This window comes from Helianthus annuus, chromosome 11 (genome assembly GCF_002127325.2).
Source record: "Helianthus annuus cultivar XRQ/B chromosome 11, HanXRQr2.0-SUNRISE, whole genome shotgun sequence".
NCBI classification, from domain to species: Eukaryota; Viridiplantae; Streptophyta; class Magnoliopsida; order Asterales; family Asteraceae; genus Helianthus; species Helianthus annuus.
Window position 1 is genome coordinate 186077311 of NC_035443.2, and position 72089 is coordinate 186149399.

Here is a 72089-nt window from a genome sequence, read left to right on the forward strand (position 1 = left end):
GAATGCCATTTTAGTCCTTGTGGTTTTGGCCATTTTTGTCAGTTTAGTCCAAAGGTTTCATCTTTTGCTTATGGGTTCAAAAAGATTTCACTGTTGCCATTTTAGTCCACTAGGTGACTTCATCCATTATTTTTGTTAACGAGAAGGGCGATTCGGTCATTTTATATGGCCGAATTGTCTTTCTAGTTAACAGAATCACATATAAAATGACTGAATTGCCCTTCTGGTTAACAGAAAAAATGGAAGAAGTTAACCCAGTGGGCCAAAATGGCAACGGTGAAACCTTTTTGAACCCACAAGAGAAAAATGAAACTTTTGGACTAAACTGACAAAATAACCCAAACCACAGGGCCTAAAATGAGATTTAACTCTATTTTTAAGTAATCAGTAGGTGTGTATTATTATTTTATAGTCATGCGACATGATGTGAGTTTGTTAAAGGAAATAGCATCCAGGTTGCAGATTATTTATGATTATTTTATAAAATTAGGGATGGCAATGGGTTGGGTTTGGGACGAGTTTAGGTGATCCCTAATGCAAACCCGGTTAGATAAGCTTATCTCAAACCTGTCGGGTTTCTAGCGGGTAAATACCCATTGGATATCAGGTATACCCACTGGTTTTGTGTAAACCCGTTAATTTAAAAAAAAATTACTAGTTGAGTATACCTGACCCAAAACCCATCGGGTAACTACGAATCCGTTACATTTAATATTATCACTATAAAAATGTATGAAATAATTACAATGTATACGAAATAAAATATTTGTATGTATAAAAAATGAGTGTATCATATGTATACGTATTTAAAAATATAAAAGAAATTATGCCGGGTATAAAATCGGGTAAATAGGTACACTTTATCGGGTAGTTGGGTCGGGTAAATAGATATATCACTAAATCCTAAGCCCGACCCAAACCCGCGGAAAAAATAAAAACCAATCACAAGCCCGTCCCAAACCCGACTACCGACCCCAAACCCGTCCCAAATGAGTCGGGTTTTAGGTTTACCCATCGGGTTGAGATTTAATTGCCATCCGTGTATAAAGTACATGTTGTTAAGGGAAATAGCACCAATCTTGCAATTTGTTTTTTTGAAGGGCAAGAAACCAATCACCGTGGCACCAGGCGCTGTGGCCAAGGTCGACTACTCGACCGCCACCAATCCCTTGGCTCTCCCAGATGCCCGGAACCCGTTCTCCACCCGCCCGAAGGCACGACGGTTGAATAATCAATAAAATCTCGCCTCTTATCCAAGACGAACCGGCGGCACCCATATTCGCCCTTCACATGGATACCGCAAAATATAATAGAGAGAGTGAGAGTCAAATCTAGGTTACAAAAAATACCAAGTCTTTCCTCAATCACTCCACCACTTCAACATTAGCACCAATTTTGCAATTAATTTGATTTCATTGGATCTGTATGACTTTTTCTTTAAATCTTACGTGGCTTAGTTAATTCTCAATCAATGTGATCTTTTTATATTATTTGTTCAGAGTGGACTTCGATTATAAAATGTAAACTTATGTGTAGTTAAAGTATCATTTTCTCAGCCGGAAACAAGGTAATTGCACGTTACCATTTAAAAATATCCTAGCTAGCTCATCTTCAATAAACAAAAAACAAAATACTATTAAAAAAAAGATCCATTTTTTATATTTTATACACCGACTATGAAATAAAGAAACAAGAAAAAAAGCAGGACGGTAGGTACTATTTACACTCGTTTCCACTGCCTTTCCCTTTAATTCCCTCTCACTCACATTCCGTCAACATCTCCAAATCCTTCTCACGCCACTGCCATTCAATCTACCCGCTGCTTAATTCTGTTCAGAGCCTTTTCATACCCATTACCAGGTTCCCACCTTCAACCCATTTTAACTATTACCGGCCCCTCTCTGTTTGTTTGGCACTACAAAAACTTTCTGTTTTGATAAATCAACGAAATGAGAACCCGGGATTACTAACCCGGTTACAATACTTTTGAAATCTAAAAGAAAAGGATATAATTTTTAACAGAGATTTTTTTTTTTTTTTTTTTTTTTTTCAAAATAAATTGCTTCAAAAGTTTTCATATATAGTTTGGTGGCTCGTATGTATAAGTTACCTTCTCAATCCTTTGTAACCCAATAATTTTTCAATCTTTTTTACTTTATAAACAGAAACATGACAACAGCAATTGCCAAGTTTGCTCACTTACAAATCCCACTTGAAGACGTAGTAAAGGCCACCGACAACTTTGCTGATGATAACATCATCGGACGCGGTGGATTGGGACGTGTATACAAAGGACAACTCCAGCGGTCCGGGGAGTTGATCACCATTTCTGCGCTGAGGATAGATCGTAAGCACGGTGGAGGAGTCGTCGAGTTCTGGACCGAAGTTTCAATGCTTTCTGATCTCAAGCATCCAAATATAGTCTCTATTGTCGGATTTTGTGATGACAAACATGAGAAGATCATTGTGACCACGTATGAGGCCAAAAATGGAAGTCTCAAGAAGCATCTAAACAGCCCGATCCTCACATGGGCACAAAGATTGAAGATATGTGTTGGCGTGGCTCGTGCGTTGAGTTACCTTCACTATGATGAGGGACGTGGTTATGGTGTTATACATCTCAACGTCAACAGCTCCACAATTTTATTAGACGAGAATTGGGAACCCAAGTTATCCGGTTTTAAAGTTTCCATCAAACAATCACTTAACCGAATGGACCAGGTCGTCCTTTCTGAACCTATTGGCACAATAGGGTATTTGGACCCAGAAACTGAAAAGTCCAAAGGGGTGACCTGCAAGTCAGACATCTACACATTTGGTGTGGTTTTATTTGAAATATTGTGTGGGAGGAGAGCATATATTAAGAACGACGCTAATAGGTTACTAGCTCCATTGGTCATTCAACATTATGAAAACGAAACGTTGCCGGATATAATCCAAGCCAATCTAAAGAATCAAATGTCCAAATACCAAATTTGCATAAGATCACTCAGAATATACTCAGAAATGGCATATTCTTGCCTAAAGGAAGAGCGAGCACATCGACCGCGTATGTTCAGTATTGTTAATGAACTTGAGAAAGCATTGGAAAAAGCATTGAAGTTTCAACCACGACCTGAAAATTTTGTAAGATCTTTTTTGACTCTTTTGTTTTTCTTTACGCCTTTAAGTTAATTTTCCTTTGTTCTTAATTTGTATACTTCAAATATTATCACTTTAAGAGGAAAAAAACTGATATTGCCGTAAAATATTTGTTGATTTTTAACAATATAATATTGTTAATTATACTTTAAAATTCATAGTTAGTTACAACTAAAATAAAATTAATTAAAAGAATTGCTATATAACAGTTGTTTATTAAATAAAAGTTGTTTTTATTGTATTTATAAAATTACTTGCGATCTGCGATCCTGGTCGTGAGTGGCCTTTCCCTATAGGTGCGCGAGGTGGGGTCTGGCTATGTTGGACGTTCAAAATAGTATTGTTAATTACCTATATATTAAAATTCAAACTGAATGAACAGTAACTTAAAATTCAAACTGAATGAACAGTAACGTTAGTAATTAGTAATAGTAATTAGTAATTAGTATTAGTAAGTTATAACAAAATGCAACAAGTATGAATAGTGGTTGCTAAATTTATTTATTTATTTTAGAGTAAATTACGATTTTGGCCTCTTTGGTTATATCACTTTTACCTTTTTAGCCCAAAAAATAATCTTTTAACATCTGAGCCCAAACGTCTTTTTTTCTAACCCTTTTGGTCCCTAACACTTACCCCATCCATTTACTTTTAGGGGCCAAAAGGGTTGGAAAAAAGTCGTTGGGGGCCAAAAGGGTTTGAAAAAAAAACGTTGGGGGCCCAGATGTTAAAAATTCATTTTTTGGCTAAAAGAGTAAAAGTGATATAACCCCATGAGCCAAAATCGTAATTTACTCTTTGTTTTATTATTATTACTATTATTACTATTATTTTTATTACTTTTAAAGTTTTTTTCCTCATAAAATTTTACGACGTGCTTATTCTTTATCTAAAGTTTAATTCGAACGTGTCTATATAGTTGTGTTCTTGTTCTTTACCATGACAAACTGAACAGCTACCATATCAGTACTGTAAGTTAAAAAATACACGTGCCGGAATCAAACCGACACTGTAACGAACCAAACCAAACCGATACCGACTGAAAGCCCGCAGCGAAGCACGGAGTATACCACTAGTTATACTTAAATTTCATTGTTATTAGTTACACTAAATGAAAACTTTAATTAAAATTATCTCAAAATCACCATATATCAGTTGTTTATTAAATGTTTTTATATTGTATTTTTTAACTTACAGTACTGATATTTTTAAATCTTTGTATTACTTCTTCTTGATAATCATCAAGATGTCTTTGGTACCCGTATATATCACAACCATCTTACCACCACCACTACCCACAAAATTATTTTTAACGAAAATAAGAAAATTGTACTTTTGTTCTATTAACTTTGACAATTACCCTTATTCTCCTTTTCGTTTAGCGTTTCTTACGTATCCATCCTTCCAGTAGATGGACTTTAGAAGGGGATGTTAAATGTAGACACGTTGAAAAAGATCCGTATGCTGCACCCATTTATAAAAAAAAAGGTTAAGTAACTAGAGAAAAACTAAAAGAATTTCAACAACACTACTTTATCTAATTACACCATCCCCTCTTAAGAATTTTATACTCAATCAAAAAACCTCTCAACCGAATCCCAAATACCAAACTAATGGAATCACTCAATTCATGACCCCACATTTCTTGTTTTCATAGAGCCTTCAGGATCCAAACTAGGGTTCTCTCATTACGCTTCTCATTTACATAGAGCCTTCAAGATCAATTTTATTAACCGTTCTCATGTATCTAACAGGTATATATAATTTCATAATTTGTAATTCTCTTTTCCCTTTGTCACATGTTTGCAGGGAAATAACTTGGAACACTTGAAGATTGAGCTTGATGATATAAAGTTAGCCACCCATAATTTTTCAGACACATATAAAACTGCCTCTGACAATTTCTATACTTGGTACGAAGTAGAACTCGGCAATTTTGATAAAGAAAAGCCTTCCTCCATAGAAGGGATAAGTAAAAGTAAACTATTTAAGAAACACGACGCAGTTGTTTTAAAGCGCTTCCTTCCTAAAGTTGACGAGCTCGAAGAAGAATTATTTTTCACAGAACTTGAAGTGCTTGCTAGTGTTAAGCATCACAACATAGTCACTCTAATAGGATTTTGTGTTGAAGGTTTTGAGAGGATACTTGTCACCGAGAAATTTTCTAATGGATCACTTGGTGATTATTTGGGTAACGCAAAAAAAATGCATAATTTGACTTGGGAAAAACGTTTGAAAATCTGCATTGACGGTGCACACGCACTGAATTACCTTCATTATGAGATGGATGATAAAAAAATGATGATACACAGTGATATACATCCTTTTAGATTTGGGTTGGATGAGAATTGGAGGGCAAAGATCGAAGACTTTGAGTTGGCAGTATTTTTGCCTCCGAATCAACAAGACGAAACTCTGTATAAAAGAACATATTTTGAGTCAAAGTACCATGTGGATCCAGAATATGCGAAGACCGGTAAGCTAAAAAGAGAGTCGGATGTGTATAGCTTTGGAGTAGTTATGTTTGAAATTCTATGCGGAAGAGTAGCTTGGGACCAAATTTACCTTACGAAGAGTAAGAAAGGGTTGGTTCATGTTGCAAGACAAAACTTCTCCAATGGGACAATAGAGGACATCATAGATCCTATACTAAAGGAAGAAACCAGTAATCAGAGTCATGGTCCAATTGGAAGAGCCAATAAGGATTCTTTGTACACATTTTTAAAAGTTGCAAACCAGTGTGTGGCGGACAGTCAAGACCAACGTCCAACAATGAAAGTTGTTCTTAATGAACTTGAGCAAGCATTGGTCTTTCAAGTAAGTCAGGTATGTTTATGTTTGTGTGTAATCATAGGGTGCATATTATCTTAAGGCCCAGACTATCCGGACACCTTCTCCGCCTAATTTCACACTTTTTGTGCCCTAGACGCCTCGTATAGCTCTATACGAGGCGTATATGCACTGAATTCGAGGGGGTCTCAGAGGGTGTCAGGCACGATGTTTAAGGAACCCTATACGAAGGGTATAGCTCTATACGAGGCGTCTATGCTTGGTTTTTTTTTTTGGCTGAAATGAGGGGTGTTTTGGTGGGTTTTTGTATGGTTTTTTGGATAGTTTGGAAGATATGTTTATTTTATTTTTATTTTTGGCTAAAAAAAGTTTTGTTTTTTTTTTGTTTTTTACACTATAAAAAATTTTTGTTTTTTAAAAATCAATGATTTTAAAAATCAACTATTTTAAAAATCGGCTCTTTAAATATATTATATCGATTAAATATTATATTGTTTTTAACATTTTACTTTTTTAAATATTATTCTTTCGATTAACATTTTATCTCTTTCAAATATTGTTTCCGTATTATATTCAGGGGATATATTGTTTCCGTATTATATTCAAAACATACTTTGTTTCCGTATTATATAAATTTAAGACAACAATCATTAAGTAACCGAATAACTGAAAACAAACATAAATATGACATATATAAGATAACTTTTTACATCCATAACAAAAATATATAAGATAAGTTTGTACATCCATAATAAAAATAAAAACAACAACATGTCTATGCATCCAAATCCGAATCCGAATCCGAATCCTGATGCTGCTGCTGCGGCTGCTGCTGATGTGGTGCTCGAACCGGTGGAAGCGGTATCGGGGGTAATCCCTCTCTCTCTCGTCTATCCTGCTCCGCCCGTACCAGCCAACCTACAAAATCGTTGAGCCTGTCAAGCTCGGCTCGTACATCCGGATGTAGCGCAGCTCCGGGGGCATGACCTGGAATAATGTGTCGTGGAAACTGAGGTGCCCCGGCAGGTGGCGGTGGCTGTGGCACCGCTGCACCGTCTACATCCTCCGGAGGGTCCTCCACGGGCACTGCATCAGCAGGATCTGCAGGAGGATGAACGGGCTCGAAATGCTCTGGTAGGGCCTACTCTGTCCATACGCCCCCATCGCGGTTTTTAAACCGCGGGCCAACGGCGAACCTCTTGATGACCTTCATCCCCCACAGCGTCTGAAAACCCATCCGCGTCGGCATGACTGGCGGCGTCCGTAGATGTGGGTCCTGGTGTGGTACGAGGCCCAATGAACGGGCAATGACGGTCACGTACGCCCCGCCATACAAAAATCCGCGTTCCTGCCGGTGATGGGCGGAGGCGTAGTACTGGGCTAGACCGTGTGCTAGCGCGCACGGCCTCCTATACAACAAACAATACAGAAAAAAAGATCTATCGTCATACACCACTCACGGCTGTAGCCGCGCGCTGAAATAGAAGTAGCGAGCAAATGGTGCAGATACCTGCAGATAGTGTTAGCGAAATACAAAAAACAGAGATTAATAAACAGTGCATATAATCACAATAATTGCCATAATAAACGTACATACCTGTACAGTGGGTCCCTAACAAACGACACCCTCCCCTTCGACTTGTCGTGCTCCCAATGATCCGCCCCCGCAATCACCTGCCAAAACCCTACAAGAATGGGTTTTTCAACCACCACTAGCCCCGCTGTGTAAATCTCAGTCTCGATCTCCTCCTGCATGTATAAACCACAATGCACCGCAAACTCTGCTAGCGTCATCGAACCCATAACGCCAGCAAGCCTGAAAGAAACCTCAGGCGGAGGAGGAGCACCTGGGTGCGGGAGCGGCACTGGGACCCCAGGAGGGTAAAATGTGAATGACGAAAGGAACTCGACCAGCAGCTCCCTGTAGGTCGGCGTGTGCGCCAAATCAAAAAGGCGATGCCACGGCGAATCGACAGGTATAAACCGACGCACTCTCGGAGTCTCAGCAATCCCGTCCATCGCATCTGTAACACCCCAACCCGGAAGGGCTGACGTGTCATAATAACGGTAACATAAACAAAAGTCATAATTCCATTTATTTATTTGATAAGGATACAACCACCCGGCTATTAAAATTAAGATTTATATACAAGCGGAGACATTTATCTTAATTAACTAACATCTTCAGATTTATTCCTAGGCTTTATCCTTCTCTCTTCTCCCCTCCCAAAGTAACCTGTGGACCTGTATATACAAAAAGTTTACGGAATGAGCCGAATGCTCAGTACGGAATTATAGGCTCAAATAACAAATAACGCTTCATATGAAATCTTATCCGGATGGAACTTTAGGCGAAAATGATACGATGCAAGAACAAAATTTCATAATCATATCTTACGGATGTACCCATGAGCAAACTTAAAACGTGACAATACACAGGTAGCTACTCCTGCATAATTATCACATGAGATGGCGAATTGGCATACCCGTTATCCACCTCCTTATACTTAAATCCTAGGATCGATCCATACGCCTCCTAATAGCCTTATGTACCACACTTGTACTTAAGAGACGTCGTGAACTGATCTCTCCGTCACGGATGGAGCACATGATGTTGATGCCACAACAACATGCTCGTGGGACACTCCACGAGAAGCGATACTCAGGGTATCAGAGTACAAATGGTCTTATTCACATAACTTATAAAACTTATTTTCATAACAAAACGGAACATATATTGGAACATGCGATAATGAGTATAACAACATAATACTATCGCATGACATGAAAGTTAAATCAAATGTTTAGGATAGGAATCGAACGGACTGTCAAATGAATCGATAATCAAAGACGTGAGGAGTTTTTAACAGATATAGTAATTTAGTGGTTTTATAACAATTTGAATATGAAGCAATAAAGAGTGGGGTAAGGATCCGTACCTTAATAACTTCAAAGTGACGCTACCTTGTGTTAATATTTTAGATTTATATGGGCAGAGTTTCGACTACTGATTAATCTTTTTACCTAATAACATGCACACAAACTAGGTTAGTAACTTAATACAGCATTTACGTCAATTCACGAGATCAAACCCTCACAACTATTATCAAGTGCAATACTTAATAATTCAATCGGATTCACAACGAATAACAGAGCATAGTCCGAATTCGAACAGCACTCAAATATTCAAGTCGAAATCACGACGAATAATCAAAGTACAAGCTCAATTTGAGCGGCACTCGGACAATCGTTGGATAGTTACAATCGATCGGACGTTGAATCGTAATAGCGATCGAGTTATTACCCTGATTGCGGCAGCACTTCGTGATCGTGTGTGTTTAATTGTGATATAATAGCCTAACTCGATGTACAGAGCGAATTTGGCCGACGTTTTAACACCCCTGTGCAAGTGCCAAGGTCGGCTATTTATAGCAAGAATTTGGCCTCGCTTACGGACCGTATGACCTGACCCTTACGGTCCGTAAGGGAGCTCGGTTAGCTTACGGTCCGTAAGGACCAACCCTTACGGTCCGTAAAAGGACACCGAAACTTCTTTTTGCTTGCTCCTTACGGGACTAGCCTATTTTATTTAATAATTTTATAAAATTTGATTTTTATAATAATTTATAAAGATAATCGTCAACTAGGTTTTGCCCCCCTTGAGTTTTAGGGGCCCTGATCCTGATTCTGATTGTTCTGAAACTTTCAGGGTTTGTGCAGAATTACTTGGGTGTCTTAATTAGGGTTTTCTAGTGGTCTATTATTCTTTTTATTTCTAGAATAATGATTTTAAATTTATGGGCATTACAACTATTACCCCCTTAAAAGAAATTTCGTCCTCGAAATTTTTCAAATAAGAATCTAACCTATCGCATAAGTAACAGAAACGAAATTTTCTTAGCAGAGTTACTAACTTATATAATCAGAATCTCCTAACCACACATGTGTATCTGAAATTCATAACTAAAGTCATGACTATACTTGTCAGTTACCTTATATATGTGTCCTAATGGTCCTTTTATAACGTATCTTAATAAAATATCTTATCTTACGAAAAGTTAATAGAGACTTACAGATACTTAGAGTAACTATTAGTACTGATATTTCCTACATAGATATGCTTAGTCATAGCTAAAATATATTCACATAAGGTAAAGCATAAATGATCGTAAACAGAAACAATCATATATCAAAGAGCAAGATTTACCGTTACTTGACTAAAATTCTATTGCGAGAATAGATTAGGGTATAGAGAATGAATAGACTCTTCAGACTCCCACGTTGCTTCGTGTTCAGAGTGATTTTTCCAAAGGACTTTAACATACGGAATTACTTTCCTACGTAAAACCTTTTCTTGTCGATCTAAGATGGCTTCTGGTTCCTCTTCGTAGGACAAATCTTCGTGAATTGTAAGTAACGGATAACTAATGACATGGAGTGGATGATAATTATATCCTCTTAGAGAGGATACATGAAAAACGTTATGAACGTGAGAGAGTTGAGGAGGTAAAGCTAGTCGATACGATACTTCCCCAATTCTTTCAAGGATTTCAAACGGACCTATGAAACGGGGACTAAGTTTCCCTTTAATTCCAAATCTACGAACGCCACGCCAAGGTGATACCTTTAAGAATACGTGATCACCAATTTTAAATTCGAGGGGTCGTCTATCTTGATCTGCATAGCTCTTTTGTCTACTCTGAGCTTCTTTTAGTTTTTCTCGGGCTATAGTGACTTTTTCATTTGTAATCTGAACTAATCTGGCCCTTCAATAATCTTTTCTCCTACTTCATCCCAGCATAATGGTGCGCGACATTTCCGACCGTACAAAAGCTCAAAAGGTGCCATGCCAATACTTGCTTGCCAACTATTGTTGTAAGCGAACTCAACAAGACATAAATATTCATCCCAGTTTCCAGACCATTCAAGTGCGCATGCTCGGAGCATGTCTTCCAAGGTCTGAATCATGCGTTCTGACTGCCCATCTGTTTGTGGATGGAAAGCCGTACTAAACTTTAGTCGTGTCCCCCAAGCTGCCTGAAAACCTTTCCAAAATCGTGAGGTGAAACGTGGGTCTCTATCGGAAACAATGGAAGAGGGTGTGCCATGGAGTCGAATAATTTCTTGAAGAAATATTTCGGATAACTTATTAACCGAAAATCCTTGCTGAATTGGTAGAAAATGTGCTGACTTTGACAATCTATCGATGACAACCCATACAACATCATTCTTCTTGAATGTCTTAGGTAAACCAGTAACAAAATCCATTGTGATCTCATCCCACTTCCATATGGGAATATCCAATGGCTGCAACAGACCGCTTGCTCGTTTGTGTTCAATTTTCACTTGTTGGCAAGTCAGACATTTACTTACGTATCGAGCAACGTCTTCCTTCATGCCATTCCACCAGAAGTTCTGTCTTAAATCTCTATACATCTTGGTAGATCCTGGGTGAATCGAAAATGGTAAGCTGTGAGCTTCAGCTAACAATGACTCACGAAGGGTGGAGTCATCGGGTACACAAAGTCTTTTGCCGCACCAAATCACCCCCTGATGGTCTATACTAAATTCAGATTGCTTACCCACCTCGAGATTTTGCACAATTGCCCAAAGTTCTCCATCTTGCTTTTGTGCATCTTTGATCCGGGATATGAGGTCGGGTTCAATCTGCATTCTAGCTAGATATCCATCAGATTTACTAACCTGAAGCCAAATGTCCATCCTTTCGAGATCCTTCCTAATATGAGGTTGAATTTGTAGGCAAGATATAGTCCCGGAATTCTTTCGGCTTAATGCGTCAGCTACAACGTTGGCTTTGCCTGGATGGTATTGAATATTTGCGTCATAATCTTTTAAAAGTTCTAACCACCTTCTTTGCCTCATATTTAGCTCCTTCTGCGTAAATATATACTTGAGGCTCTTGTGGTCGGTAAAGATGTCACAACTTTCACCATACAGATAGTGTCGCCAAATCTTAAGTGCAAAGACGACTGCGGCTAATTCTAAATCATGTGTAGGATAGTTAACTTCATAAGGCTTATATTGACGGGAGGCATAAGCGATAACCTTCCCATGTTGCATTAGCACACAACCTAATCCTTTCTTTGAGGCATCACTGTAGACTTGGTAACCTCCTGATCCAGAAGGGAGAGCGAGTATCGGAGAGGATACGAGTCGTTTCTTTAATTCTTCAAAGCTTTTTTTCTTGTTCCTCATTCCATGAGTACTTCACCCCTTTCCTTAGGAGTTTTGTGAGTGGTAAAGCAATTACCGAGAATCTTTCAACAAATCTTCGGTAATAGCCAGCAAGACCCAAGAAACTTCGTATTTCGGTAACAGAAGTGGGTCTTGGACATTTTGTAATAGCTTCCACCTTTGTTGGGTCTACCATAATTCCTTCTGCTGATATGACATGACCTAGGAATGACACTTGGCTAAGCCAAAAGTCACATTTGGAAAACTTCGCGTACAACTTCTCCTGCCGCAAGGTTCCAAGTACTATATGTAGATGTGCTTCATGCTCTTCGCGACTCTTAGAATATACCAGAATGTCATCGATAAAGACAATAATGAATTTGTCTAGGAATTGGTGAAATACGCGATTCATCAAATCCATAAAGACTGCGGGTGCATTAGTTAGCCCAAAGGGCATAACCAAAAATTCGTAATGACCATATCGAGTACGAAAAGCGGTCTTGGGAACATCATCATTCTTGACCTTTAGCTGATGGTACCCAGACCTTAGGTCGATTTTTGAGAAGAACTGAGCCCCCTGAAGTTGATCAAAGAGATCATCAATGCGAGGTAGAGGATACTGATTACGAATAGTAATCTTGTTCAGCTCTCGGTAGTCAATGCATAAACGCATACTACCGTCTTTTTTCTTCACAAATAAGACCGGAGCACCCCAAGGTGAAACACTGGGTCTTATGAATCCTAGATCTAACAATTCTTGCAATTGTTCCTTCAACTCCTTCAGTTCCATCGGGGCCATACGGTATGGAGCTTTAGAAATAGGTTCGGCACCAGGGATCAAGTCGATGGTGAATTCTAACTGACGTTCGGGTGGTAATCCCAGGAGTTCATCCGGAAATACATTAGGATATTCACGAACAACGGAGTGACTATCGATACTCTTAACACTAGCAGAAGTATCCCTAATCGATGCTAGGAATCCAGCACAGCCGTTTGATATGGATTTTCGAGCCTTAAGCGCAGAGATAATTTTAAGAGATTTATGAGCTTGAGTTCCCTGATATATAATATCAGGATGATGAAGATCACCGAAAATAACACGGCGAGAATGACAATCTATAGTTACGTGATGTCGATATAACCAATCTATTCCTAGAATAACATCAAAGTCATACATATGTATAGGAAATAGGTCTGCCTTATACACAATAGATTCAATACGGATCGGACAATCTTTATATACGTAAGTGATTACGGATGAAGTTCCTATGGGAGTGGAAATGGTTAAAGTATGATCTAAGAGAGTTGGTCTTATCGGAAGGTATTTAGTAAACGAGTGGGATACTAAAGAATGGGTCGCTCCTGTATCGAATAACACATAGATACTACGTTCACCAATCTGAAGGGTTCCAGATACAGTACCTGGAACATTAGCAGCGTCAGTAGCAGAAAGTGCGAAAACTCTTCCTCCAACATTGGGTTGATTATTCTTCTTAATATCTTTCTTAGGACATTCCTTGATCATGTGTCCAGTTTGGCCACATCTAAAACATGCTCCTGTACTTCGGTGACATATGCCCTGATGTCTTTTACCACAAGTATTACATAGAGGATATGTAATCTGACTTGGGTTTACTTGTTGATTCAGTGGTTGAGATCTAATAGGTTCTGCATACAACTGAATCTGGTTTTGAGCAGTCCTTGGGTTTTGAATTCTAGGTTGCCATGGACGTGCCTGATTTCCAAAGTTTTGATTTCCTTGCACTTTGCGATCTTGACGCTGTGGCGTAGTGGATGATTGGCCGAATTCTTGCTTAAATTGGCCTTCCCTATTTCTCTTCTTATTATCCCCAGTTCGAGATAGGAATTCTTTCCTTTCGAATTCAAAAGTTTTGATTGCATCAGCAACTTCGGTGATATCCTTAAATTTCATATACATGATCGACTTCCTAATTCGATCATTAACTGCCCACTTGCATTTTTCCGCCTGGACTTCTGCCGATCCGGCAACATCTCCTACAATACTAGCCAACCTTGAAAATCGAGTAATGAACTCAGAGGCTGGTTCATCACTCCCCTGTCGAATTATTGCATACTCCCTGATATAAGCTTCTTTATCAGCGGTCGAAAAATACTTGTCGTAAAAGATATTACGAAAGTCGACCCATGAAAGATTGGCGTCAAAATCATCCCCTCCTTTGACTTGCTTATATCCTTCCCACCAAGTTTGTGCGTCATCTTCCAATTTGTAGGTAGCCAGTCTAACTTTGTATTGCTCCGGAACTCCAAGAACTCCGAAGATCTTTTCAACATGAGCTATCCAGTTTCTTGCTTCGACTGGATTAGTAGCGTGACTAAAGGATTTCGGCTTTTGTTTTTGGAATTTACTAATCCATATGTCTATACTATAAGTAATATTGTTAGTGGTATTCTCACGAATTTCACCACTAGAGGTTAGATTAGTGTTAGTGCGTTCTGGATGACGAGTTTGTTGAATGACGGCCTCAGCTGTTTGGGTAACAAGGTTTGGAAGCAACCCAGCAACAGCCTGGTTGATAGCGTTAATTATGTTTGGATCGACTGGAGTCTCATTCGAAGAAGTGTTGTTACGTTCATGGTTAGTACGAGTATTCCTACGTGGCGGACGACGAGGAGGCATCTATAAGAATAGACATAGGAGTTAAACCAAATAAGAGATCAAGTTGAATCCTATCATAGATATCTACCCATTCCTCACAGGTCTTAATTACTATCTTTAAGTTTTCTACAGGAAAGAGCCTTTGCTCTGATACCATAGCTGTAACACCCCAACCCGGAAGGGCTGACGTGTCACAATAACGGTAACATAAACAAAAGTCATAATTCCATTTATTTATTTGATAAGGATACAACCACCCGACTATTAAAATTAAGATTTATATACAAGCGGAGACATTTATCTTAATTAACTAACATCTTCAGATTTATTCCTAGGCTTTATCCTTCTCTCTTCTCCCCTCCCAAAGTAACCTGTGGACCTGTATATACAAAAAGTTTACGGAATGAGCCGAATGCTCAGTACGGAATTATAGGCTCAAATAACAAATAACGCTTCATATGAAATCTTATCCGGGTGGAACTTTAGGCGAAAATGATACGATGCAAGAACAAAATTTCATAATCATATCTTACGGATGTACCCATGAGCAAACTTAAAACGTGACAATACACAGGTAGCTACTCCTGCATAATTATCACATGAGATGGCGAATTGGCATACCCGTTATCCACCTCCTTATACTTAAATCCTAGGATCGATCCATACGCCTCCTAATAGCCTTATGTACCACACTTGTACTTAAGAGACGTCGTGAACTGATCTCTCCGTCACGGATGGAGCACATGATGTTGATGCCACAACAACATGCTCGTGGGACACTCCACGAGAAGCGATACTCAGGGTATCAGAGTACAAATGGTCTTATTCACATAACTTATAAAACTTATTTTCATAACAAAACGGAACATATATTGGAACATGCGATAATGAGTATAACAACATAATACTATCGCATGACATGAAAGTTAAATCAAATGTTTAGGATAGGAATCGAACGGACTGTCAAATGAATCGATAATCAAAGACGTGAGGAGTTTTTAACAGATATAGTAATTTAGTGGTTTTATAACAATTTGAATATGAAGCAATAAAGAGTGGGGTAAGGATCCGTACCTTAATAACTTCAAAGTGACGCTACCTTGTGTTAATATTTTAGATTTATATGGGCAGAGTTTCGACTACTGATTAATCTTTTTACCTAATAACATGCACACAAACTAGGTTAGTAACTTAATACAGCATTTACGTCAATTCACGAGATCAAACCCTCACAACTATTATCAAGTGCAATACTTAATAATTCAATCGGATTCACAACGAATAACAGAGCATAGTCCGAATTCGAACAGCACTCAAATATTCAAGTCGAAATCACGACGAATAATCAAAGTACAAGCTCAATTTGAGCGGCACTCGGACAATCGTTGGATAGTTACAATCGATCGGACGTTGAATCGTAATAGCGATCGAGTTATTACCCTGATTGCGGCAGCACTTCGTGATCGTGTGTGTTTAATTGTGATATAATAGCCTAACTCGATGTACAGAGCGAATTTGGCCGACGTTTTAACACCCCTGTGCAAGTGCCAAGGTCGGCTATTTATAGCAAGAATTTGGCCTCGCTTACGGACCGTATGACCTGACCCTTACGGTCCGTAAGGGAGCTCGGTTAGCTTACGGTCCGTAAGGACCAACCCTTACGGTCCGTAAAAGGACACCGAAACTTCTTTTTGCTTGCTCCTTACGGGACTAGCCTATTTTATTTAATAATTTTATAAAATTTGATTTTTATAATAATTTATAAAGATAATCGTCAACTAGGTTTTGCCCCCCTTGAGTTTTAGGGGCCCTGATCCTGATTCTGATTGTTCTGAAACTTTCAGGGTTTGTGCAGAATTACTTGGGTGTCTTAATTAGGGATTTCTAGTGGTCTATTATTCTTTTTTATTTCTAGAATAATGATTTTAAATTTATGGGCATTACAGCATCCCAGTCGATCGCTGCATGCGATCCAATGTACATCCTCCTAAGCTTCTGGCAATGACGGGCGACCTCGGTGCCGTCGGGAAACTCTAGATATGGATGCCCCTGCAGCGTATCCATAGGCGGTCGCCGTCTCCGTCGTGGACCCTGCTGAACCGGCTCTACGTGAATGTCATCGCCCGGAATCAGATCGTCCTCTATAATAAATACTGTATACGTATAAAAACAATAATAAATAAGTAAATAATTAATTAATTAAATAATAATAATAATAATAATAACATTAATAATAATAATAATATTTAATAACAATAATAATAATGTTTTTAATAATAATTAATAAATAATAATAATGTTAACAATAATTAATAATAATAATAATATAATAATTAATAAATAATAATAACAATAATAATAATAATAATTAAAATATAATAATTAATAAACAATAATAACAACAACAACAACAATAATAATAATAATAATAATAATAATAATAATAACAATAATAATAATAACAATAAAAAGAATAATAATAACAATAATAATAACAATACAAAAAAAAAATTCAGAGCCTCGTGTAGCCCTCGTATAGGGCTATACTCGGCGTCCTGTTCTACTTGTTCATCTTCAACCTTATAGTCAATAATAATAACAATAATAATAATAATAATAATAATAATAATAATAATAATAATAATAATAATAATAATAATAATAATAAAAATATTAATAATAAAATAGTAATTTATATCGTCTTTTTTAAGTACAGACTGTCCAGAATGGGAGGTGCTTCACCACCATATCTACCATATCCACCATAACCACCATATCCTCCAACGTCCGAATTGTTTTGATGAACGTAAGGAGTGCCCGGGGAAATGAATTGCTGATGATCACCGTCTCCTCCGTATCCACCGTATCCCCCGTATCCACCTTATCCACCGTCTCCTCCGTATCCACCGTCTCCTCCGTATCCACGGTCTCCTCCGTATCCACGGTCTCCTCCGTATCCACCGTCTCCTCCGTATCCACTAGCATGGTATGAGTCATCTACACAGGCTGTTTCATCAACAGGAGGATGCTTGTTCAAATCTAGAAACGGGCTGTTTTGTTTTCCTTGTATACTAAACACAACCTCCTCTTGCTCATTAGAATCGGGAACGCCAGACTCCTCCAATATAGACAACCGTATCATCATTGGTAAATAATAAACTAAAACAACAAGTAATTAAAACATTTACGCTAATAACTGTTACCGGAACGCTTTCGTGCCCCCACTTTTCGCTAGAATACTGCCCGAAGATATAGTTGTCGTCCCAATATGATGACATTTCAACACTCTGGGATGATAAGAACGCAAATACAAACAACAAGAGTCTTTCGAATAAATAAAAGAAGAAACAGAATGTGAGTGTTTGTTTGTTGAATGCTCGGATGTGGACCAAGAACGCACTGTAGGTTGCATTTTATGTGAGCTAAAGACGCCTCGTATAGGTCTTTACTCCCCGTATGCCTTTAAGTCATGTCGGGCATAGTCTCATCATAGTCAAATCGGTCAGCCCAAGACGCCTCGTATAGGTCTATACGAGGCGTCTAAGTACCCTCGTATTGACCCCTCGTACAGGGCTAGACTCCCCGTCTGATGTGACTGATGTGACGTTGTACGAGGTGCAGAAGCTGGTCGGGAAAAGCAACCCTATACGCTTCGTATAGGGCTATACGAGGCGTCTAGAAGGGTGTGGAAATAGGGAATAAGGTGTGTGAATATGTAGACCCTATCTTAATGCATATGAAATAAGTATTATGCATATTCAATGATACAATTTCGTTTAGCTAAATTATTACATAGAATGGGTCCTGAAAATATCCAAATAATACAAAATTGAAGAGAAGAACCCTGTCATTTAAACACAAAACCTTTCAAAGATTAAAGCCAACCTATGATAATACTATTGAAACTTAAGCTAAACTTCTTACAAAGACATCAGAGTTATCCACAACTGAAATTGTATGTCCATATTTTTTGTTAAATTAAGTAAATATCTACTTTATAAGAACCCAATCTCTAGGGCTTCCATTTAAAGAATTGGTTAGCGAGGCTGCCTCTTGGTTGAGGCTTATGGGACTTAGATGGGGACCTCCTTTGATGAAGGTTATGCCCTTGCTAATTGGGAGCCTCTTGCGCTATATAATAATGTGTTTTCGTCACTTTCTCACCTTTTTATTTGGATTTGAAATATTGCATGTTCTATAACTTTATATGCATTGTTCAACGCAAAAAAAAAAAAAAAAACTATTTCAGTTTACATCCATATCCTGGATGAATTCTCGCCACCAATCATTTTTGTGTATAGACGTTACAATGGAATGCCCACTTTCTTTGATATTCATTATTTTGTTACCAAATTTGACTTGCATATGGTATTAATTCTATATTATGTTAATTTCCTTTTCATATTTATTATTTGGTTACCAAATTTAACTGGTAATTTATGTCTAGTTAAATTTATTTGATGGTTTTTATTTTTAAGGTATCGTATTTAGACATCAATCTTGTTGATATCTTATCATCTATTATATTATCAATTATTAATTATTTCATTTCTTATCATCTATTATATTATCAATTATTTCATTGTTTTATAGTTTTATTTAGCAAATAGCTTTCACAGCCAATTTGTAGTTTTATCAGAAATTTATAGTTTTGAGCATTAATTTTATTTTCTCAAATACTATTTCTTAAAGGAGGAGCAAGTACAGGAGCCAAATAAGGACCAAGTTGTCGACGAGCTTCAGATAACAACTTTTCAAGTTCCTGTAAGACCTTCCTTTTTTTTACTTCATCTTTTTGGTTAGTAATTTTTTTATGAATGAAACTAAATTATAATTTGATAGAGGTAATGTGTCATTGTAAACTAGTAAGGTGCAACCCGCGCTATACCACAGGGAAAACATGAAAAAGAATTTAAAGTATATAGTATATTGGGCACATTTTTGCCATCCCTATGACACTTAACCCTAAAAATTAATTGGGTTTGTAATAAAGGACTTAACCTGAAACAAAAAGCACATGTATGTAAAGGTCAGCAGGTGAAATCTTAAACATCAAAGATACCTATGAAATCACCCATTACATAAGATATTCTATTCCCTCAAATTCGTTCCATCCACCACCCTTGGGGTCTGTTTTGGTATGGGGTAATGGAATGGACGAGGGAATACATGGATCATTATCATTTCATGTCTTGTTTGGTTACCATGTGTGAATGGAATGAATTATTATTATTATGTATTGTTTGGTAGGCAAGAAAAACATCAGCGGTGAGTGGTGGCCGGTGGTAGTGATTGTGGGTGGTTATAGGTGGTGGTGGTGGGTGGCGGCGTCGTCGATGGGTGGTGGTGGCAACGACGAGTGGCGGTGCGGCGACGACGACGAGTGGCGGTGGCGGTGGTTGGTAGTGGCGTCAACGATGGTTGGTGGTGGCGTCGACGATGGTGGTGGTTGGCGGCGACGGTGGTGGCTGTCGGAGTGGCGACGAAGGCGGTGGCGGGTTGCGGCGAAGGTGGTGGGTTGTGGTGCTGTTGATGAATGGTGCAAGAGGGGATGGAATGAAAAAAACATGGGGGGTTGATGGAATGATTTTGAGGGAATGAAATGCCTTTTGGAATAGGTGATTCCATTCCATTGACCAACCAAACATCATTTTCTTCATTCCCTCGTAATCATCCATTCCATTCCGCCTCTCATTCTTGCATACCAAACAACATAGTCTAGCCAGAGTGGGGTTAGTGCCCTCTGGTTGGGAGGGTGTGAGATTTCTCTCTCAACTGTTAAAGATACTCACCGTTCAAAAAAACACTTTCAGCATTAACACTTGTAGTCTCTTAACTTTTAATCGAGTTTTACGTGTTTAATTTTTTGTACATGTGTGTATAAATTTACGTTGATTTAGGTTTCGACGTAACTTTCTCCTGGAAATAAGTCTGGTCAAATATAATATGTTCTTATGCTTATTATTATGTACATTCTTGGTTGGTATACGTTCTTACGTAAGTTCTATTTTTTTCTGGAAATGAATTTGGTCACATATAATACGTTTTCATGCTTATTTTTATGTATGTTTTTATTTTGTCAACGTCTTAGCGTTAATGTGCAGAGCACTTTACTAGCTATATTACATAAATAAACATGGTGGATGGTTTTTATGGTAATATCTTTATACACCAACTGTCAACACCTTATCATCTATTATAGTATCAATTTCTTCATGTTTTTTAGCAAGTAGTTTTTCAACGCCAATTTATAACTTTTATCACGAATTTACTAGTTTGAGTAGTAAATCTATTTTCTCTCTTATGTTATTTCTTAAAGGAGAAACAAGTACAAAACACGGATAATGACCAAGTTGTCAACCAACTTCAGATAGCACCTCGAGAACTTCATGTAAGTCCTTCCTTTCTTATTTATATTTTCACTTCACCTTTTTTGAATTATGAGTAGATACTTATGAAAAGATAAACTTAGTGATAAGAAATAGTTAATAGTGAATCCATGTGCATCCTAAATTCGAAATGTGTGGATGGCACTACGCCACACACCGAGAAAATCATCATATCACGTGCGTGAATGTAATAACATAGAAAAGTGGAGATAACATGAACTTCTCACACCTTCCGAATGATGTCTTGTAATTGGTGCCACAGTAGAATGCCTAGCAGAATGCCTCCACACGGAGACAACTCAATAGTCCTCTCCTATCCTAAGTAGTTAATACGGTAAATATCAGATATTGGTGAAGGATCAATATTTGAGATATCGGTTATTATGGTGGGATATTGGTAATTTTAGTATCATGTTAAATTTATAAATATAGCAATTTAACACTAACAATTCACTATGCTCTCATACCATTAGGTAATTAACCTTTTCCAACTTGCAAAATGTTAACAATTGTAGCAAGTAGGAACTGACTAAGACTTAAAACATTAAAATTTAACAATAATAACTAACAATTAAGACTCAAAACACTAATATCAACAATAAGAAGAAAGACGAATGGTAGAAATAAGATGAAAGGTACTGATATCAGAAAAATTGGTGATATATCGGTCAAATACCGATATTGCCAATATTATCAATACTGATATTCGGACCAATATTTTGCACTGATATTTCGGCAGGAGACCGATAACCGATATATTTCAATGATATATGGAGATATTAACTACATAACTTGTATCTACAAATGAACATATAATCCAACTCCCACACCAGGAAGATGATAGCACAGACACGATTTTAGAAAGTTTCCAAAGGTATATTTTAATTAAATATATTTCTCAAAAGCTTATTTAGTTGTTTTGTCTCAAATAAAAGGAAGACACCATAACCAATTTTAAAAGCAACATAAGATGTAACAAAAGAGAGTATAGGTAATGCCTAGCACAAGAGTGTAATAACATAAAATGTGGAGATAACATGAACTTCTCAAAACTTCATGGATGGCGTCTTGTAATTGGTACCACAACAGAATGCCTAGCATGCCTCTACACAAAGCTAACTTGATAGTCGTCTTCTATCTTATAAGCGAACATATAAATTATTATAAGACATGCTAGGCATTATAATAATCCAACCCCACATCAAGAAGAAAGTCAGATGATAGCAAATTCCACTGGTATATTTTAATTAAATATATTTCTCAAAAGTTTATTTAGTTGTTCAATATCAAACAACTAGTAGTATACCGGTAGATAGGTTTTAGTATCATAATGACAAAAGTTTTTATTTATATTTAGACCGTGGGTATGGTGGGGCAGGGGATTAGGGCATGGGTTAACACCCGGAGTTTGATCCCCCTCCGCTGGTGAGTGACGTGTCTGTTGGGTATGACGGGGCGTGGCTAACAGAACCCGCCGTTAGTCTCCGGTCTCCCTGGAAAAACGTTTTTGGCCGGAAAAGTCATTTTTGACCGGAAAACTCAACATTTTCATCTCAAACCTCTTTGTAACCTTATTACGGACGTTTAGGAACCTTTTCCTAGTAAAAGCCCCAATTATTGAAATCGCCGAGAAACTTCTTTTTCGCCAGAAACTTCTTTTTGGCCGGAAAACTCAACTTATGAAATCGTTTCCATTTGAAGATTGGCCCCTTTCTCGAAGCTTTTGGGATTCAGATGGGACATCAATTAAAGCTTATGGGATTTCACAACACTTTTTCTTCTCTTCATAGTAAATCACCTGAAACGTGTTTAAAAACTTTTGATCAATGAAAAATACCACTGAGTTCATTCAGTTGTAAAAAAAAAACACATTGTTATAATTACAACATTAAGGGTTTTTACATTTGTTTATATCTATCATTTACTCAATCAGTATTTGTCACTCGGTGGCAGTTCCTGTGACTATAGTCATATCACTATTGGCTCTCAATTGTCCAATAGCGAAGCTTATCAAGTAGTGTATACAAAACCACACATACCGGCAATAATTTCAGAATGCAAAAACTTAATCACTGTAAGTACAACTCGGAAAACATTTAGGGTTTTGAAAGCATTTGATAAAAAGAGAATGACTCACATTGCAGATTTAGGGTTTCAGTACTAGCCTTCTAGTTTAAGTCTCAGTTTCCTAATTATACACACAATGCAACACGTATTAGTGTATTAACCTAATTCAACTTTAACGATAATCGAGAGATCAAAACCCACAACATGATGACAAAATATAGCTTTATTCAGGAAGCACTTAAACATCCGTTGGCATGCTTTCAATCGATCGGACAGGGCACTATACCAATGATTTGAGTTAGTACGCTGATAGCGGGGCAGAGTTTTGGGGTTTAGGGACTCTGTTATTAGAACAACAACTCGAGGAAGAAAGAAGTGTCAATTTGAAGGGGAATAAGCTTCTCCCAGACCCCTTATAGCTTTATTCAGGATGCAACTAAGCTTCTCCCAGACCCCTTATATAGCCCAGTCTGGCTTCTCCCACGCGTCGTGGGAGAAGACATGGTTTCTCCCGCGTGTCGCCGGGAGAGTAGGCATGGTCTAGACATGCCACGTGTCTAGCATAGGTCTGACACGTGGCGCCTCGACATGACACGTGTCATCTGCCGCCTTTTTCGCCTAATTGTGCGTTTTTCTCGATTTTCATGCCGGTGCTTATCGTGTATACTCAGGTCTTGATCCTAAATGGTTCGGTTTTTAACTGCGATTCTAACAAAGGTACTTTTGTGCGAGTTGGTTCATCAACCGTCAAGTTTCGTCGCACACACTTCTGGTTTGGTTTATGGGTCTTTTCGAGGGTTGCTACTTCTAGGGTAAATAGGGTACGTATTAGAGGAGCATGTGGTAAGTATCACAATTTGATTGGTTTGAATTAAATTTATGTTAAACCTAATTTGAAATTACACAATAAAGACAAATGAAAAGATGAGGAAAAAAATTTATCACATTCAAGTTCAAATTTGGGAGTAATGTGTATAACCTAGCTTAATTCACTCTGTTTACAAACTACATAGACATAGTTGGTTCAATGTTAAGATCAAAGGGCAATTTAAAGACTAAGGAACCCGGCTGAGTCACTTAATGATCCGAAACTAAATAAGGACCTGTGCTAGGATGTTAATTATCTAAACAATTACCAACATAACCCCTTAGTTTAGCAAAGTATCATGCTTATTAATGATTATGAAAACCAACTGATAGACTATGCTTGGAAAGTGATAGAAGAAAAGTCGTTTTTAACCCTAACTCATGGCCACATAAATATACTCAAATCATTCACTAGTAAAAATAATAAGAACATGGTAATGTCTAGAAAATTTAATAAATCAAACCGAATACATGTGCATACCCAAATCCTACACGTAATTGCCATTACAAGAAACTTAGCCGGTCATAATAACAAAGAAGAATTCGCATGCTATCTGTAAAATGGTATAGATCTAAGACTAACAAGATGAACACACAAGATATAGCGACAGAAAACGTGACAAAATCTATTATTAACCCAAACCAAAAAAGTACCCAACCAAACCCTAGATCTCAAACATCTGAGATCTATGAAATACAAAGTACCGATCCAACAGATTAGATAATCTGTTGAATATGAACAAAGAAATACAAACAAAAAATACAAAAGAAACAAACAGAGATCAACTAGATCTCAGATACAACAACTATCTCTATAACAGAGATCTATAGACTGATGAAACTCTTCAACAGCTTGAAGACAACTTGATGATCAGATCTTCACACGAACAACCCAGATCACCAAATGAACTAAGTGAATACGGAGAGGTGATGAGAGATGATGAAACCCTAAGAAATATCTGGAACAACTGAACTGATCTTTCTCTCACATCCATTATATATCACAAGAATAGAATGTTCCATATAAGCCCCTCAACTATCAACAAGATCTCACATGAACCTTGGCCCACAACAACCTGAACAATAAATCAACAACTTCGCAACAACTGAACTGGAAGCCCAAGGCCCACAACATTATACAAAGCCCAAAACCAAAACAATAGCCCAACAATAATATGAATAATATGTTAATGACATGAATTAGATATAAAATCACTACTTTTAACACCTCCCCATAATTCATGCACTAAACATATTATACATACCCAATTTTTCACATAAAGACTCATGTTGAGCAACACTTAAACCTTTAGTAAAAATGTCTGCAATCTGTTTTTCAGATGCAATTTTCTGTGGGTCAACAATACCACTTGCAATTTTTTCTCTCAAAAAATGCAAGTCCAACTCAAAGTGTTTAGTTCTTTCATGAAACACAGGATTTTGTGAAATTGAGATAGCAGATTTGCTATCACAAAACAGTGAAACAGGTAATGTACACATAATTCCTAATTCAGACAACACATTTTTAATCCACATCACTTCACAAGTAGCAGAACACATAGCCCTGTACTCAGCCTCAGCTGTGGATCTTGAAACAAACCCTTGTTTCTTGCTTTTCCAAGACACAAGAGTGTTTCCAAGAAATATGCCAAAACCAGTAACTGACTTCCTGGTTGACAAACACTTAGCCCAGTCAGAATCAACAAAACCTGATAAATCAAAATCACCTGTTTTCCTGAACATAACACCTTTTCCTGGACATAACTTTAAGTATCTTAACAATCTTAAAGCAATGTCTAAATGTGACTGACATGGTTTGTGCATGTATTGACTCAAAAACTGTACTGCATAACTTATGTCAGGACGAGTTAAAGACAAATATATCAACTTACCTATCAACTTTTGAAAACCAGTGATATTGTCTAAATAACTTTTGTCCTTCTCAATTTTGTTAGTAATAACATGAGATAATTCAATAGGAGTTCCAACAGGTTTACATCCAAGATATCCAAACTCATTTAAAAGCTCAAGACAGTATTTCCGTTGAGACAAACAAATAGAGTCACCTGAATATAAAACTTCAATACCCAGGAAATACCTAAGTACACCCAAGTCTTTTATTAAGAAACTCTCACTTAAACACCTTTTAACTCTAGCAACTTCAGTAGAACTGTTACCAGTTACTACTATATCATCAACATACACTAAAAGAATAACAAGAATATCACTTTTGTTCATAATGAACAATGAGTGATCACATAAACTTTGGGTAAAACCCATATCAAGCAACACAGAAGACAGTTTTTCATTCCATTTCCTAGGTGCTTGTTTAAGTCCATAAAGGGACTTAACAAGCTTACACACTTTATTTTTATCTTCATTGAAATAACCTAAAGGCAATGTCATATACACATCTTCAGATAAAGAACCATACAAAAAAGCATTGTTTATATCGAGCTGATATAAAGGCCATCCATTATTCACAGCTATTTTTAAAACAATTCTGACAGTTACCATTTTAACTACTGGAGAAAAAGTTTCTCCAAAATCAATTCCCTCCTTTTGGTTGAAACCCTTTGCAACCAACCTGGCCTTATATCTCTCAACCTCCCCATTGGCCTTATACTTTATTTTGTATACCCATTTACAGCCTATGGGTTTTCTACCTTTAGGTAAATCAACAACAACCCAAGTATTATTTCTATTAAGAGCTTCCATTTCTTGATTCATAGCTTCTATCCACCTAGGATCTCTAATTGCCTCATTATAAGAGTTAGGCTCAACAGATTTGTTTAAAGAAGAAACTAAACACATATTGTCAACAGATAAACAAGCATAGTTAACAACTTTTTCAATACCATATTTTACTTTTCCTTCAACAACAAACTCATTAAACCTTTGTGGAAAAACAACTTTCCTAGAAGATTTCCTAACTGATGGTCCCTCAGATAGGTTGGTCTCATCATGAACTACAGTGTCCTCTGCCCTGCCAACATTACCTACACTACTACTACCCAACTGCCCACTTTCAGAATTAACATTCTCAATATTTTGGGCAGTGGCAGATGTAGAAGGTGACACTGGCTGCTGATCATCACTGCAGTGATCTTGAGCACCAGTTGTACCCTCTTCATCATTGGGAACATTAGGAGCTTTAGGCATATTTGTTTCAGTTAAGTCAAAAAAATTTATATGGTTTAAATCAGTTGTATTTATTAATTCTTGACTTTTAACCAAATTAGACTTGAAAGGGTATACATTCTCATAAAACTTTACATCTCTAGAAAAGAACACTTTTCTATTATCTAAACTTAGTAATTTGTAACCCTTTTTCATGTTAGAATAACCAACAAATACACACTTATCAGCATGATAAGTAAATTTATCAGTTTCAGACAAGACAGTACTAAAACAAAGACACCCAAAGTTCCTTAAGTGATCTAGAGAGGGCTTAAAACCATAAACAACTTCATAAGGACTCTTACCATCTAACACAGAGGAGGGTAACCTGTTAATCAAATAAACAGCAGTCAATACACAATCAGACCAGTACTTCAAAGGTAAACCACTTTGAAACATTAAAGCTCTAGCTGTGTTCAAAAGATGCCTATGTTTTCTTTCCACCACACCATTTTGTTGTGGTGTATAAGGACATGAAGTTTGATGTAATATTCCTTTATTTTTACAAAACACATTCATTTGATTATTTACAAACTCAGTACCATTATCACTCCTAAACACCTTAATTTTTTTCTCAAACTGAGTTAAAACAAGTTCATAAAAACTACACAGATTTTCAAAAACTTCTGTTTTACTTGTTAACATGTAGCACCAGACAGTTCTAGAAAAATCATCTACAATTGTTAAAAAATATTTGTAGCCTTCATAACTTGAAATTTTATATGGTCCCCATACATCAAGGTGAACTAAATCTCCTATAGACTTTGACTTATGTTCACGAAGAGGAAATGGTACTCTAACTTGTTTAGCCCTGTGACACACATCACATAGACCATGATCAACATTTTTAACACCAAACTTATCTTTTAACACAGCTAGCACTTGATCAGATGGATGACCCAATCTACTATGCCATAATCCAGACTTAACAAAACTATTATAACAAACATTCACAGAATTACCATATTTTCCCACAAAATACAGACCACTATCTTGACTACCAGTCACCAGGATTCTCCCTGATTTGGAATCCTGTAACACACAACTATCTTCTTTAAACAAAACATTAATATTATTATCCTTAGCTAGCCTATGAACAGATAACAAGTTGACATGATAACCTGGGACATAGAAAACATCTTGTAAAATAACACCACTTATTAACTTGACATTTCCTATTTTTAAAACCTTTACATTTGTTCCATTAGGATGACCTACTTTGAGGTCAAAGTCTGAAACATCAATTGTGTTAAACATATCTTTATCACTGTTTACCATATGTTGACTAGCCCCAGAGTCAACTATCCAACTCATTATCCCTTCAAAAAACATAGAGCTAGAACAACTAATACCACTATTAACAAAGCAAGACTCACCCCCTATATTTGTTGACTCCACTCCAGAACTAGCAACATTTGTAGACTTATCACCAACTAAGCTTAACAACTTAGCTATCTGTTCAGGTGTAAAAGGTAAACCAGAAGTAGTCATACCAGAAGATGACCCAACAGCAGCATAAGATTTACTATTTACACTAGCTTTACCAGAAGTATTATTAGTTCTTTTTCTAAAATTAGGAGGGTAACCAACAAGCTCAAAACATCTATCAACAGTGTGACCTAACATATTACAATGTGTACATTTTAAAGCAGAGTTAGGTCCTCTTTGATTTGATGTCTTTTTCTTTGACTCAAATGACTGGTTTGACTTAGAAGCAAAAGAAACATTCTGTCCTTTCGACCCACTACTAGTTAACCTATGTGATTCCTCCCTAGAAACCACAGAATAAGCAACCTTGACAGATGGAAAGGTTGTAGGTCCCTTTTCTCGGAGGATCGAGAACAAACCTAAACCTTGTTATACTAACCCACTAGCGAGTGCGGAATCCAAGCTAGCGGGCAAACCGGGATGATGCAAGAACAAACACAAGAACACACAAAGTTCACCGATTAACACCACTGTATTAATACGTATGAAGGTTTACGGTTACAAGCACAATGTTTACAATCTTGTTTGCAAACTCTCTAAAGTGTGTGTGTGTGTGTTTTCCAGCAGAGTTTCTCTAACTCTCCAAATGTGCATCTGTCAAACACTAACACACTGCATGGGTATTTATACCCATACATAACAGGTCTGTCCGAAGGATTCGACAGATGGTCCGAAGGATCATCTGTCGATGACAATGTGTCCGAAAGATCAGCATGGACATCGAAGGATCATCCTTCGATGCCTAATGGTCGAACCATGGTCGAACCATATCTTTCGAGCACCTCGAAGGATGATGCGTATCCTTCGAGGCTATCCTTCGATTCAGATAAACATCATGTTGTCCAAGTCAAACTAGGAGGATAGTTGACTTGGTCAACTTACAGACTGATTTAGGACATCGTTTACATACAGACCGAATACAGACAAAGTACAGACACAAGTGCACCAACAAACTCCCCCTTGGCTGTAGCTTTGTCTTTATCTTGTCTTTATCTTCTATAGATGTAGACTTGTCTCGAACTTCGACAGTCTTTGGTCTTCGAGTTTCCAAAACTCTGATGTCCTTTCAAGTCTTCATGGTCGGAGGATCTTCAAAGTCTTCACGTCTTGAAAGCAGAGAGTGTATCAACAAACTACCCGTATCATGTAGGCAGTGTGTTAACAAACTCCCCCTTAACATAAGCTCCCCCTTGAGTTATGCTCGTGAAATACTTTAACTTTATGAAGTGAGATCCTTGTGGTGTTGATGATAGCCAGCGGCAACTCGATCATCTTCATCTTTTGAGTGCCTTCTCGTCGTGTCTTCATTCCAAAGCTTGTCATCGACCATGTTCTCCTAGCCTTTAGAATCTGCACATGCAAGAAATCTAAACGCGTAATGAGAACAACTGCTTGGAACATAGTATAAGCAAATGACACACGAATGACCATGTCACAATCAAGCACCGTCCGACAGTTTGAAAGTTTAATAAATTTTTCAAATTTTAAATTCTAACTTTCAAAACATGCAAATTTCGACCGTTTATGAAGATTTAGTCAGTTTGGTTTTCGTTCAGGTTTCAGGCAACGAAGACTTGAGCTCCAACATCGTACGATCGAAAATAAAGCAGAAATAAAATCTTTTTGGCTTTTATAAAGTTTATATTAAAACACAGATTTCAGGTGTGTTTTTGAAATAAAAAGACAACAATTTAAAATCCTTTGAGTGTTATCAAACGACATCACCGCTAATGTCGTGCTGATATGCACCAAACGACGAAACTGTTTAAAAGAAAAACAATAAAGATTAAGCAGTAAATAAATATATACAGACATTCTTTTTGCGAGTTTCGAGGGTAAGAGAATCATATCAGTGTACGGTCATGCCAAACACTCTTGTTGTTCAGTTAGTTAACATTAAGATAAGCATCCTATAACAATTATCGGTATTGTTGTCCACTTAAGCTCAACTTATCAGATGTAATCATGTTTAGAGGATACGTTAATGTATGATTTATACTTACCGACCGGTGTTCATCCACATCACGACACATTCCCGTATCAAGGTATGCACGAGAGTTCATCTTACCGGTGAGTATACCGATTATCATCTGTTTGACCGTATAAATTGTGAGATACTCACTTATTTTGATTTGAAAACAAGCCCTATGTGATATAATCACTTATTGATGAGGAACTTGAATTTCATATGCATGAGGGCACAGGTGCAAGTCCGTGAACAGGTCAGTACTTCCGTACAGCAGAGAGACGAACTTGACACCCGGATAAATGTGATATTTTATCACTTATTTGATTTGGACATGTGATTGTTTATCACTTATTGAGGTCGAATGCAGTATGCAATATGTACACGTATGTATAGTATCATGGAAGATCTAGACTTGCGTCCCCGTTATTTTTCGGTAAAAGATACAACCATGATACCCAGATGATAAGCAGCATAAAGACCGAATATCTCAGAACCTCGGCAATCTATCAAACGAAATTTCGGTACTAAGACCATATGCCAATGAATGGTTCCCACCTGATCTTCAGTCGATTAAGATTTATATCACCCTGCACACTTTAAAATGATTGTGAGCCTACCGATACATCTTATATAGAGCTGCTTATCGTTTTGCATTTAAGGTTTAAAGAGGTTTGGATAGACCACTGATGTACTATCATTTTCTCTTTTGCTCTCCAGGAAACTCATTTTTGATTTTCTATTGTTTTTGTGTTTTTGAAATTTTTCGATGTTTTTGTATTTTCCGATTTTTGGATTTACTCCCCCTAAAATCAACAAACTAAGAGAAATTTAAAAACACACAAAGATATTTACAAAAATGATTTTCCGATGTTGGTTTACTCTTGCTTGACCTTAATGCCGTTTACCAATAATAAGAAATCAAATCTAGATTTGTCAAAAGCTTTGGTAAATAAGTCGGCACGTTGGTCATCGGTGTGGACCTTAACAACATCGATTAGCCTTTTCTCAAAGCAATCACGTATGAAGTGATATTTGATTTCGATGTGTTTGGTCTTTGAATGCTGCACAGGATTTTTAGTGATATCTAAAGCAGCAGAATTATCAACGTATATAGGAGTAGTTAGGAATTCAAAACCGTAGTCCCGCAATTGTTGTTGGATCCAAAGAACTTGTGAACAACAACTTGAGGCAGCAATGTATTCAGCTTCGCATGTTGATGTAGCGACACACGTCTGCTTCTTGCACTGCCAGGTGACTAGGCGATTTCCTAAAAACTGACATCCAGCCGTTGTGGATTTGCCGTCGATTTTACATCCGCCAAAATCAGAATCACTGAATGCGACTAAGTCAAAGTTATTATCCCTAGGATACCACAGACCGGTGTCTGGATAAGCCTTCAAATAACGAAAAATCCTTTTGACAGCTGCAAGATGTGAGGCCTTCGGGTTAACTTGATATCTGGCAAGCAGGCACGTTGGGTACATTATATCTGGCCTTGATGCTGTGAGGTACATAAGGGATCCAATCATCGCGCGATAGTATGAAGGGCTAACAGGTTCACCCTTCAAGTCAGGAGTTATTCCGTGATTAGTTGGCAGTGGGGTACCAATGGGCGTTGCATCGGACATCTGGAACCGGCTCAAGATGTCTCCAACATATTTAGTCTGATGGATGAATATCCCAGACTCCGTTTGTTGCACTTGTAGGCCCAAAAAGAAATTCATTTCCCCCATAGCACTCATCTCGAACTTATCCTGCATGATGCGCTCGAAATTCCTACACAAAACATCATTAGTAGAACCAAAAATAATATCATCAACATATACCTGAACCAGAAGAAGATCTCCATCTTGTTCTTTGATGAAGAGAGTACAATCGATAAGACCTCTTCGAAAACCGTTCTCCAGCAGATATGTAGATAAGGTTGCATACCAAGCTCGTGGCGCTTGATGAAGACCATAGAGAGCTTTGTTGAGCAACCAAACCCGATCGGGATGAACAGGATCTTCAAAACCTGGAGGCTGTTCGACATATACCTCTTCTTCAACCACACCATGTAGAAATGCACTTTTGACGTCCATCTGGTAAACCTTGAATCCTTTGAATGAGGCATAAGCCAGAAAGATCCGAATAGCTTCCAGACGTGCAACTGGTGCATAGACTTCGTTGTAGTCGATCCCTTCTATCTGACGAAAACCTTGAACGACTAAACGAGCTTTGTTTCGAATAACTACTCCACGGTCGTCTTTCTTGCATTTGAAGACCCATCGAGTGCCAATCTTCTTGTAGTTCTCGGGTTTTTCAACAAGCTTCCAAACACCAAGCTTGTGAAATTGCTGTAATTCTTCCTGCATGGCTTCAACCCAAGCACTGTCTTTCAATGCTTCCTTCCACGACTTTGGTTCTTCTTGTGACACGTAACACGCGAAGGACCAGTCATTCTGTTGGCCAGATTCTCTTATAGCTGAATACAAACCAGCATTCCGGTTGTTTCTCAGCTGATTACGCGTCTGCACACCGCGATGGACATCTCCTATGATATTCTGCTGGGGATGGGTATCGTGAATCCGCATTTCAGGATTATCTGGCACACGAGCATTGATACCCAAATTATTCAGATTAAGATCAACAACCAACTCCACACCAGGAATGTGTGTAGAGGTGGATGCATTCCCTTCAGCAGTATCTACATTCTGCGTATGAGGTGTATCACCAGAGGCACCTTGAACAGGAGCAGCTGGAGCTGAAGATCCTTCGGCTGCATCATGATATTCATCATCTTCAGAAGAGTCATTATAATCAGCAGCATCTTCATAAACCTCATTTTGAACCATATTGTTGACTGACGTAGAAGCTTGAGGATCAACAACAATAGGTCTAACCAGTGGCGAGACAGCAGCGTTGTCACTTTCCAACAACATTCGAGCCGCTGCTGATTCTTCGTCAAAGGTTGGCAGATTGAAGGAGTCAAATAGCCCATCATAATCGAACATCCACGGATCACCCGGAGCCCTAACAGGACTCGTGTACCTTTGAACCCTAACTTCGCTCCATAGCTCAATCTTCTTGGTAGCTAGATTCCAAACACGAAAATTAGGAGTAGCATATCCAAGGAAGAAACCCTCGATAGCTTTTGCACCAAACTTTCCATCCGGCTCAATCATTGTACAAGGAGCACCAAATGGTTCAAGGTAAGAAAGATCCGGTTTCCTTCTCTGAAGGAGTTCGAAGCAAGTCTTGCCATGTCTCTTAACTGTAAGAACTCTGTTCAACGTGTAGCAAGCAGCCGATACAGCCTCTCCCCAGAATTGAATAGGGAGTTCCGACTCTACTAACATTGTTCTTGCAGTTTCAATAATAGTTCGATTCTTCCTCTCAGCGACACCATTTTGTTGTGGAGTATAACGAGAACTGTACTCATGAAGAATGCCTTTAGAAGTACAAAACTCATCCATAACTTGATTCTTGAATTCAGTTCCATTGTCGCTTCGGATCCTTTTCACTTTCAACGTATAGAGATTCTCCAACATTGTAAGAAGATCCTTGAGGATGCCAGGAGTTTCATTTTTGTGTGCCATAAAAGATACCCAAGAAAATCTAGAGTAGTCATCAGTAACTACTAAACAATAAGCATCACCAAACGTTGTCTTGTGCTTCATAGGTCCAAAAAGGTCCATATGAAGACGTTCGAGAGGCATGCTGACAGTGTTGATTTTCTTCAAGGGGTGAGACTTCTTCGTTTGCTTCCCCTTTTGGCACGAGACACAGATATCTTGCAAATGAAAACTTCTTACAGGCACACCATTCACAAGATTATTTTTCACCAAATGGTTCATCTTCCTCAAGTGAATGTGTCCCATTCTTCTGTGCCAAGATATAGACTCCTTTTCTGTGGCTTTTGAGACAAAACAGGTGACTTGTGCAGATGTAGTAATCGCTTGGCTCATGTCGAGAATATAAAGATCATTAACTCTCGGAGCCGATAAGAGAACCCATTCTTGTGGAATTTTGAAACCAGGCTTCAGCACATAACAGCCAGCATCATCAAAAATCACTGAGAACTTTTTATCGCAGATTTGCGACACACTGAGAAGATTGTGATCAATTTGCTTCACATAATTGATCTTATCAAAGCACACGATGCCATTGGAGATACTTCCTTCTCCAGTAATGTACCCTCCTTTATCACCCGCAAAAGCAACATACCCTCCTCTAATATTTCTCACGTCATACAGGAGCCGTAAGTCGCCAGTCATGTGCCTGGATGCTCCACTATCAACAATCCAATGACTATTAATAGTTCCTCCTAGAACATCCTGCACATGTCAAATAAACACATCAGTTGAGAATGGGGACCCAAGCCTTAGTGGTCTTGGGTCGTCCCTTGGCATCACGATACGTAAGCTCTATCTCTTGATGGTTTTCAAGAACAACTGCTCCCCCTGAATTGTCACCCGACTTAGGTAACCAAGTTTGTCTGTGCCTACCAGTTTTTGAAGATTCTGGTTTTACAGGTTGTGACACTCTTGGTTCCTTTTGAACTGTTTTAACTTCAGATTTTAAAGCTTTTTCAACAGTTTTTATGTTCTTACGTCGTTGCTTAGTTTCTTGTTCTCTTACAGTTCGTTTATCTTGTTTAGGTGAAACTGACCGACGTTGAGGGTGAACTGCTTCAGGTGGAGCCTTTTCAACAAACTTCTTCTTTGGAGCGTTTGGGCAATTTCTGATAATGTGCCCAATTTCTCCACATTTGAAACAAGTTCTCCTTTCAACAGACTTAGGAGAACTTGATCGACTACCAGATGTTGAGCTTGTAGAACCTGAGGTACTTGCTTTTTCATCACACCCGTTTGTGTGTTGGGTGTAATTGTTATCACTGTTTCGTTTCAAAATCTTGACTTGTTGTACAAAATCAGTGTTTGATTTGTTTTCAAAAGTCTCAATTTTATCTGTACCTTTTGATGCTACAAACTTAACATCTTTTCCTTTCTTCATGTAACGAGCTCCTTTTGTTTCAACTTTAGCCTTTGGCTTTGGAGCTCGTTGTGGTTGTTTACCCTTAGAAGCAGTAGGTTGTCGAGTGGTTGGAGATTTTTGATTACCAAATTGTTTCCTAATCTCAGCCTTAGGAATTGGATCACATTGTGTTACCACAATTCCCGGAAGTGTTTTTCCCAAAAATTTGTTTGTATTGTCTTCAAAGACTTTGTCAATCAAAGATTTATTTACATTTTTAATTGGAAAAACATGATCTGAGTAGATTTTATTATCTCCAACCAAAGTGTACAACACATTACTGCTTTTAACAGTAGACACACTTGTCTTATCAACCTTGACAGGATCAATCACTTGCTTCTCAACAGATGAAGCCTCAGGAGTATCAGGATCACAAAGGATGTGATTCTCAATGGGAATCACAACTCCTTTCATCTTGTTAAGTGAGTTATCCTGTTCACTCACATCCACTTCTGATTCATCATCCGATGACTCACAGTCCTCGATGATTGGAGGACTTTGTTTCATGGATGTTGAAGCTTCCTGTTGCTCTGTGGATGTATTTTCAGAATTCTCCGGTTTGAACCCTAGGCCAGTAGAAAATTCCTCAAAGTTCAAAGGCACACTGGGTTCATACCGGGGCATTTCCTCTTCATCAGGCATCTTGGTATAGTTGTCCATCAAAGGGGGTGGACACGCCTTATACCCTACACCTTTCACGTTACCTTTCAGTTGTTGAACGTCTATGATGTGATCAAGCACAAATCGGGAGTTAGAATAACTATCCAATTTCTGTTTGATCGCATCATGCTTGCATTGGGCAATGGCTAATTGCTTCTTAGTTTCTTCCACAAGATTAATGTATTCATTTATACTTACTTGTTTGTGGTAAACTACTTTGTTAACCTCGGACACATTTTTCTTTAATGTTTCTATTACAGATTTAAATTCTTTTTCATTCCGGGTTAAAGCCATGTTTGCCTCTTGGCATTTTGACAGTTCAATAACCAAATTCTGATTATGACTATGAAGCTTTTCTGATTCAAGCTTCATATCTGCACATGATTTACAAATACTAGGAGCAGGAGGTTCAGAAGTTACCTGACTAGTAGAGGCTGAACCATTTGCCATAAAGGCAGTTTGAAAAGAAAAAGCTCCATCTTCAGAGAATAGCTTTTCCATTTCCGTTGATGTAGCAGCAGCCTTCCTAATCAGAATTGATTTCTGACATTGAAGCTCATCAGCTTCATTCAGTAGCTCCTGTATATCATCATCTCCTTCTTCATTCACATCAGGCTCTGAGTGATTATCCCCAGAAACAGAGCCTTCTTCATCCGAACTGCCCGAATAACCAGAACTGTCATCGCTCCCAGAAGATTCTTCTTTTTGAACCTGCTCGATGACTTTAGCATACAATGCAGTTCCACTTCCTTGATCACCTTCACCAAACTGCACTGACCAGTCACATCCTTCATCAGCTTGAACAGCCAAAGCCCGATTGTGATTGGTAGCTCCAGGCTGTCCCTGATTGTTATTCACTGCCACCATCCTCCGTTCACGGTTTTCTTGTTGGGCATTCGCATTAGTCTGGTTTCTGAACGGGTTGTGATTGCCGTGTTTTGTTGGTCGAGTGCACTCACGTTTAAAGTGCCCTTTCTCGCCACAATTAAAGCACGTGACGGCATTAATATCAAACCCATACTTCGTGTTTTTCTTTCCTTCCAACGAAGTTCTTCCAGTTCTCGCCATGAAATCTTTTGCCCTTCTAACCGCACTAGCAAAAGCCCATTTAATATCCATCAACTCCATTTCTTCCTTGTCGATCTGATCATAATCTTCATTGGTCATGTTGATGTTTCCAAGCTGACCAGCTACCAAACCACAGTAAGCACTGACCATGGTGTTGATAATTTCCATATGTTCCTTAGCAACTTCAATGCTAAGGTGTGAAAGATTTGAGTTGTCGACTCGGATTGTGTGATGACTTTGAGGCTGAGGTTGAGGATTGCTTGTATAGTGAGCTTGCTGTTGTTGTTGTTGAGGTTGTGGTTGTGGCTGTGTTGGAACAGGAATATAGGACCTCGGATCAAATTGAGGTTGTGGTGCAGCAGCTGTTGATTGAGAAAATGGAAAGGAACTCGTATTGGACACAAAAGCAGTTTGAAGCTTCGGTTGCTGAACAGAACTAGCTGAAGGACCAAAACCAGGCAAATACATTTCTGTATTCTGAGGAGCTGGAGCACGCCTTGCTTTCCTAATTTCTTCATCATTTTTATGTTCCAGCTTCTGAATGAACTCATAGATGTTAATCTCATCTAGAGCTTTAGTATGCTTCAACAGCTCAATAAACGAACTCCATTTTGGGGGTAGGGCGTCAGCAAACCTGTTCACCATGTCTTGTTGAGTAGCTGCCACCCCATAAGCACACATTTCACTAATCAAATGATAGAAACGTGTGGTCATATCATTCAGAGTCTCGTTTTCCAAGAACTGAAATGATTCAAATTCTTTCTTCAACAAATCATGCCTAGACTTTCGAGCAGCTGCATTGCCTTCTCCTCTAGCAACTAAGGCATCCCACAATGCTTTCGTGGTCTTGCAATATGAAAACTGATGGTAGATGTCTTTGTTGAGTGCTTGAGTAAGTATGGCATATGCCTTTTTCTCCAATTCATAAGCCTTCTTGTCATTTTCAAGCATATTGGCGTAACCTTCTGAAGTGGATGCTCTACTTTCAAGACTTTCATTGAATGCATTGACAAAACACATCCAAAGGTCGGTGCTTTGTCCTTGAACATATGTGTGAAAGCGGCCTTTCCATGACGGAAAATCGTTCATGTGGTTCAGCTTTGGTGGACGATTGTTACTGCCTGTTTCACTCTCACTAATCAGAAGATTCTGAAGACTTTGACTTTGATTGGATACCAAAGCCCATTGACACGAACTTATTGATTGTTGTTGTTTTGGAATGGCACTCGTCATATATTCAGCCATCGACATCTGTTTCAGATCTGGTTGTGGATCCGTACTCCAATCCCAAGGACTTGTGCAACTCATTGTGATCAAAAATTAACAAATAACCTACACACCACAAACTGTTAACAACAAACAGACAACAATTGAAAGATACAATCTGATCGAAAGATCAAGACTTGTTCGAAGGATCAACAGTGATCGAAAGATTACTGTTGAGTTTCGAGCAATAGTCTTCGAAAGATTCTCAATGAAAGATCCTTATCTTTCGACTGATTATCACGAAAGATTCAATGTTCGAAAGATTTATATCTTTCGAATACTGATCTCGAAGGATTCACAATGAAAGATCCTTATCTTTCGAGATGTATCCTTATCTTTCGGACAACCAACTTTCGAAAAGATTCCAACTACGAAGGATAACCCTTAGACTTCGAAAGACTACTCGAAGGATGCTTATCTTTCGAGCTGCCTTTGATCGAAAGATGTCGAAGGATATCTTTCGATGTCGAAGGATATCTTTCGACAGCTCTGACACACTGACACAAAGTACGACGGGTTGGTGAAAAAGGTGATGTGTTGATGTACCAACTTTCGGCAGAAAGGATGGTTCTGCAACAACTTTTCACCAAACAATTGACTTTCAAAAATTTTTGCCAAAATAAGCAACCTTATCTTCAAGAACTGGTCACCGGAAACACACCGGAGATATAGCCGGAAAAATCAAGGTTTCACAAAAACGATTTTTATGTTACCCAAACCGACCCCGAACACTCCCGATAGGTTTAGTACGCGTTTTTATGCAGAAAACTACCAAAAACGGGTGCTAAACCAAGTGTCCAAACACACCAAGAACTTGAACAAACCGGTTTTAAACAAGGTAAAGAGCGAGGCTCTGATACCACTTGTAGGTCCCTTTTCTCGGAGGATCGAGAACAAACCTAAACCTTGTTATACTAACCCACTAGCGAGTGCGGAATCCAAGCTAGCGGGCAAACCGGGATGATGCAAGAACAAACACAAGAACACACAAAGTTCACCGATTAACACCACTGTATTAATACGTATGAAGGTTTACGGTTACAAGCACAATGTTTACAATCTTGTTTGCAAACTCTCTAAAGTGTGTGTGTGTGTGTTTTCCAGCAGAGTTTCTCTAACTCTCCAAATGTGCATCTGTCAAACACTAACACACTGCATGGGTATTTATACCCATACATAACAGGTCTGTCCGAAGGATTCGACAGATGGTCCGAAGGATCATCTGTCGATGACAATGTGTCCGAAAGATCAGCATGGACATCGAAGGATCATCCTTCGATGCCTAATGGTCGAACCATGGTCGAACCATATCTTTCGAGCACCTCGAAGGATGATGCGTATCCTTCGAGGCTATCCTTCGATTCAGATAAACATCATGTTGTCCAAGTCAAACTAGGAGGATAGTTGACTTGGTCAACTTACAGACTGATTTAGGACATCGTTTACATACAGACCGAATACAGACAAAGTACAGACACAAGTGCACCAACAAAGGTTTCTCTGGTTAACAGATTTGTTCTCACTGGTTGATAAACATCATCCAGTCCCATAAGAAATTGCATTAGTTTGATTAACATTGTAAAATCATTATAATCTTTAGCTGCTTTACAAGAACATGTTGGCAGTTGAAGCATAGCATCAAACTGCTTCCACATTGTTGTTAATCTATTATAATAATCAGCTACAGTTGAACCATTTTGAGAAATACTATTTATTTTTTTGAACAAATCATAAACCACAGAACCATCTATCTTGTCATAAGTCTCTTTCAAATCCTCCCATACCTCTGAAGCTAAACTAGAAAAAACTTGACCTAAGAAAAGTTCCTCAGACACAGAGTTTAAAAGCCAAGTTAACACCACAGAATTACACCTATCCCACTGACTAGCAAGCATAGCATCCTCAGTGGATTTTTCACACTTTCCATTTATAAAACCGAATTTATTTTTAGCTTCTAAAGCAAGTTTCATAGACGCAGACCATACAGCATAATTTTCAGTACCCTTCAACTTTACACTAACAATAGTAAGGGCACTAGAATCACTAGGGTGTAGGTAAAGTGGATCTCCAATATCCAGTTTACCTATTAAGGTCTGAGATGTACTAGCACCTGGTACAGGTTGATCCACTGGTTCTGGCTGAACCATGATGACACACAATCAAGAAGACAGATAAAACACTATCAAGGAAAAACTGATAAACCACACCAATAAACCAACAGATATACAACACACAATGGCGAAGCTGTATCAGTGTCAAGATTTCAGGTTCATCACTTATAGTGCCTGAACATGTCTTAATACAGGAGCCAAACCCACAAAAAACAAGCAAGAAAAAACAATCAAGCAACAGATAAGGTGCCGGTCCTCACTACCCCGACTTCAACTAATCAACCAACAAAAGCATAAACTAACTACAAGAAGGAAAGATCTCACAGTGGGTGCAAAGTCTTCGCACAAGGTGAAGACTGTAACCTTCTAGGGTTACAAGTCAAACACCAATCAATAAAGAACAACTACTGGTTGGTTTGCCCTGAACCTTCTAGGGTTTCAGAGACCAACGCAGTCTTCTCACAACTTCCAAGAACAGTGCCAAGATCCACACCAAATTCACCCCCAAGATCAGATGAACCACAAACTCCACAGATCTACAAAAAACAAACACTATCAGAACAGATCTACAAAAAACAAGTAAGATCTAAACAGCGGAAGACTTAGATCTGCATATAAGAGCTTTAATGCTCTGATACCATGTAAAATGGTATAGATCTAAGACTAACAAGATGAACACACAAGATATAGCGACAGAAAACGTGACAAAATCTATTATTAACCCAAACCAAAAAAGTACCCAACCAAACCCTAGATCTCAAACATCTGAGATCTATGAAATACAAAGTACCGATCCAACAGATTAGATAATCTGTTGAATATGAACAAAGAAATACAAACAAAAAATACAAAAGAAACAAACAGAGATCAACTAGATCTCAGATACAACAACTATCTCTATAACAGAGATCTATAGACTGATGAAACTCTTCAACAGCTTGAAGACAACTTGATGATCAGATCTTCACACGAACAACCCAGATCACCAAATGAACTAAGTGAATACGGAGAGGTGATGAGAGATGATGAAACCCTAAGAAATATCTGGAACAACTGAACTGATCTTTCTCTCACATCCATTATATATCACAAGAATAGAATGTTCCATATAAGCCCCTCAACTATCAACAAGATCTCACATGAACCTTGGCCCACAACAACCTGAACAATAAATCAACAACTTCGCAACAACTGAACTGGAAGCCCAAGGCCCACAACATTATACAAAGCCCAAAACCAAAACAATAGCCCAACAATAATATGAATAATATGTTAATGACATGAATTAGATATAAAATCACTACTTTTAACACTATCACTACCTAATTGTGATCACGTCCCAATCAGTTAAGAGGCTACCGTCGACCTCCAAAATTGCCAACCCTTGTGTGCCTTCTTTTAGTTCCCACATGTTGTGAGCAGCCCAATGAACTAAAGCCCAATTCAGTTTTTCTTTATTATTTTCTCTTGATCTTGATGTTGCGTTGATGAAGCAAAAACCCAGTAAGTTCTTTTATTCCCCTTCTTTGGTTTGTGATGGCCAAATCCACTTGACTTATATAATCCGACATAATCAATTTGAAGCTCATCCATATAAATGCATCCTGATGAAACAAAATATAAATTAAACAATATATGCTTAGAGAAAGTAAATTTAATGGTCATGATATTATTGTATCTAACCTTAATTTTTTTTTTTTTTTTTTTTTAATCTAACCTTAAATCAAACTATATTAATCTTTATCTTTTTTATTTACAACATAATAATCTTCATTCTTCGTAGCATAATCTTTTTGAAGATGCAATTGTATCATTTTAACTCAAAATTTCAACAACCAACAAAATATAAAACCGATTAAAACAATACAATTTGTACAAATATTATTTCCCTATACATTAAAAAGAGAATGAAATGAACAGTAATATTAATTAAATATTAAAAAGACTATTAAATGAAAAGTAATAAAAATAGAAATAAATGAATGGTATCGGGTACCGGTATCAGTATCAAATTTACCAAACTGAGTGTATTTTTGATATCCGTTCGGCACCGGTATTCATCGGATTTTACCCTCAAATACCGGTGTCGTACCAGTACCGAACGTATGAAGCCGTATTGTACCAGGTATATTCGGTACCGAGCTCATCAAATCCTGTAGCAACGTAGCAATGCAAGTAATTGCACATTTTATATTACTTTTCATACACACAACTAGTAAACTGTATTTCGTTTCAATGAGGTTTTATATACACAACTTATTTTGCTTTATTTTTTTGTCTTTTTACGTAATGAATGAATTGTAGCATGTAAAATTAACTTGGATATTTAGATTATTGATTAGCAAATCGTATCAAATCCTGTAATCAAACCGGTATCGTATTGGTACCAAATTTACTATACCAAATCATTTTCGGTACCAATTTGGTACCAACCTTTTGATGTTTTCAGAATCGTTACTTTCGGTTCGACACCGGTCTAGCACCATACCTATATTTATTGATTTTTACCTTGAAATACCATACCGTATTGTACCGAGCATTTTCGGTGCCGATACCTAATTTCGATGATTTTCCTGATTGGTACTTTCGATGCCATTACAGGTACCGAGCTCATCCATATTTTAACGTCTTATCACGGTAATAACTAACTGAACTGAAAACAACTGAATTTCCAACGTGTAGGACGTGCAGGTCCTATTATTATATATTAGGTTATTTTAAATCGCTTTTGTAGGACGGATTGACTGTCATTTTCACGACATTTTTATTTATATTTTGATATTCGGTATCTGATTCCGTTACTGACACGCGTTTTGCGGTCATTGGGTCCCCGCCGCAACGTGCGGGCGGAAATTTAACTAGTTTATATAATAACTAATATAAAATAATGTGTATCTAAAATGTACCAATGGCATATATAATCCTCCTTTCTTACTAACTATTAACTTAATTAGTTACTCCAACAACTTATTTCACTTTAATAACACTAAAGAAATATATATTATTAACAACAATTTATAATTTTAGCAAATCTATAATCAGGCCTATTATAAGCAATGAAAAATTAATTTGATTAAGCTAACACATAGGATTTAGTTTTGTTTCTTATTATCTTGTAATATCCAGCAAACTATCCTTAAATTAATTTGGTTTAATTAATTATAACTTTATGTATCTGGGCCTTATTCAGTTTTCCTGGCTAAGTACTAACCATAAATGGCTTGTGGGCTTGGGAAATACATTGGGCTGGCCCTTAGTATTTGGTATGCCCAATCTTGATGTCATAAAGAATAACTAGGGCACATGAAAAATAGAGGAAGAAGCAAGCGTGTTTTCTTTTCAGTTGTTTGCAACTTTCACGCAATTCCCTTCTCATTCTTGATTTTCTACTTGTAACTCTCTTTTCAAACTTGAATCAGGTAATTAACTTGGAACACTTGAAGATTCCTCTCACTCATATTCTATCAGCTACCAATGATTTTTCAGAAACATACAGTATTGCAATTCTTGATGACGTTCAGTTCTACCGAGCAGAATTGGAGCATTATGATCAAGAAAATCATTCATCAAAGAGACAAAACACTGTAATTATAAAACGCTATCCTTCTGATAACCAGTTCTCTGGAGAAAAAGAGTTTCTTACAGAAATTGAAATTCTTTCCGGTGGAGTTAAGCATCCCAACATAGTCACCCTGCTTGGATTTTGTGTTGAAGATTCTGAGATGATCCTAGTCATTGACAATTTTTCTAATGGATTCCTTGGTGATTATTTGGAAAACCTCAAAGACAGACGTGTTTTGACTTGGGAAAAACGTTTGAAAATCTGCATTGATGTTGCACACGGGTTACATTATATTCACTCTCAGATGGAAGACCAAAAGAAGATAATAAATCGTGATATATGTAGCCACACCATTGGATTGGATGAGAACTTTGGGGCAAAAATTGTTTACTTTGGCGACTCCATATTCTTGCCTCCAAATCAAGAAGACAAAGCTCTATATCTCAACGAGGACCGTATTGGCAGAACGTCCTACAGAGATCCACAATATGAGAAGACTGGTATGTTAAAAAGAGAATCAGATGTTTATGGTTTCGGAGTAGTCTTGTTTGAAATTCTATGTGGGAGATTAGCATATGACCCAGTTTACCTTAAGGAGAGTGACAAAGGGCTAGCCCCTATAGCAAGACAAAGCTTCAGCACAGGAACACTAGAAGATATGATAGATCCTATAATAAAGGAAGAAATTGCTGAAAACACTTTTGTTCTAAATAGCGGACCCAACAAGGATTCTTTGCACACATTTATTTCAATTGCACGCCAATGTGTGGTGGAAACTCAAGAACAACGCCCAACAATGAAAGTCGTAGTCAAGGAACTTGAAAAAGCATTATTCTTTCAAGTAAGTTATTGTTCTAAATTCAGTTTATCAACGCCTAGAAGTAATCTGTGTGATGGTTCCCTGTTATATAGAAAACAAAAATTAAAATGCTTTATGAGGTTGGGTTCAAATTATATAAAATTCATTGTTAGAAATCCTTTCCACTTTATAATGTCTGGCGTCAACCTATAAAGTTTACTTTTTAGACATTGTAGGAATTTATCAATCCTACCTTTTAGACTATCAAGTTAGGACTTTGCTAGAATTGCTTATACGGAAATAAAACAGTTAATAAGAATTCAATCCAAAACCTTTAGAAAACACAGTACAGTGCATATTTAATTCATCAGGGACATTTATCATCGTATTAAAATCATGTTGTTCAATGTTTGTGATCAATGTTATGACCCAATTATCAATTTATTCATCATTTATAGTTTTTCATAATATTTAGAAAAAGATAATACCAATTTAGTTTTCTATTACCACTTTATTATAGTTATCAATATATTTATTTTATTTGGTGTGTCATGTTTGACAGAACAACAACAAGGATAACCCCAAAATGTCACTTGAAGACATAAAACGGGTGACACAAAACTTTCATGATGACAATTTCATCGGTGGGGGAGGATTTGGCAAAGTCTATAAAGGTAACCTTCAAGATGGAGATGGATTTAAAACCATTGTTGCAAAGCGATTGGATACAAGGTTTGGTCAAGGAGAACAACAATTCTTTAGTGAGCTCCAAATTCTTTTGGAGTATAAACATGAGAATGTCATTCGTCTTGTAGGCTACTGTGATGAAACTGATGAAAAAGTCCTTATCTATGAGTATTTGTCCAAGGGAAGTCTTGATAGGTATTTGAATGATACTTCTCTTACATGGGTGAAACGACTTAATATATGCATTGATGTTGCAAGAGCGTTGGATTTCCTACACGGAGGAGTAGGAAAACAAGCAAAGGTGATACATAGGGACATCAAAACTGAAAACATCCTGTTGAAGAATGATTGGAAAGCAAAACTGGCTGATTTTGGGCTTTCGCTAATATGTTCAATAAATCAGGAAACAGACTATATCTTCGATCATGCGTGTGGCACAAGAGGATACGTGGATCCACTTTATAGACAATCGGGATTCCTTACCATAGAATCCGATATTTACTCGTTTGGTGTTGTTTTATTTGAGATTTTGTGCGGGAGATCAACGTTTGCAATCCACAAACATGAGGGTCACTATCTACCGGATTTCATTAAAAACAAATTTGAAGAAGGAAAGCATGCTGAGATGGTGTTCGAACAAATCAAGGAACAAATCGTGCCACAATCGTTGACTACATTTCAAGAGATTGCCTACCAATGCCTACATCTTGAACGAGGAAAAAGACCGAAAACAAAAGAAGTTTTGGTAGAACTTCAGAAGGCATTGGAATTTCAAGTAAGTTAATGATCATAGTTATTATGTAATCTAGCCATGTTTGTTTAATGCATAAACCAAAGCTTTAACTTCTGATCATTTAATACAATAAAAATGATGTCTGGTAACTTTTTATACCATTATCCGAATCGAATTAGAAAGTCCAGACACAGTTTCCTGGGGCTGCCAATCCTATTCTGTCATTTTCTAATCTCGATTTTAATTTTCGTTTGGCTTTCTCTTTGCCACAGTTGAATTCGGAGGTTTCCATAATTGAGACACAAGTAGTTGAGTTATCCAGTGAATTGAACGATATGAACATGACTGGCAAATCTGAAAATTCTGAAATAAGTAACAAGGAAAAGATGTTACTTGACCAAACCGATGACCAAGCTGAATCTGACTGTTGTAAGTTTGCTTTGTTATAAATATTTAAAATGATTTTATCATGTGGAGTTTTAAGCTGCTGACAACATTGATATGTGAGTTCAGGAAAGTAAAGATTCTCAGGAAGACTGCTACACCTTCTTGGCTGAATATTTTTAAGCTGCTGACAACATTGATATGTGAGTTCAGGAAAGTAAAGATTCTCAGGAAAGTAAAGATTCTCAGGAAGACTGCTGACAACAAATGCACGTATATGAAAAGGAGGCTTAGTTGCAGGTACTTTTGGTCGGTGTATTAGGTGGGGTGGGTTGAATAACAGATTCACATTCATATAACTTAATTTGTTTGTATAAATGAATGTCATGTTGATGCTTCTTTAGCTATAATGAATTTTCATTTAGTAAAAAAGGCATCAAATTTCGTTGTTGGCCAACTGGACGCCCCTGAACTTGCTCATAATAATCTAGATTTTATCAGTGAATGTTTTGCCTCATAAATGTAGTTAAGAAATATGTAATCACGTGTAGATATCAGAAGGTAGAGGTGTACAAATCGTTTTTTTTTTAACCGGTTAACCGAACCGGTTTTTTCCATCCAAAACAGTAACAGGTGTAACCGATTTGGGATCGGTTTTTAACCGGTTTTTTAAAACCGGTTTCGGTTATTAACCGGTTTTTCAGATCAAGAATAGTAACCAGTCACAAACCGCAGGTTCGGTTCGGTTCTAAAACCGGTTAAAAAAATGATTTCTGTTTTTTTTTTTTCAGTTACGGTTCTAAAACCAGTTTTTTTAACACCTCTATCAGAAGGTGATTGAGCTTCAAGCACTAGTACTTTTAGAAATTGAAAGTCAACCGGGTCCGGCACATATAATGAGTGTATTCTTGTGAATTTGAAACTTGTAATAGTTACCAAAGAACAGTGAGCTTCAGCCAATGTAAGAATACATATATCAGAAAATATCTAATCTATACTGCTAAAATATAATTAATCTAGACTATGCATGTTATTATTATTATTAGATACTATAGGTTAAGGGAATTATATAACCAAGTGCTTCCTCCAAAGCATATAGTTGAGAACAAAAAGCAACACCAGTGTTTACCTACAATAACAAAATGGGATTTTTAAGGTTTGTTTTCATTGAATCAGCTTCCCCTGGTACAATTATCATGAAAACGTGTCAGAAGCCAGTTCTGACCCGAACCCAAAGAACCCCTTTGTTTAAATAACCGGTTCCAACCTGAACTCATCGCGGCCCCAATCCGTTCTGACCCGTCACCGCACCTTGTTGGTGCACTTGTGTCTGTACTTTGTCTGTATTCGGTCTGATATAAACGATGTCCTGATTTGTATTGTAAGTTGACCAAGTCAACCATCCTCCGGTGTGACTTGGACAACAGTTGAAAGATGTTCTGATCGAAGGATAGCCTCGAAGGATACACCTGATCCTTCGAGGTGATCGAAAGATATGGTTCGACCATGGTTCGACCATTAGACCTCGAAGGATGATCCTTCGAGGTCCATGCTGATCTTTCGTGTAACATGTGGTCGACAGATGATCCTTCGGACCATCTGTCGAATCCTTCGACCAGACCTGCTGAGCTGGGTATATATACCCATGCATGTGTTGAGTGTGAGTTAGTTCTGTAGTTCTGTAGTTCTGTAGTTCTGAAGTTCTGCCATTTTACACACCAAGAGATAGAAGCTTAGAGAGCATTCTGCCCAGAACTCACACACACACTTAGAGAGTTTATAGAACACTTCTGTAAACATTGAGCTTGTAACCGAACCTTCATTTGCATTAATACGACTAGTGTTAATCGGTGAATCTTTGTGTGTTTGTTTCTCTACTTGCTACTAACTCGGTTTGCTTGCTAGCTTGGATTCCGCACTCGCTAGTAGGTTTGTATAACAAGGTTTAGGTTCGTAATCCTCCGCGAAACAGGGACCTACAAGTGGTATCAGAGCTTGGCTCTTTACCTTGTTTAAAACCGGGTTTTTACAAGTTTTGGTGTGTTGAACCACTTGGTTTTGCACCTGTTTTTACTTGTTTTCTTGCTTTTTCTTTGAGTAAAAACGTGTCTAAACTAACCGGGAGTGTTTTAAAGTGGGTTGGGTAACTTGAAAACTTGTTTTTGAGTGATTTGGTGAATTCCGGCAAATATTCCGGTTAAGGTTCCGGTCACCGGTTTCTGGGTTAAGTTTTCCTTTTTGGGTAAATTACCTTTGAAAATCTTGGTTGGTGGGAAAGTTGTCAGCCTGCCATACCATTCTGCCGAAAGTTGACTTACCTACCCATCACCTTTTCACCAACCCGTCACATCTGTGTCAGTGTGTCAGTGCCCATTCGAAAGATATCCTTCGACTTCGAAAGATATCCTTCGACATCGAAAGACAATCCTTCGATCAGTGACAGCTCGATAGATAAACATCTTTCGAGTAGTCCTTCGAAGTTCGAAACATATCTTTCGATCAGGGAATCTTTTCGAAAGATAGTTGTTTTATCTCGAAAGATAAGGATCTTTCAAGTGTGAATCTTTCGAGATTTTGAGTCTTTCGAAGCCAGTGCTCGAAAGTCAACAGTGACCCTTCGAACACTGTTGATCATTCGAACAAGTGTGATCCTTCGGAAGTTAGCTATTCGAAAGATAAGTGTCCGAAAGATAGGGATTGACTCGAAAGATAAGGATCTTTCAAAAGGGAATCCTTCGAGTTCTTGAATCTTTCGAAATTATTGTTCAAGACTCAACAGTAATCCTTCGAGTACTGTTGATCCTTCGAACAGTAGTTGATCTTTCGATTGTGGTCTGTTTATTGTTAACAAGTTTCTGTGATTTCAGATCTTTCGAACAGGATCGTTCGGCTGTGTGATCTCTCGGATTATTCACTTAGAATTTATTTTTCTTGTCAAAGATGAATCCGAGTTGGTGGAATCCTGCCCCAGACAGTGGTAAATATACAAGTTCAGGAGTTACTCCTTCATGGTGGGGTACACCGGCTCCTGATAGTGGAAAGTACACGTGTACAAGTCTATCACCATCATGGGCCGAATCTCCAGTATCTACATCTTCACAAGCAAATGCTTTACCATCAAATCAATGGGCATTAGTAACGGGTCAAACTCCGAGTGTACAAAGTATCTTATTAAGCGAAAGCGAAACAGGAAGTTTGAATCGACCCCCAAAACTGATGAGTTTGAATGAATATCCAGGATGGGCTGAGAGGTTTAAAACATATGTTCTTGGTCAAAATACGGAACTGTGGATACGTTTCACCACAGATTTCGATCAAGCCATAGAGGTTGCTGCTTCAGAGACTGCGTCATTTGCTGATCTTCCCGAAGATAAAAAGAAAACGTATGATCTGGAAAAGAAAGCATACGCCATTCTCACCCAAGCCCTGAGCAAGGATATTTATCACCAGTTTGTCAGCTTCAAGACAACTAAGAAGTTGTGGGACGGGTTGAAAACAAGAGGAGTAGGGAATGAAGCAACACGTCAGCTGCGTCATGACCTACTCAAGAAAGAATTTGACAGCTTCGCTTGCATGGATAAGGAGTCTCTGGGAGACATGACAAGTCGTTTCTATCACCTGCTTACTGAGTTGAACAATTTTGGAGTTACAACAACTCAAGCAGAGGTGGTGAAGAAGTTTGCTGATGCCTTACCTCCTCAATGGAGTAGTTTCTTGGAAATCCTTAAGTATAACGGAGCGTTGAGAACTACAACTTTTAACGACTTCGTGCAGCTTTTGGAAAACAAGGATCAGGAGGAAACCTTGAAGGCGAAGAGAGTTCCATTGCCACAGAATCCAGAAATGTATTATGGAACTTCCAGCTCTTCGTCTGCAAGAACTGGTTCACATGCTCCAATTCAAACGGCGTTTGTCACAAGTACAGATTGTTTTGGCAATCCAATACAAGTTCCTGTTAAGCCGCCTCCCACCACAGACATATTTGGAAATCCAATCCAACCACCTCCTCCTCCGCCTCCTGCTCAACAACAACGTGCATGTTATGGAGGAACATCATCTGCTGGTCAACAATCAAAGCCAAATACAGTACAGCTCGACACTTCAAGCTTCTCAAAAGTCAGTGTAGAAGTAGCCAAGGAACACATGGAGCTACTTAACACTATAGTGAGCGCGTACTGTGGATTGATAGAAGGTCAGATTGGCAACATTAATCTGACACAGGAAGACTATCGGCAGATAGATAAAGAAGAGATGGACTTGATGGATATCAAGTGGGCCTTTGCTAGTGCTGTGAGAAGAGCAAAGGATTGGATGGAAAGTACTGGCAGAACCAGCTTGGAAAGTAAGAGAGACACCAAGTATGGGTTCGATAAACAAGCAGTAAGGTGCTTCAACTGTGGTGAACGGGGTCACTTTAAACGGGAATGTGCAAAGCCAGCACAGCATGGAAACCAGAACCCCTTCAGAAACCAGGGCAACCAGCAGAACCAGAACAGGAATAATGAACGTACATTAGTGCCTGTCAACAATCAAGCCAACCGGGCACTTGTAGTTCAGATGGATGAAGGTTGCGACTGGTCAATCCAGTTTGGTGGTGATGGTCCTAATGGTACAGCTTGCTTTGCTCAAGTTGTGAAGGATGTAGTTAGCACCAGTGGTGGAGAATCTTCCGCCAGTGGTGGTGAATCTTCTGAGGATGAAGACTCTTCTGGGTACAGCAGGAGTGTTGATGAAGATTCATCTAGGTCAGGCGATGAGAATATGGGCGAGACATCTGGTGTCTCAGTTGATGCTGATATTGATGAACTTTTGGAGGAAGCTGCAGCAGAAACTCAAAGAAGATCTGTTCTGGTGGATCAAGCTGCTTGTACTTCGTCTTCTCTCCATTCAGCCTTTATGGCTAATGTCGACAGTTCTTCAAGTCAGGTATGTGTCGATGAACCCATTGCTGTAAACTGTGATAATTGTGATAGCTTACAGGCTAAATGTGCTGAGTTTGAGGCAAGCATGTCTGAGTTGCAAGCCAAACATGATGCTTTACAAGCTAGTTTGTTTGACTTGCAAGACAAACATGATTCCTTGAATGCTGAGTGGTGTGCATTGCAAAGCAAACACGAGGCTTTGCAAGAAAAATATGATGTGACGTTCATCCACAATCAGAAGTTGACTGTGGATCTTTCAAAATGCACAGAAGCCAATATGTTTTATGAAAACCATGAAAAGGAATTTAAGTCAATGATTGAGACATTAAAGAAAGACAAAACTGAATTGACTAAAATGGTTTCCAGAAAACAAACGGACATTAATTTGTACATCTCACGTCTTGAGGCAATGCAAAAAGAAATGGTCTGTGTAAAAACGGAAAGTGAGGCAATCCAACTCAAGCTAGACAGCTATTTGAGCTCTAGCTACGTGTTGGATCACATCATTGACGTTCAGAAAGAAAAACGGGATGTCACATGCATAGGATACAAAAAATGTCCACCACCAGTCAGACACAATTATGATGCCATGCCTGATGAGGAGGATAGAGTGTTCTTCGAACCATCTGTTCCTCTTGATGTGAAGGAGTTTGCAGCAGGACTCGGATACCAGAAAGAAGTATCCTCAGATTCGGATGTGTCAGCAGATACATCTGTAACTGCTGAACAGAAACAGGATCCTCCAGTTGAGGTTGAGGATGCTGATTCTTCAGATGATGAATCTGATGATGCTGCTCCAGCAAAGTCTGATGCGGTAGTCAAAAATGAGGACATACCTCTTGAGAATCACATTCTATGTGATCCCCCTGCCACACCCGCTAAGACTGTTGCAACTGAGTCCTCGTCTGAGAAGGAGTCGGAGAGTGTGACCTTGCTGTACACTTTGGTTGGTGATGATAAAATTTACTCAGACAAAGATTTTCCTATTAAGAACGTTAATCAATCCTTAATCGATAAAGTCTTTGAAAATTCGACAAGTAAGTTTTTGGGGAAGAAAGGACCACATGTTACAGTTACACAGTGTCCTCCAATCCCAAAGGCTGAAGTTCGAAAACAATTTGGCAACAAGAAATTACCAGCAATGCCAAAACAGCAAAATCACACCAAGCCCAAAGGAAAGGCACTGGCTCAAGTCCAGAAGAAGCCGAATCAAAAGAAGAAGAAAAATGTTAACTTTGTGAAATCGACGGGAACGGACAAAATTGAAACGTTTGAAAATAAATCTAACTTAGATTTTGTCAAGAAAGCTACTGTTTTGAAAAGGAATGAACAAAACAGCTCAAAGCCTAGTACCTCGAGTTCACAAGGTTCAACATCATCAGCTAAGAGAACACATGATTCTTCGAGGTATGTTGAACGAAGATCATGTTTTGAGTGTGGAACCATTGGGCATATAATTCGAAATTGCCCTTACCTTCATAAGCAAAAAGGGAAGGTTGATGATCCCCGTGACAAGACTGACCGTAAGCCATCTACTTCCACAAAACAAGATCCCCGACTTGTAAAAGAAAGGGAGAAGAAGCAGAAACGCCAACAGGTCAAAAGGATTGAAAAAGCAATTAAAACCGATGTGGTTCAAAAACAATCTGTTTCTGTAAAATCAACACATTCAAAAACTTCAAACTGTAATGAAGTTAAAATGTTAAAGAATGATACTGATAAAACAAAACAGACATGGAAACCTAAATCGGTTACTGAATCAGGGGGACCATCACAATTTACAAACCATCAAAGACAAGAAGTTATTGTCATTGATGAAAATGGAAGACCCAAGACCACAATGGCTTGGGTCCCTCTCTCCAACTAATCTCTGAGTGAGTGTGCAGGAAGTTCCAGGAGGAACTATTGATAGTCTTAGGATTGTTGATAGTGGAATGTCCTTGCACAAGATAGGCGACAGAAGAAATTGTTGCCTTTGATGGAGAAAGAGGAAAGAAAAAGAAAATGTGGCTGAATGAAGTTGCAAAAATTCGACCAAATGAAGAACGTGCCAAAAGTTGGTCATTATGGTTTTTGATCGGGTCCACAGGAACGAATGAAGTGAAATGTGTGTCGATGCCTTGGAGTGCATTGAACATCCGCACACCATTTCTGAAAGAGAAAGTCAAAGACCTTCGCTGGTGAAATGTGGAAGACCAGCCGGACCCGGAGGTTTATGAGCTTGTTGCTGTCAAGAGATTTTTCAGTAGTTGCAAATTCGACCTTGAAGTCCACACCGGGTGGATATCCAGTTGGGAGAGTGCTTAGATTCCTTGCAATGCACGGAACAGTTGCAGGATACGCCTTTAAATTCTTAATCTCTCCTATACTTGTCGATATTTTAACTGCTTTGTGAATTGTTATTATCTCGTACAGCACTCTTTGACCTGACACGTTGATCTCGGATATCACCTCACAAGTGATTGTTTCAATATGAAACTCATCAATGTTGTCATGGTCCGCACCGCTTACCGACATGCCAACTCATTTTTCCAAAATTTGCTAAATCTTTTCTGATAAAACTTAATTTTGGTAAACGGCATTAAGGTCAAGCAAGAGTAAAACCAACATCGGAAAATCATTTTTGTAAATATCTTTGTGTGTTTTTAAATTTATCTTAGTTTATTGATTTTAGGGGGAGTAAATCCAAAAATCGGAAAATCCAAAAACATCGAAAAATTCAAAAACACAAAAACAATAGAAAAACAAAAATGAGTTTCCTGGCGAGCAAAAGAGAAAATGATAGTACATCAGTGGTCTATCCAAACCTCTTTAAACCTTAAATGCAAAACGATAAGCAGCTCTATATAAGATGTATCGGTAGGCTCACAATCATTTTAAAGTGTGCAGGGTGATATAAATCTTAATCGACTGAAGATCAGGTGGGAACCATTCATTGGCATATGGTCTTAGTACCGAAATTTCGTTTGATAGATTGCCGAGGTTCTGAGATATTCGGTCTTTATGCTGCTTATCATCTGGGTATCATGGTTGTATCTTTTACCGAAAAATAACGGGGACGCAAGTCTAGATCTTCCATGATACTATACATACGTGTACATATTATATACTGCATTCGACCTCAATAAGTGATAAACAATCACATGTCCAAATCAAATAAGTGATAAAATATCACATTTATCCGGGTGTCAAGTTCGTCTCTCTGCTGTACGGAAGTACTGACCTGTTCACGGACTTGCACCTGTGCCCTCATGCATACGAAAATCAAGTTCCTCATCAATAAGTGATTATATCACAAAGGACTTGTTTTCAAATCAAAATAAGTGAGTATCTCACAATTTATACGGTCAAACAGATGATAATCGGTATACTCACCGGTAAGATGAACACTCGTGCATACCTTGATACGGGAATGTGTCGTGATGTGGATGAACACCGGTCGGTAAGTATAAATCATACATTAACGTATCCTCTAAACATGATTACATCTGATAAGTTGAGCTTAAGTGGACAACAATACCGATAATTGTTATAGGATGCTTATCTTAATGTTAACTAACTGAACAACAAGAGTGTTTTGGCATGACCGTACACTGATATGATTCTCTTACCCTCGAAACTCGCAAAAAGAATGTTTGTATATATTTATTTATTTACTGCTTAACTTTTATTGTTTTTCTTTTAAACAGTTTCGTCGTTTGGTGCATATCAGCACGACATTAGCGGTGATGTCGTTTGATAACACTCAAAGGATTTTAAATTGTTATCTTTTAATTTCAAAAACACGCCTAAAATCCGTGTTTTAATATAAACTTTATAAAAGCCAAAAAGATTTTATTTCTGCTTTATTTTCGATCGTACGATGTTGGAGCTCAAGTCTTCGTTACCTGAAACCTGACTGAAAACCGAACTGACTAAATCTTCATAAACGGTCGAAATTTGCATGTTTTGAAAGTTAAAAACTAAAATTGACAAATTTTATTAAACTTTCAAACTGTCGGACGGTGTTTGATTATGACATGGTCATTCGTGTGTCATTTGTTTATACTATATTCCAAGCAATTGTTCTCATTACGCGTTTAGATTTCTTGCATGTGCAGATTCTAAAGGCTAGGAGAACATGGTCGTTGACGAGCTTTGGAATGAAGACACGAAGGCACTCAATGAATGAAGATGATCGAGTTGCCGCTGGCCATCATCATCACCTCGAAGGATCTTACTTCATAAAGTTAAAGTATTTCACGAGCATAACTCAAGGGGGAGCTTATGTTAAGGGGGAGTTTGTCAACACACTTCCTACATGATACGGGTAGTTTGTTGATACACTTTCTACTTTCAAGACGTGAAGACTTTGAAGACCCTCCGACATTGAAGACATGATAGGACATCAGAGTCTTGAAGACTTGAAGACCAAAGACCGTCGAAGTTCAAGACGAGTCTACACTTTTAGAAGAACAAGACAAAGATTAGAGATCAAAGACAAAGCTACAGCCAAGGGGGAGTTTGTTGGTGCACTTGTGTCTGTACTTTGTCTGTATTCGGTCTGATATAAACGATGTCCTGATTTGTATTGTAAGTTGACCAAGTCAACCATCCTCCGGTGTGACTTGGACAACAGTTGAAAGATGTTCTGATCGAAGGATAGCCTCGAAGGATACACCTGATCCTTCGAGGTGATCGAAAGATATGGTTCGACCATGGTTCGACCATTAGACCTCGAAGGATGATCCTTCGAGGTCCATGCTGATCTTTCGTGTAACATGTGGTCGACAGATGATCCTTCGGACCATCTGTCGAATCCTTCGACCAGACCTGCTGAGCTGGGTATATATACCCATGCATGTGTTGAGTGTGAGTTAGTTCTGTAGTTCTGTAGTTCTGTAGTTCTGAAGTTCTGCCATTTTACACACCAAGAGATAGAAGCTTAGAGAGCATTCTGCCCAGAACTCACACACACACTTAGAGAGTTTATAGAACACTTCTGTAAACATTGAGCTTGTAACCGAACCTTCATTTGCATTAATACGACTAGTGTTAATCGGTGAATCTTTGTGTGTTTGTTTCTCTACTTGCTACTAACTCGGTTTGCTTGCTAGCTTGGATTCCGCACTCGCTAGTAGGTTTGTATAACAAGGTTTAGGTTCGTAATCCTCCGCGAAACAGGGACCTACACACCTCATACAACCGTCCGTTTTCCTTGATTAATTTTATCCACATTTTTTCAATTTCATCAGGATCCATTTTTGGGTTTTTATTCAACTTCTAGAATATGAAAATTCCCTTGAAATCAAATCTATTTTCAAGCGCTATCCATACAGAACAGCTATGTTATCGTGTTTCTTCCTTTTATTCTTGTTGATTACTGGATGCAAACACAATGTTAGTGAAGATTATTGTTTAACTACAGGTGATGCTCATTAGCCTGTTAACTTTGATTTTTTTTTTTTTATTGCAAAGCCTATTAACTTTGATTTTTTTTATTAGAAAACTGCATAATTCATTTTGCGACAAAGATCAACTGATGCTCAACTTCATTTACATTCACTTATTTTGTTTAAGCTGATCCAAAATGTATACAAATTATGCAATTGAAATCAGAAAACAATTTATCTATTTTGACTTATCTAATAGTTGACGTATCTTTAGTCCACTTTGGTGAATAAGGTTCCCTCCTCAGCTATGGGGTGTGGTTCCCTTCCCCCACCTCCACATCACCTCCACCTCACCACCTTCTTCTTCCCCTTCCTTCATCAAAGAGGTATGGTCTCCCCATCCATCCCCTTCCAATAATATTAAGAGAGAGAAAATCAAGAGATAAAATTTGTCGGGACAGACGGGGAGGAGATCCCTTGGGCACCAAAATTGGAACGGTGAGGGTGGTGTTCCCCGTTAGGGAAGCCTTCAACCTCAGCATCCCGAGGTCCTCCCCGAGACCACACCCCTTGCTCTTAGCTATGAAAGACTTCAAGGGAAAGTTAGCGACACGCGCTGGACCAAGTAAAAATGCAAAAGAAAAATGTATCATGTGAATGGTTGCCGCCGTATCGTGCGGGTTTCCGACTAGTTTACTCCTCTAATGTATAAGAAATTGTTTGATGTGTAATTTGATTGTATGAATATCATAACCCAATTCATAAAGATTAGGGTTCCAATTGTTTATACCGAATTTCTCCTTGTTTTTGGGCCTGAAACGTGTTGAGCCCAACATGAAACCCCATCTACTATTCTCATCCATCTTCAGTTACTTTACTGACTCAACACGTTTTCAAGCCCAAAAACAAGGGATATGTAGTAGCTGACATGTGTAAAATATCTTCTGAATGAGACACTTCTTATCACCATTGTAAAGTATGATTTGGTTTATTCATGTTTAATTTTCAATATTACATTAATTTATAATCTATGCACTGATGCACACCACCTATTTGATTAAATGCCTATGTGAGTTCTTGCTTCCCATTTGGTTCTACTTTTCACCTGTTTTCTTTTGAACGGGACATATAAAAATTAAATTATTAATGGATGAGAACTGTGATGAGATGGATTCAAAGTTCAAAAGTTGGTTGTTACACTTTGGGAAATCAAACAGGTTTCATACCCTTTATTATATTGGTAATTTTGTGACATGGATGTGGTTAAGGATCAAGCAACAAATAATGTCCTGGGTCTAATATACAATAAACTTGGATTACAACTTCATGGGGGAGATAATTACCTCCTCAATAATGCAATATATATGTATTTTGAATCCAACTAAACAGGTATGCCCTTATTGCTACAAAGATAATTTATACTTTTTGAGACTATTGGACTATGATCACTTAAATGATACACATGTATCTATCTCACCTGATCAACCCTTTTAATGTGATCTGCAATTCTTGAAGAACCAAGTTGCAGTAACAATTGAAATTAGTGATCAATCACGGGTAAAACACAATCATCGAGAATTGAGAGAACCATTGATTTGCAAAAGATTTGGAATCCTTCATAAAGTTATAAATATTACCAGGGGTACTTCCTCCTTTACCCGAAAAAAAATGTAGATAGATACACTAATTTGCAAAAGATTTGGGATCCTTTATTTCAAGCATTGCGAGGCCTTGATGCATTAGTGTCTTTTTGGTCCTGATTGATGCCTAAGACTTCAAATGCTCTATTTTTCTAACATTCTTTTATCTTTTTTTAGATGATTAGATTAGCTTTTGTGCATTTTGTGTTTAAGTGGCATGGGTTCTTCGATATTGATTATGTCAAAGTGATAATCTGCTATGCACACCATCTGTTTGATGAAATGCTTGAATGAAACCCACTTCAATGAGATATGAAGTTTCGATTGTTTTGTTTCGAACCTGAACCTGTTCTAAATCTGCAAAATGTAAAATTCTTGATTTTCTGTGTAAGTGATTTTAGGAACCCAGAAATGTTTTGTAGGTTAATTTCAACTTTTTCATATCATATAGCTGAATATACATATATGCTTTTGTTTGAGGTATGGGTTTTGTGGATTTAAACAGCAACTACTTAGGAATTGTTTATCGGCAGGGCAGTAAATGCAGAAAACCTAGGGCACTTGTAAATCGTCGGGTATCTTATATATGACCTCAATCTGCCTCTGTGAACATACATTAGCAATCAAATAAGTTGATATTATGGCTTAATTGGCAACTTCATGACTTTTATCTGATTGCCCATGAGTCGATATGTGTGACACTTGCCATGCTGACACTTGCCATGCTGGTAATCAAACACAAACAGATCTTTAATCTGAGTCGTGCGCTCGTTAGTGAGGTGGTTATCGATATGTGATGCTGGATGGGATGTTAGAGATGGTTATAATAGATGTCGTTTGTAACTAACTTGTCGGGTTGAGAGGAGACAAAATTGACAACAACAACCATCAAGATAATGAAGACCTGCTGAATATAAATTCTGCAAAAAAATTGAATTTAACTTTTGTACAAAGTTAACGTTGACTTAGACCAAAAAAAGTCAATATAGTCAACAGCAACAAAAGATGTTTTGATAATATGCTACAAGCACCCACGTCTCCATTACCACTACGTGCAACTTTATTCCATTTTTATTTAAGCATGTTTAATGCAGTTGATTTCAAAGCTTTCATAGTTGTACTTTCAGCATCTTCTGTAGTACTTTAATTAGTTTCAGTTCTTAAAGGTGTTTTACTAGGACGTGAGCAGTCAAGATCTCCTATATGTACTAAGCAAAGTTGTGATGACCTTTATTGGTGAGAACGTTAAACTTCCAAGCAAGGATTCTCTATAAACAAATTCTAAAGTTGAGGACATGGTAAACTTCCAAGCAAGGCACCAGCGAAGTGATGAGGGCAATGAAGGACGTGAAGATTGGTGAATGGAGGAATGCAGTGAAGTTGTTCGACGTAATGCCCAACAAAAATAACATCATGTCTTGTTGTAGGTCCCTCGGAGGATGAGGTCAAACCTTAACCTTGTTATGTGAAACACTCTAGCAAGTGCGGAATCCAAGCTAGAGTGCAAACCGAGATGAAACAAGCATAAACACAAGACACACAATATTCACCGATTAACACCACTTGTGTTAATACGTATGAAAGGTTCGGTTACAAGCTCAATGTTTACAAATCTGTTTTGCAAACTCTCAAAGTGTGTGTGTGTGTTCTAGACAGAAGTGTCTCTGTGTTCTCTCTATCTCTCGTGGCTGTCTCTTGTCTAAAATGAAGTGAACACACTACATGGGTATATATACCCAACACAGATTGTCTGTCCGAAGGATCAGGTAGATAGATCGAAGGATCATCTATCGACCTTAAACCTGTCGAAGGATCTATGTTTACCTCGAAGGATGATCTATCGAGGTCCATCCATCGAAGGTTCATCTTTCGAGCTCATCGAAGGATCTAAACTATCCTTCGATGAGACATCCTTCGACACAGACATGTGATTATCATGCACTAAATGTTTGGCCAAGTCAAACCAGGAGGATGGTTGACTTGGTCAAACTTACAAGACTAACAACGGACATCGTTTAATATCGACACGATACAGACAAAGTACAGACACAAGTGCACCAACAAACTCCCCCTTGGCTGTAGCTTTGTCTCGATCTTTGTGTCTTCAAGTCTTTGACGTCCTTTTAAGTCTTCAATGTCGGAGGATCTTCAAAGTCTTCACGTCTTGAAAGCAGAAAGTGTATCAACAAACTACCCGTATCATGTAGGAAGTGTGTTGACAAACTCCCCCTTAACATAAGCTCCCCCTTGAGTTATGCTCGTGAAAGACTTGATCTTCAATGCTTAAGATCCTTGTGGTGTTGATGATGGTCAGCGGCAACTCGATCATCTTCATCATTTGAGTGCCTTCACGTCGTGTCTTCATTCCAAAGCTTGTCATCGACTATGTTCTCCTTGCCTTTAGGATCTGCACATGCAAGAAATCTAAACGCGTAATGAGAACAACTGCTTGGAATATAGTTAGTATAAACAAATGACACACGAATGACCATGTCACAATCAAACACCGTCCGACAGTTTGAAAGTTTAATAAATTTGTCAGTTTTAGATTTAACTTTCAAAAACTTGCAAATTTCGACCGTTTATGAAGATTTAGTCAATTCAGTTTTCGTTCAGGTTTCAGGTAACGAAGACTCGAGATCCAACATCGTACGATCGAAAATAAAGTAGAAATAAAATCTTTTTGGCTTTTATAAAGTTTATATTAAAACTCACCTAAAATCCTTTTGGTATATATATATATTTTTTTTTGAATATTTGAAATGTAAAGACTGAAAGCAGTAAATAAATATATACAGACATTCCTTTTGCGAGTTTCGAGGGTAAGAGAATCATATCAGTGTACGGTCATGCCAAAACGCTCTTGTTGTTCAATTAGTTAACATTAAGATAAGCATCCTACAGCAATTATCGGTATTGTTGTCCACTATCAGATGTAATCATGGCGAGGGGATACGTTAAGGTATGATTTATACTTACCGACCGGTGTTCATCCACATCACGACACATTCCCATATCAAGGTATGCACGAGTGTTCATCTTACCGGTGAGTATACCGATTATCATCTGTTTGACCGTATATGATGTGAGATTCTCACTTATTTTGATTTGAAAACAAGCCCTATGTGATAGAATCACTTATTGATGAGGAACTTGATTTTCATATGCATGAGGGCACAGGAGCAAGTCCGTGAACAGGTCAGTACTTCCGTACAGCAGAGAGACGAACTTGACTCCCGGATAAATGTGATATTTTATCACTTATTTGTTTGGACATGTGATTGTTTATCACTTATTGAGGTCGTATGCAATACGTACACGTATGTATAGTATCATGGAAGATCTAGACTTGCGTCCCCGTTATTTTTCGGTAAAAGATACAACCATGATACCCAGATGATAAGCAGCATAAATACCGAATATCTCAGAACCTCGGCAATCTATCAAACGAAATTTCGGTACTAAGACCATATGCCAATGAATGGTTCCCACCTGGTCTTCAGTCGATTTAAGATTTATATCACCCTGCACACTTTAAAATGATTGTGAGCCTACCGATACATCTTATATAGGGTTGCTTATCGTTTTTCATATAAGGTTTAAAGAGGTTTGGATAGACCACTGATGTACTATCATTTTCTCTTTTGCTCGCCAGGAAACTCATTTTTGTTTTTCTATTGTTTTTGTGTTTTTGAAATTTTTCGATGTTTTTGGATTTTCAGATTTTGGATTTACTCCCCCTAAAATCAATAAACTAAGACAAATTTAAAACACAAGGTATTTACAAAAATGATTTTCCGATGTTGGTTTTACTCTTGCTTGACCTTAATGCCGTTTACCAATAATAAAAAGTCAAATCTTGATTTGTCAAATGCTTTGGTAAAAAGGTCGGCACGTTGGTCATCGGTGTGGACCTTAACAACATCGATTAGCCTTTTCTCAAAGCAATCACGTATGAAGTGATATTTGATTTCGATGTGTTTGGTCTTTGAGTGCTGCACAGGATTTCTAGTGATCTGTAATGCAGCAGAATTATCAACGTAAATAGGAGTAGTTAGGAATTCAAAACCGTAGTCGCGTAATTGTTGTTGAATCTAAAGAACTTGGGAGCAACAACTTGAGGCAGCAATGTATTCAGCTTCGCATGTTGATGTAGCGACGCACGTCTGCTTCTTGCACTGCCATGTGACTAGGCGATTTCCTAAAAACTGACATCCAGCCGTTGTGGATTTGCCGTCGATTTTGCATCCGCCAAAATCAGAATCACTGAATGCGATCAAGTCAAAGTTATTATCCCTAGGGTACCATAGACCGGTGTCAGGGTAACCCTTCAAATAACGAAAAATCCTTTTTACAGCTGCAAGATGTGAGTCCTTCGGGTTGACTTGATATCTGGCAAGCAGGCACGTTGGGTACATTATGTCTGGTCTTGATGCTGTGAGGTACATAAGAGATCCGATCATTGCGCGGTAGTATGGGGGGCTAACAGCTTCACCCTTCAAGTCTGGAGTAATTCCGTGATTATGTGGCAGTGGGGTACCAATGGGCGTTGCATCAGACATCTGGAACCGGCTCAAGATGTCACCAACATATTTAGTCTGATGAATAAATATCCCAGACTCAGTTTGTTGCACTTGTAGGCCCAAAAAGAAGGTCATTTCCCCCATAGCACTCATCTGGAATTTATCATGCATAATGCGCTCGAAATTCCTACACAAGACATCATTAGTAGAACCAAAAATAATATCATCAACGTATACCTGTACCAGAAGAAGATCTCCATCTTGTTCTTTGATGAAAAGAGTACAGTCGATAAGACCTCTTCGAGAACCGTTCTCCAGCAGATAGTTAGATAAGGTTGCATACCAAGCTCGCGGTGCTTGATGAAGACCATAGAGAGCTTTGTTGAGCAACCAAACCCGATCGGGATGGATAGGATCTTCAAAACCTGGAGGCTGTTCGACGTACACCTCTTCTTCAACCACACCATGTAAGAATGCACTTTTGACGTCCATCTGGTAAACCTTGAATCCTTTGAATGAGGCATAAGCCAGAAAGATCCGAATTGCTTCCAGACGTGCAACAGGTGCATACACTTCGTTGTAGTCGATCCCTTCTATCTGACGAAAACCTTGAACGACTAAACGTGCTTTGTTCCGGATAACAACTCCGCGGTCATCCTTTTTGCATTTGAAAACCCAACGGGTACCAATCTTCTTGTATCCAGCAGGTTTCTCTACGAGTTTCCAGATACCAAGCTTCTGAAATTGTTGCAGTTCTTCCTGCATTGCTTCAACCCAAGAGTTATCTTTCATGGCTTCTTTCCAAGTTCTTGGTTCTTCCTGTGAGACATAACACGCGAAAGACCAATCGTTTTGTTGCCCGGATTCTCGAATAGCTGCATACAGGCCTGCATTGTTGTTATTTCGCAACATGTTTCTTGTTTGAATGCCATTTTGCACATTTCCAATGATGTTTTGTTGAGGATGGGTATTATGAATCCTTGTTTCTGGATTATCTGGAACTGGAATATTTATACCCAGATTGTTGAAATTGAGATCAACAACTAAATCAATGCCCGGAATTGACGAAGAGGATGATGCAGTAGCTTCAGCTGTTCTATGGGCATCCACTGGAGGAGTACCCTCTGAAGTACCATGAACTGCTGTTGTTGGAGCTTCTTGATCTGCATCTAGAAATTCATCATCCTCTGAAGATTCGTTCAACTCGGTTGCATCATGAAAATCCTCATTGTCGAGAGTATTATTGTTCACCGAAGATGGTTCTTGATTGACAAGAATTGGACGAACCACCGGTGAAACTGTTGCATTGTCACTCTCGAAAAACATCCTTGCCGCAGCACTTTCTTCAACGGCTTCAACATTGATCGAATTGAAAAAGTCATCGTACTCAAACATCCAAGGCTGACCAGGACATTTGACTAGCAAAGTGTGCCTTTGTACTCTGACCTCAGACCATTCCTCGACCCTTTTAGTCTCTAGATTCCAGACTCGTAAGTTAGGGGTGGCATACCCAAGAAAGTATCCATCAATTGCTTTTGCCCCAAACTTTCCATTAGGATCGATGATTGTACATGGAGCTCCAAACGGTTCAAGATAAGACAAATCTGGTTTCCGTTTTTGAAGAAGCTCAAAGCAGGTCTTATTGTGCCTTTTGACTGTAAGGACTCGGTTCAATGTGTAACATGCAGAGGCCACAGCTTCAGTCCAGAATGGAATGGGCAACTGCGACTCTACCAACATAGTCCTAGCAGTCTCGATCAATGTGCGGTTCTTACGTTCAGCGACGCCATTCTGTTGAGGAGTATAAGCTGCACTAAACTCATGAAGAATACCCTTTGAAGTGCAAAACTCCGCCATGGCATGATTTTTAAATTCAGTACCATTGTCGCTACGTATCCGCCTAACCTTCAACTTATACAAATTCTCAATCTGAATGATCAAGTTTTTGATAATACCAAAGGTTTCACTCTTGTGTGCCATGAACGCCACCCAGGAAAATCTTGAATAGTCATCAGTAATCACGAGACAGTACTGATCATTCCGAATACTCTTGTGCTTGACAGGACCGAACAAATCCATGTGCAAACGTTCAAGAGGAACTGCCACCGTGTTGATCTTCTTAGTAGGGTGTCGTTTCTTCGTTTGTTTTCCTTTCTGGCACGAAACACAGACGTCTTGAAGATGGAAATTTTTAAGAGGAACACCATTCACCAATTCATTTGAAACCAAATGATTCATTTTGCGTAAGTGAATGTGACCCATTCGTCTGTGCCAAGAGATAGAGTCTTTTTCAAGGACGTACAAATCATTTATCCTTGGAGCTGACAAGAGAATCCATTCTTTTGGAATTTTGAAGCCGGGTTTCAGCACATAACATCCATTAGCATCAAAGTGTACTGAGAATTGCTTGTCACAAATTTGAGAAACACTAAGAAGATTGTGATCAAGTTGTTGCACAAAGTTGATCTTGTCAAAGCTGACAATCCCGTTGGATATCATTCCTTCACCCGTAATATAACCTCCCTTATCTCCAGCAAAAGCAACATAACCTCCTCTAATAGATTTGACGTTGTAGAGAAGCTTCATGTCGCTTGTCATGTGCCTGGATGCCCCACTATCAACAATCCATTGACTACTGATAGTTCCTCCTGGAACACCCTGCACATGAACTTAATTGATTAGTTGGAGATGGGGACCCAAGCCATTGTGGTCTTGGGTCTTCCATTTTCATCAATAACAATAACTTCTTGTCTTTGATGATTGGTAAATTGTGATGGTCCCCCTGATTCAGTAACCGTTTTTGGTTTCCAGGTCTGTTTTGTTTTACCAGTGTCGTTCTTTAAAATTTTAACTTCATGGTTGTCTGAAGTTTTTGAATTGTCTGGTTTTACAGAAACAGATGTTTTGTTAACCACATCGGTTTTAATCGCCTTTTCAATTTTCTTGACCTGTTGGCGTTTTTGTTTCTTTTCCCTTTCTTTTACAAGTCGGGGATCTTGTTTTACCGAAACAGTTTGCCTGCGGTCAGTTTGGTCACGGGGAACATCAACTTTTCCTTTTTGTTTATGAAGATATGGACAATTCCGAATTATATGTCCAATTGTTCCACACTCAAAACATGATCTTCGTTCAACAAACCCCGAAGTATCATGTGATCGTCTTGCCGATGATGATGAACTTTGTGATCCCGAGGTACTAGGTTTTGAACTACTTGGTTCATTTCTTTTCTGTACAGTTGCTTTCTTAACAAAATCTAAGTTAGATTTGTTTTCAAACGTTTCGATTTTGTCCGTTCCCGTCGATTTCACAAAGTTTACATTTTTGTTCTTCTTTTGATTCGGCTTCTTTTGTGCTTGAGCCGGTGATTTTCCTTTTGGCTTGGTGTGATTTTGCTGTTTTTGCACTGTTGGTAATTTCTTATTCCCAAATTGTTTTCGAATTTCGGCCTTTGGAATAGGAGGACACTGTGTAACTGTAACACGTGGTCCTGTCTTTCCTAAGAACTTACTTGTCGAATTTTCAAAGACTTTACTTATTAAAGATTGATTAACATTCTTAAAAGGAAAATCTTTGTCAGAGTAGATTTTATCATCACCAACAAGAGTGTACAGCAAATTCACACTCTCCGACTCTTTTGCAGGCGAGGACTCGATTGCAACAATCTTAGCGGGTTTTGCAGAAGGCTCACATAAAATGTGATTCTCGAGAGGTATGTCCTCATCTTTGACTACCGCATCAGACTTTGCTGGGACAGCATCATCAGATTCATCATCAGAAGAATCAGCATCCTCAGTAATGACTGGAGAATCCTGATTCAGTTCAGCAGAAGACACACATGTATCTGCTGATACATCTGAATCTGATGATACTTCTTTCTTGTATCCAAGTCCTGTTGCAAATTCCTTTACATCTAGAGGAACAGATGGTTCAAAGAACACTCTATCCTCCTCGTCAGGCATTGCATCATAATTGTGTCTCACTGGTGGTGGACATTTCTTGTAACCTATGCATGTGACATCCCGTTTCTCTTTCTGAATGTCAATGATGTGATCCAACACATAGCTAGAGCTCAAATAACTGTCTAGCTTAAGTTGGATCGCCTCACTTTCGGTTTTCACACAAGCCATCTCTTTTTGCATAATCTCAAGGCGAGATATATACAAATTAATGTCAGTTTGTTTTCTGGAAACCATTTTAGTTAGCTCGGTTTTATCTTTCTTTAACTTTTCAATTACCGATTTAAACTCCTTTTCATGGTTTTCATAAAACATATTGGCTTCAGTGCATTTTGAAAGATCCACGGTCAATTTTTGATTGTGGATGAATGTCACATCATACTTTTCTTGCAAAGCCTCGTGTTTGCTTTGCAATTCACACCACTTGGCATTCAAAGAAACATGTTTGTCTTGCAAGTCAAACAAACTAGCTTGTAAAGCATCATGTTTGCCTTGCAACTCAGACATGTTTGCCTCTAAATCAGCACATTTAACATGCAAACTATCACAATTATCACAATTAATAGCAGTGGGTTCATCGACACATACCTGACTTGATGAACTGTCGACATTAGCCATAAAGGCTGAATGGAGAGAAGACGAAGAATAAGCAGCTTGATCCACCAAGATAGATCTTCTTCGGGTTCCTGCTTCAGCTTCCTCCAAAAGTTCATCAATATCTTCATCGATTGATGCATTTGATGTCTCACCCACATGATCATCGCCTGAACTTGAGGATTCTTCATCTGAACTCCTGCTATATCCCGAAGAGTCTTCATCCTCAGAAGATTCACCACCATTGGCGGAAGATTCTCCACCACTGGTGTGAACTAAATCCTTAATCACTTCAGCAAAACATGCTGTTCCATCTAGAGCATCACCACTCAACTGGATTGACCAGTCACAACCTTCATCCACTTGAACCACAAGTGCCCGGTTGGCATTTGATGTTCCAGCTTGACTCTGGTTGTTGACAGGTATCAATGTACGTTCATTGTTCCTGTTCTGGTTATGCTGGTTCCTTGGTTTCTGAAGGGGTTCTGGTTCCCGTGCTGTGCTGGCTTTGTACATTCCCTTTTAAAGTGACCCCGTTCACCACAATTGAAGCACTTTACTGCCTGTTTATCGAACCCATACTTGGTGTCTTTCTTGCTTTCCAGGCTGGTTCTGCCAGTACTTTCCATGAAATCCTTTGCCCTTCTTACAGCACTAGCAAAGGCCCACTTGATATCCATCAAGTCCATCTCTTCCTTGTCAATCTGCCGATAATCTTCTTGTGTCAGATTAATGTTGCCAATCTGACCTTCCACTAACCCGCAGTACGCGCTCACTACAGTGTTAAGCAGCTCCATGTGTTCCCTTGCTACTTCTACACTGACCTTAGAGAGGCTTGAAGTGTCGAGCTGTACTGTATTTGGCTTTGATTGCTGACCAGCAGATGATGTTCCTCCATAACACGCATGTTGTTGTTGAGCAGGAGGAGGAGGAGGTGGTTGTATTGGATTTCCATACATGTCTGTGGTGGGAGCTGGCTTAACAGGAACTTGCACTGGATTGCCATACATATCCGTGCTTGTGACAAACGCCGTTTGTAGTGGAGCATGTGGACCGGTTCTTGCAGACGAAGAGCTGGAAGTTCCATAATACATTTCTGGATTCTGTGGCAATGGAACTCTTTTTGCCTTTAATGTTTCCTCCTGATCCTTGTTTTCTAAAAGCTGCACGAAGTCGTTGATATTTGTAGTTCTCAACACTCCGTTATACTTCAAGATTTCCAAGAAACTATTCCATTGTGGAGGCAATGCATCAGCAAACTTCTTCACCACCTCTGCTGTAGTTGTCGCTACACCAAAATTGTTCAACTCTGTAAGCAAGTGATAAAACCGGCTTGTCATGTCTCCCAAAGACTCCTTATCCATGCACGTGAAACCGTCAAATTCTTTCTTGAGAAGATCATGACGCAATTGACATGTTGCTTCATTCCCTACTCCTCTGGTTTTCAACCCGTCCCACAACTTCTTCGTTGTCTTGAAACTGACAAACTGGTGGTAGATATCTTTGCTTAACGCCTGAGTGAGAATGGCGTATGCTTTCTTTTCCAGATCATACGTTTTCTTTTGATCTTCAGGAAGATCGGCAAACGTAGCAGTATCTGAAGCAGCAACCTCTATAGCTTGATCGAAATCTGTAGTGAAACGTATCCACAGTTCGGTATTCTGACCAAGTACGTATGTACGAAATCTATCAACCCAGCCCGGATACTTATTTAAGTGCATCAACTTTGCAGGGCGATTCAAACTTCCGATTTCGCTTTCGCTCAATAAAATACTTTGAATGCTCGGAGTTTGATTTGATACTAATGCACATTGACCTGACGATATGGCATTTGCTTGTGAAGATGTCGATACCGGAGATTCGGCCCATGAAGGAGATAGACTTGTACTCGTGTACTTTCCACTATCTGGAGCCGGTGTACCCCACCATGAGGGAGTGGAACCTGTACTTGTGTATTTTCCACTATCTGGAGCCGGAGTTCCCCACCAACTCGGATTCATGTTTGATAAGAAAAATGAATTCTATATGAACAGCCCGAAAGATGACAGCCAGCCGAAGGATCCCTTGATCGAAAGACAAGACAACACAAACTTGTTAAATTTAAACAGACAAGAATCGAAGGATCAACACCTTGTTCGAAGGATCAACACTTGTTCGAAGGATCAACAGTGTTCGAAAGATCACTGTTGAATTTCGAACAATTGATTTCGAAAGATTCACAATTGAAAGATCCTTATCTTTCGAACAATGATTTCGATAGATTCACAATTGAAAGATCCTTATCTTTCGAACAATGATTTCGAAAGATTCACAATTGAAAGATCCTTATCTTTCGAATATATATCCTTCGAAAAGATTCCCTGAATCGAAGGATAAGCCTCAGACTTCGAAGGACTGTTCGAAAGATGATTATCTATCGAAACTCCCTTGATCAAAAGATGATCTTTCGATTTCGAAGGATATCCTTCGAACACTACTGACACAACTGACGGAAAAATGACAGGTTGGTGAAAAAGGTGATGGGTTGGTAGTCAACTTTCGGCAGAAGGGTATGATCAGACCATGCTTTCTACCAACTCAGACTTTTCAAATAAAATATTGCCTAAAATGGAAAGTCTTATCCAGAAACCGGTCACCGGAATTATGACCGGAATTTGGCCGGAAATCACCAAGATTCTTAAAAACAAGTTTTAAGTTACCCAAACCTTCCCTTAACACACCCGTTTAGAACACGTTTTTTATGTCAAGAAATCCAAGAAAAACACTAAAAACGGGTGCTAAACCAAGTGTCCAACCACTCCAAAGTCTTGAACAAACCCGATTTTAACAAGGAAAAGAGCCACGGCTCTGATACCACTTGTAGGTCCCTCGGAGGATGAGGTCAAACCTTAACCTTGTTATGTGAAACACTCTAGCAAGTGCGGAATCCAAGCTAGAGTGCAAACCGAGATGAAACAAGCATAAACACAAGACACACAATATTCACCGATTAACACCACTTGTATTAATACGTATGAAAGGTTCGGTTACAAGCTCAATGTTTACAAATCTGTTTTGCAAACTCTCAAAGTGTGTGTGTGTGTGTGTGTTCTAGACAGAAGTGTCTCTGTGTTCTCTCTATCTCTCGTGGCTGTCTCTTGTCTAAAATGAAGTGAACACACTACATGGGTATATATACCCAACACAGATTGTCTGTCCGAAGGATCAGGTAGATAGATCGAAGGATCATCTATCGACCTTAAACCTGTCGAAGGATCTATGTTTACCTCGAAGGATGATCTATCGAGGTCCATCCATTGAAGGTTCATCTTTCGAGCTCATCGAAGGATCTAAACTATCCTTCGATGAGACATCCTTCGACACAGACATGTGATTATCATGCACTAAATGTTTGGCCAAGTCAAACCAGGAGGATGGTTGACTTGGTCAAACTTACAAGACTAACAACGGACATCGTTTAATATCGACACGATACAGAATACAGACAAAGTACAGACACAAGTGCACCAACACTTGTCATTGGAGGGTTTCTACAAACTCGGGAATTGGATCAACCGCACAGCAAGGTGTTTGTTGTAGACGACTGGGTCAACACAACCTGGTATTTGTTGGTACAGGCCCCAAAATCACACACTCAAACTCACAAGTAAATTGCTCTCAAATATAAAGAAAAGAACTCTACGAGAACTTGTAGAAATGAAAAGCTTCTTTATTAAAATGTGAAAGATGGATACATCACAATTGAGATAATACTACTATTTAGAATATAAATATAACCATCACATGCAAAAACTAAGTCCAAGTTCTCCTTAAAACCATTCACCCATTCACCCAACTTTGACCCGTTAATGCTAAACTCGGTTTCGACCCGTACCCATTCACCCAACTTTGACCCGATCATGATTATACCAAACAGTGTTGACCTGTTTAGCTAAACGTATTCACATAGTTGACACAAGACTAACCCCAACCAGTTTAGACTTTAAACTAGTCACTAACCCACCTATTTTGTAATGGATTCGTATTTTGTAGTTTTGTGTCAAGAAATTACTGGCCTTAATCTGAAAAACTA

At 38.4% G+C, this 72089-nt stretch overlaps 1 protein-coding gene and 1 long non-coding RNA gene across 2 annotated transcripts; one reads left to right on the forward strand and one right to left on the reverse strand.

The window, feature by feature from the left end:
- Positions 1-1753: 1753 nt before the first annotated feature.
- On the forward strand, positions 1754-47467 carry LOC110888990. The gene is made up of 9 exons (XM_035980372.1): positions 1754-1860; positions 2166-3126; positions 4951-5967; positions 19457-19528; positions 21084-21155; positions 44265-45248; positions 45769-46668; positions 46899-47055; positions 47140-47467. Coding segments are annotated over exons 2-9 (4161 nt in total). The 5' UTR covers positions 1754-1860; positions 2166-2169; the 3' UTR covers positions 47142-47467.
- On the reverse strand, positions 17828-18049 carry LOC118484334. Its single transcript, XR_004873360.1, has 2 exons — positions 17968-18049; positions 17828-17882 (listed from the first exon to the last, which is right to left on the reverse strand). It is a non-coding gene; the product is annotated as an uncharacterized LOC118484334 (long non-coding RNA).
- Positions 47468-72089: the final 24622 nt, after the last annotated feature.

Bases quoted from the DNA above. Each gene is read 5' to 3' on its own strand.
- LOC110888990 (XM_035980372.1), top strand. From the start codon at position 2,170: ATGACAACAGCAATTGCCAAGTTTGCTCACTTACAAATCCCACTTGAA. The intron at 3,127-4,950 runs GTAAGATCTTTT...ACATGTTTGCAG, and splicing joins AACCACGACCTGAAAATTTT to GGAAATAACTTGGAACACTT. The intron at 46,669-46,898 runs GTAAGTTAATGA...TCTTTGCCACAG, and splicing joins AGAAGGCATTGGAATTTCAA to TTGAATTCGGAGGTTTCCAT.